The sequence below is a fragment of the Triticum aestivum genome, chromosome 4A, assembly GCF_018294505.1.
Source record: "Triticum aestivum cultivar Chinese Spring chromosome 4A, IWGSC CS RefSeq v2.1, whole genome shotgun sequence".
Taxonomy (NCBI): domain Eukaryota; kingdom Viridiplantae; phylum Streptophyta; class Magnoliopsida; order Poales; family Poaceae; genus Triticum; species Triticum aestivum.
In genome coordinates, this window is record NC_057803.1 from 510,143,562 (window position 1) to 510,204,509 (window position 60,948).

Consider the following 60,948-nt stretch of genomic DNA (forward strand, 5'->3'; position numbering starts at 1 on the left):
TCTTTGGGGAATTTATTGAATTATCTTTCCATCAACATGGAGAAGGGCTTTGTCCAGCCCGTGTTAACATGTAATGTAAGTTCATCCTTCTCAATCCTTCAAACTTTGTTCTAGTATAGATTTGGATAGGCATCATTTCCTCCACTGCTTTTTACATCTGATTGGATGTTTGCAACAACTACCAGTTTTAAATTGTAGTTGTAAAAACATGTTCCTTATGCAGAACAGATCCATTTATTTTCTTATATAATTGTGAAACCTGATACGTGTCTCCTTGTTTCTCTTCCAGAGTCGTACCTCTTATGCCAGGCAGAACTTTAGGAAAGATAGTGAGACAAACCATCTTGAGGACAGCGAGATGACCCCAAGGTCCTGTCTTGATGAAGACAATGAATTGAAGCTACTCACTAGCAGGTGTGAGACAACCTCTGTGCAGTCGCTGCCTCAATCAGTTTGACTTCTTCAGTCTCAACTTAAAGCGGAAAGGCTTTCTTTAGCTCAGCTCCGACTTGAAGTCAAAGATGTAATGAAGATGTCAGGGGACTGCCTTGCGCACTATGGTGCCATACAGCTAGGGATGAAGCATCTATCATTGACACAACCGAGGTCTCATCAGCTTATTCGGCTGCTTGCGGGGCCCCGAGCTTGCCAGGTCTAGTGCCTTCTGAAGTTCTCTCAGTTTTGTATTTTCTTTTGTCGGCGCGTTTATATGCACTGGTGGCGACCTTTGATGCCCAGTGTATGTAATTCGCGGTCATGTTGCGCTTTATTATCACCGGGTAGCGAACTTTGATTCCTAATATGCCGTAATTTCTTTGTTGTATAGTCTAGGTTTATTCTTTGGTCGGTATGTGGTAATTTAGGCCAGAAGGCTTAGTGGATCTCCGTGTTGTCGGTCTTCAGGCCGGCTCATTACTCATATGGGCAAAAACGTGGGCTTATAATCAGCTTGGGCCATTAGCAGGTCTAAACCTATAGTAGTTTCTCGCCTTTAACAGGCCATGGGATACATATTTACTGTACTGACACTGGGCTTCCTACGGGCCGTATCATCAATGGGCCTTAGAGGGTCGTATGATCGATTGGCCAAACATGGGCAAAAAATAGACCGCATTATGGCCGTAAACGGGCTAGAGTTGGAGTCGTCCATTCATGGGCCGACCATGACGGGCCGTCGTTAATAGGCCGTATTTGATTGCGCTATGAAAATGGCCCAACGTATTAACGGGCCACAAATGAGCCGACTGTAACCACGGGCTGAATTTGGCCCACAAGCAGAAAATGGCAGTAACGAGCCGTAAGTAACCGAATGCTGGAAATGAGCCCAAGAATAAATGGGCCCTGAGAAGGCCGAAAGATAACATGGGCTGCAAACGGCCCAATGGATTAATGGGTCGTTAATGGGTATAAAGTGATACACTATTCATTACGGGCCAGTTTCACCACGGGCCGTTAATGGGCTAAGAGTTACAAAGGGACTCATCTGGGCAGAAGACGTCATGGGCCATACATGGTCCGGAACTTAAAATGGGTTGGAATCATATTGGACGGCCCAGATGACGCTACTGGGCCTAATTCGGACAGGTCGTAACGGGCCCTAGGTTAGCGGGCTGCAAATGGGCTATATGCGAACATGTCATTAACAGGCTTTCCGTGGGCCGGCCCGTCACCTTTTGACCAAGTCAAACGGGCTGGCCTTTTCATAGGAATGGGCCTCTATTGGGCCGTGCCACATGTCGACGTATCATAGGCGCCTTCTGTCCAATGAGTGGATGACATGTGTCCCAACGGTGAGCCGACACGTGTTTCCTCCAGCCAATGATGATTTTACATGTGGAAAATCCCCATTGGTCGGGGCTGTTAGCGGGTTATCGGATCCAAAACCGGACCCGATATCTTAACGGCGTTCCATTACGGTGGATGCCACATGTCAGTCACCCTTGACGAAAGCACTTCTGTGACGCGCGATTTATCATCATGGAAGTGAACACTTCCGTGATGATAATTTTGGTAATGTCATGGAACACTTCTACGACAGCACAGGTATGACTATCTTGATTCTGTCATAAAAATGTCATGGATGTACATGCATGATAAAAATGCGACCTACTGTGACAAACACGTATCATCACGGAAGTGTATTTTTTTGTAGTGATTGCTTGAGTTTATCCCTCTACATCATGTCATCTTGCCTAATGTGTTACTCTGTTCTTATGAACTTAATACTCTAGATGCAAGCTGGATAGCGGTCGATGTGTGGAGTAATAGTAGTAGATGCAGAATCATTTCGGTCTACTTGTCGCAGACGTGATGCCTATATACATGATCATGCCTAGATATTCTCATAACTATGCACTTTTCTATCAATTGCTCGATAGTAATTTGCTCACCCACCGTAATACTTATGCTATCTTGATAGAAGCCACTAGTGAAACATATGGCCCCCGGGTCTATTTTCTATCATATAAGTTTCCAATCTATTTTTACTTTGCAATCTTTACTTTCAATCTATATCATAAAAATACCAAAAATATTTATCTTATTATCTCTATCCGATCTCACTTTTGCAAGTGGTCGTGAAGGGATTGACAACCCCTTTATCGCGTTGGTTGCAAGGTTCTTATTTGTTTGTGTAGGTATGAGGCGACTTGTGTGTAGTCTCCTACTCGATTGATACCTTGGTTCTCAAAAACTGAGGGAAATACTTATGCTACTTTGCTGCATCACCCTTTCCTCTTCAAGGGAAAAACCAACACAAGCTCAAGAGGTAGCAAGAAGGATTTCTGGAGCCGTTGCCGGGGAGATCTATGCCAAGTCAAGTCAAGACATACCAAGTACCCGTCACAATTCTTATCCCTCGCATTACATTATTTGCCATTTTCCTCTTGTTTTCTTCTCCCCCACTTCACCTTTGCCGTTTTATTAGCCCTCTTTCTCTGTTCTTCTCTTTTCGCTTACTTCTTGTTGCCGGTTTGCCCTTATGGCCCTTCCTAAAAACGTTGATCCTTACCTTAAAAGGTTGGAAGAAATTGAAAACAACGTCAGAAGCTTTATGACTTTGCAATTTGAGCATAATAATTTCTTTAGAAACGAGCTTAAAGAACAAAAAGGCTTTATGGAGTACATGCATAAAGAGCTTGATGATATGTCTAAGGAATTGTATGGTTTGAAATCTCAGTTTGCTCATCTTGAAAAGTTAATAGCCCAAATTTTGGATAAGCAAGCCACCTTAGTCAATAAGATGGCCGCCAGCCCGGAAGATCTAGAAGGTAATACGGATGAAGATCTAAAAGTGATTGATATGTCCCCTATTAAATCTTTGTTTTGCAATATAAATCTTGATAATGATGGCACTGGAGATGAGTCAACTTTAGTTAAAAGGCGTCCCAATGATTCGGAGTCTTTAGATCTTGATGCAAAAATTGGTAAAAGTGGGATTGAAGAGGTCAAAACATTACATAGAAATGAACCCACTATTTTGGATTTCAAGGAATTTAATTATGATAATTTTTATTTAATAGATTGTATTTCCTTGTTGCAATCCGTGTTAAATTCTCCTCATGCTTATAGTGAAAATAAAGCTTTTACCAAACATATCGTTGATGCTTTAATGCAATCTTATGAAGAAAAGCTTGAATTGGCAGTTTCTATCCCTAGAAAACTTTATGATGAGTGGGAACCTACTATTAAAATTAACATTAAAGATCATGAATGCTATGCTTTATGTGATTTGGGTGCTAGTGTTTCCACGATTCCAAAAACTTTGTGTGATGTATTAGGTTTTCGTGAATTTGATGATTGTTCTTTAAATTTGCACCTTGCGGATTCCACCATTAAGAAACCTATGGGGAGAATTAATGATGTTCTTATTGTTGCAAATAGCAAGATCATAAAGACTTCACCCAAGTCTTCCCAAAGGTTCTACTTGGCACAAACACTAATTAAAACATGAAAAAACATCTAAGCAGAGGCTAGATGAATTATTTACTTTGGCTATAAAAATATTCCTAATATGATGGGAATCCAAGGTTGGTATAATAAAAACTTTCATAAAAAGTGCATTGAATATTATGAGAAGTTTGATACTTGATGATTTTTTGAGATATGAATATGGTAATATTAGAGTCGTGCTAGTTGAGTGGTTGTGAATTTGAGAAATACTTGTGTTGAAGTTTGGAAGTCCCATAGCATGCATGTATGCTGAACGTTGTGTAACAAATTTGAAGCATGAGGTGCTCTTTGATTGTCACCCTTATGAGTGGCGGTCGGGAACGAGCGATGGTATTTTCCTACCAGTCTATCCCCCTAGGAGCATGCACGTAATGCTTGGTTTTTGATTACTTGTAGATTTTTGCAATAAGTATGTGAGTTCTTTATGACTAATGTTGAGTCCATGGATTATACGCACTCTCACCTTTCCATCATTGCTAGCCTCTTCGGTACCGTGCATTGCCCTTTCTCACCTTGAGAGTTGGTGCAAACTTCACCGGTGCATCCAAACCCCGTGATATGATACGCTCTATCACACATAAACCTCCTTATATATTCCTCAAAACAGCCACCATACCTACCTATTATGGCATTTCCATAGCCATTCCGAGATATATTGCCATGCAACTTTCCACCGTTTTATTTATTACGACACGCTTCATCATTGTCATATTTCCTTGCATGATCATGTAGTTGACATCGTATTTGTGGCAAAGCCACCATGCATAATTTATCATACATGTCACTCTTGATTCATTGCCCATCCCGGTACACCGCCGGAGGCATTTAGATAGAGTCATATTTTGTTCTAATATCGAGTTGTAATCATTGAGTTGTAAATAAATAGAAGTGTGATGATCATCTTTAATAGAGCATTGTCCCAAATAAAAAAAGGTGAAGAAAGGCCAAATAAAAAAAGAGAAAGGCCCAAAAAAGGAAAAAAAAGGAAAAAGCGGACAATGCTACTATCCTTTTTTTCCACACTTGTGCTTCAAAGTAGCACCATGATCTTTATGATAAAGAGTCTCTTGTTTTGTCACTTTCATATACTAGTGGGAATTTTTCATTATAGAACTTGGCTTGTATATTCCAACAATGGGCTTCCTCAAATGCCCTAGGTCTTCATGAGCAAGCAAGTTGGATGCACACCCAATTAGTTTCTTTTGTTGAGCTTTCATATATTTATAGCTCTAGTGCATCCTTTGCATGGAAATCCCTACTCCTTGCATTGACATCAATTGATGGGCATCTCCCTAGCCCGTTGATTAGCCGCGTCAATGTGAGACTTTCTCCTTTTTTGTCTTCTCCACATAACCCCCATCATCATACTCTATTCCACCCATAGTGCTATATCCATGGCTCATGCTCATGTATTGCGTGAAAGTTGAAAAAAGTTTGAGATTACTAAAGTATGAAACAATTGCTTGGCTTGTCATCGGGGTTGTGCATGATGAGAGCATTCTTGTATGACGAAAGTGGAGCATGACCAAACTATATGATTTTGCAGGGATGAACTTTCTTTGGCCATGTTATTTTGAGAAGACATAATTGCTTAGTTAGTATGCTTGAAGTATTATTATTTTTATGTCAATATTAAACTTTTATCTTGAATCTCTCAGATCTGAACATTCACGCCACAATAAAAATAATTACTTAGAAAATTATCTTAGGTAGCAATCCACATCAAAAATTCTGTTTTTATCATTTACCTAATCAAGGACGAGCAGGAATTAAGCTTGGGGATGCTTGATACGTCTCCAATGTATCTATAATTTTTTATTGTTCCATGTTATTATATTATCTGTTTTGGATGTTTAATGGGCTTTATTATACACTTTTATATTATTTTTGGGACTAACCTATTAACCGAAGGCCCAGTGCAAATTGCTGCTTTTTGCCTATTTCAATGTTTCATAGAAAAGGAATATCAAACGGAATCCAAATGGAATGAAACCTTCAGGAGAGTGATTTTTGGAACAAACGTGATCCAGGAGACTTGGAGTGGACGTCAAGAAAGAAGCGAGGAGGCCACGAGGCAGGAAGGCGTGCCTGCCCCCCCCCCCCAGGCGCGCCCCCACCCTCATGGGCCCCTCGCAGCTCCACCGACCTACTTCTTCCTCCTATATATACCCATATACCCTGCAAACATCCAGGAGCACCACGAAACCCTATTTCAACTGCTGCAACCTTCTGTAACCGTGAGCTCCCATCTTGGGGCCTTTTCCGGCACTCCGCCGGAGGGGGAATCTATCACGAAGGGCTTCGACATCAACACCATAGCCTCTCCGATGATGTGTGAGTAGTTTACCACAGACCTTTGGGTCCATAGTTATTAGCTAGATGGCTTCTTCTCTCTCTTTGGATCTCAATACAAAGTTCTCCTCGATCTTCTTGGAGATCTATTCAATGTAATTATTTTTGCGGTGTGTTTGTCGAGATCCAATGAATTGTGGGTTTATGATCAAGATTGTCTATGAACAATATTTGAATCTTCTCTGAATTCATTTATGTAGGGTTTGTTATCTTTGCAAGTCTCTTCGAATTATCAGTTTGGTTTGGCCTACTAGATTGATCTTTCTTGCAATGGGAGAAGTGCTTAGCTTTGGGTTCAATCTTGCGGTGTCCTTTCCTAGTGACAGCAGAGGCAGCAAGGCACGTATTGTATTGTTGCCATCGAGGATAAAAAGATGGGGTTTATATCATATTGCTTGAGTTTATCCCTCTACATCATGTCATCTTGCCTAATGCGTTACTCTGTTCTTATGAACTTAATACTCTAGATGCATGCTGGATAGCGGTCGATGTGTGGAGTAATAGTAGTAGATGCAGAATCGTTTCGGTCTACTTGTCGTGGACGTGATGCCTATATACATGATCATGCCTAGATATTCTCATAACTATGCACTTTTCTATCAATTGCTCGACAGTAATTTGCTCACCCACCGTAATACTTATGCTATCTTGAGAGAAGCCACTAGTGAAACCTATGGCCCCCGGGTCTATTTTCTATCATATAAGTTTCCAATCTATTTTTACTTTGCAATCTTTACTTTCAATCTATATCATAAAAATACCAAAAATATTTATCTTATTATCTCTAGCAGATCTCACTTTTGAAAGTGGCCTTGAAGGGATTGACAACCCCTTTATCGCGTTGGTTGCAAGGTTCTTATTTGTTTGTGTAGGTACGAGGCGACTTGTGTGTAGTCTCCTACTGGATTGATACCTTGGTTCTCAAAAACTGAGGGAAATACTTACGCTACTTTGCTGCATCACCCTTTCCTCTTCAAGGGAAAAACCAACGCAAGCTCAAGAGGTAGCATCCCATCATATGATTCAATGTTCATAGGTTTAAACCCTTCTGGGAATTCATGCTCCATTACTTCATCAGTGAAGCAAAGGGGGTGTGCGGCGCCTCTATATCGGGCCACGCCACGACGTAGCTCGGATGGAGTCCGTCTGCAGTTTTTGGCCCGGGCATGATTACGCTTGTCACGTCCGGCTAGATAGCCGTCGTCGCATGTCGGGGCATGCCCCCGCGATCCGTAGATCGATCTAGTTGGTCCTTCTCTACTGTCTAGGTCCTGCCGCAAGTCATATGTATATCCCCGAGCTATTTTATCTCTGCCTTTACGGCGAGGTAGTACGGGCTGGTGTTCGGCTTGAGATGCCGCTTTGTCCCAGCCACGTGGTGGAAAGTCAGCCGCATTACGCGCTGATGGTACGGGCTCCAGCACCTCATCCTCGAATTAAGATAGCAAATTGTGCTTCGGGTAACTTTTGGTTGGGCGCTCGAGGCCGTATTCCTCGGCTGCCAGGACATTAGTCCATCTATTATTGAGCAGGTCTTGATCAGCTTGAAGCTGCTGCTGCTTCCTTTTCGGGCTCCTTGTAGTGGCTATTAGCCGGTTCTTAAAGTGCTCCTGCTCCAGTGGTTCCTCGGTTACGATGAAGTCTTCGTCACCGAGGCTCACCTCATCCTCGGAGAGTGGGAGGAAGTTACTGTCCTCCGAGTCTTCATTTATGGTCTGTTCATCAGGGCTAACTTTCCCATCTTCCTGATCGTCATGTTCAGAAGTTGGCTCGACGGGGTCTTCTCTGTCTTCGGCATCATTCGGAGTGCTGTTGTCTCATGTGCCGGTATTGCTGTCTTTTCCACGGCGTGATTTAGAGCGGTGCCACTGACGTCGGCGCTTTGGCTGTATCTCAGTAGGTTTATCCTCAACTGGATCTTCCTTGTCATCGCCGCTATTATCTTTGGGTGTATCCACCATGTATACATCATACGAAGAGGTGGCCGTCCATCGTCCGGTAAATGGCGGGTTTTGGGACTCCTCTTCTCCGGCATTGTCGTCCATACCGTCGATGTTTTCGGAGTCGTAATTGAGCATGTCTGTTAAGTCCTCGACAGTGGCTATAAAGTGGGTGGTGGGTGGGATGTAAAATTCCCTGCTTTCAGCCCCTAGCCTGGTTGGGCGTAGTTTAGACGTTGCTCCCCTGTAATGATAAGGGATCACATTAAGTCCAAAGCCTCGCTTAAAGGCAAGGTTTGATCAGAGAGAAGAGAGTCCGGGGAGTACGGCAGGAGGGAGACCCCCTGGCCGAACTCACACGATGCTGGTCCCGAGGATTCGGAGCCAGTATCTGGGGAAGGGTCCGTCTTCGCGATGGATGCCGGTGACACTACTTCCTCCGAGTCTTCCGTACTAGGTCTAGCGGCCGCACATGGTTCGGCGAGCTCAAGGAGCCCGTCTTCGGATCTGGCGACATGCTTCGGATCTAAGGCCAGAGTGGAGGTTGGGGGCGCGAATCCTTGGAAGATCAAGTCTCCTCGGATATCCGCAACATAGTCCAGATTTCCAAAACTAATCTGGTGGCCTGGGGCGTAGCTGTCTATCTGCTCTAGATGGCCAAGCGAGTTGGCCCGCAGTGCGAAGCCGCCAAACACAAAGATCTGGCCGGGAGGAAAACCTCCCCCAGGGCAGCATTGTTGTAGATGATTGATGGAGCCATCGAACCTTCTGGTGATGACGCAGCAAAACTCTTAATGAAAGCACCATTGTCGGTGTCAAAACCGGCGGATCTTGGGTAGGGGGTCTCGAACTGTGTGTCTAAGGTTGATGGTAATAGGAGACAGGGGACATGATGTTTACCCAGGTTCGGGCCCCCTCTATGGAGGTAATACCCTACTTCCTGCTTGATTGATCTTGATGAATATGAGTATTACAAGAGTTGATCTACCACGAGATCGTAATGGCTAAAACCCTAGGAGTCTAGCATGTATGATTATGATTGCCTCTACGGACTAAACCCTCCGGTTTATATAGACACGGAGGGGACTAAGGTTGTACAAAGTCGGTTACACAGAAGGGATAATTAGATTTATGCCCCTAGTTGTGTCCCACTCGTCTGTTTTACCCCTAATTCCCAAAAGTCACCGGTTCTGTCCAAGTCATTTTGCTCCTCTTATGCTTTTGCCCTTTGACCGTTTGACCGTCAGTTTGAAAACTTCATAACTAATTCATACTGAATCAGAAAAATGCAAATAAGATACCAAAATGTTCAGAAAAACATCACCTATATGTCAGTGTCATTTGCATTCATGAAAAAAGTGTTGGAAAGTGCACATCCGAGTTTTAGCTCTTTTGATACCACCATGAATAGTGAACTCTAAAAAAATTCAGAAAAACTCAAAAAAAATATGGTGGCGAAGAACAAAAAATGTTCTAAGTGCTTGCCAAGTTTCATTAGGGAACGACATTCGTGGAAGTCGTGGCAAAAAATAATCTATTTTGGAGGGCTGGTTGTTTTTTTGCCACGGCACCCACAGATGTTATTCCTTGATGAAACTTGGCAGACACTTAAAACATTTCTCATCCTTTGCCACCAATTTTTTTTAAAAAAAATTGAACTTTTTTAGATTTTACTATTCATAGTGGTAGCATAAGAGCTAAAACTCGGATGGGCACTTTCCAACACTTTCTTCATGAATGCAAATGACACTGACATATAAGTGATGTTTTTCTGAACATTTTGGTATCTTATTTGCATTTTTCTGATTTAGTATGAATTAGTTATGAAGTTTTCAAACTTTTGGTCAAATGGTCAAAGGGCAAAAGCATAATAGGAGAAAAGTGACTTGGACAGAACCGGTGACTTTTGGGAATTAGGGCTAAAACAGACGAGTGGGACACAACTAGGGGCATAAATCTAATTATCCCTACTGAGAAAGGAATCTTCATATCTGAACGCCAAGCTTGCCATCCACGCCAAGGAGAGTCCTATCGGACACAGGAGAGAGTCTTCTGCCTTGTATCTTCACGACCCATTAGTCCGGCACATGTCCAATGGTCGGACGCCCGAGGACCCGTTAGTCCAGGACTCCCTCAGTGAATGCATTCCAGTTAATCTTTGAAATACGTTTCATATCATCGACCAAAGCGTAGTACTGCTTTGGCACAATCTTGCTTGACATGGGAGCAATAATTGTTCCTAACAGGACAAGGACTAATTTCTAAAGAAAATCATCGTCGGTGGATTTATTTTTAATTATGTCCCCAATGAGATAATCTATCACTATGTTTCATGTTGTCTTACCGAGAAATTGTGGCGGCACCCGCTCCTTAATGTCCTCGCCTTCTTCAATCAGAATGTCCGAAGCGGACAGTCCTTGGTTCTCCAGGTTAAAGATTCACTCGACATCGACCGCACCGAGAGTCACCTCCCCAACCTGCTCTTGTATAATGAATCTGGCCGTGCTGGCCTCAAAATTCTCAACCATATACCTAATTAGTAGGGTACGCATCTTAATAGATGGTATCTGAAACATGCTACGCAATGTTGTGTCAGCGATTCTAGTGCGTTGACCGCTCGATAGAGCGGCAACAAGCTTGCACCATTTTTCAACGGCGCATACAATTTCTCCGTTCAGCTCGTCCATCCTGTTGAAACAAAATATAAAACTTCGTGACATTACCGAACACTAATGCAAAAATAACAATAGACATGCAAAAATATAAAACTTTCTGACAGTACTAACACTAATGCAAAAATAACACTAATGCAAATATAAAACTAGCAGCATGTATACCGCAACATGCAGCCAAATGTGTGCTGATATGAGGCTATAAAAAATAACTACAATTGGTAATTGAATTTACTTGCATCTGATCAGGTTCTTTGAGTGTCAGATATATTATATAATCAATTAATTTAATATGGTAAACTGTTAGAAATTCGTCCGGTTGTCTTATTAACACGGTGACAAATTGATCAGCTGTAAATAAGTACAGTCTATAGAAATGGTACCTATTTGATGTTCATCAACATCTAAGGCATAACTCTTAAATGTTCTATGTGCACAAGAATATAATTGGATCATGTGACAAAAATATAACTGGATCATGTGACAAAAAATCTATTGCATTATGCTTCTCGAGAAACAACATCTTATTCTACCATGCTATGAAAGAACCAAAGATTTAGTTCTTCTACGCCATCTGGTCAGAATGCATCTAGTCGAGTTGATACTATTTGAAAAAATGTGCTAAACCTAACTCCATCAAAGCAATGACACGGAGGAACTAGCTTGCTATGAAGGCGGTAAGGAGGAAAACTTACTTGATCGGTCGATGAAGATGAAAGAAGTCGGCGATGCGGTGTCGACGTAGTTCGTCGAGGGCGGCCACCACGTGCGGACAACCTTGATCTTCTCAGGGTTTTGTGGCATGTGGGATGCGGCGGATGGAGCTGTCGACGACTCGCCGGCAGGAGGCGATCTAGTCGACGACATGTGCGAACAGGTGAAGATTATATACGAGGTCGACTCCTAGGTCGTCGTAACTTCCCTGAGGCGAATCGCGGGATCTATATTTTCCTCTGTTGAAGCAAGGATGAACGTGCTCCTCAATAGTAGGGTAAGGAAAATATGGATTAGCACGATCCCAGAGTTGTGTAACAGAACGGCAACTACTCCCGTGGTCGACGTGCATGTGATCGACGTGCATGGAAAGCTCACCGTTGTGGGGGCCCACAAAATGGATCCGAGAGGTATTTGCGGTCTGGGCCAGCCCACCAACCTACATCCGTAACCATATAATATTTGTTTCTGTTTCTCAAAATAAATATCATTGTTTCTTCCCTCAAAAAACAATATATAATCTTTGTTTCACCTATTATTTATAGTATCTCTCTCATATCTGCATTATTATAAATTCAAATGTATTATTCCTCTTTCCTTTTTTGGTTTCCCTGTTATTTTATGTTTTCTCCATCTTATTCCTAATTGTTTTTTCATGTTTCGTAATTCCATATCATTTCTTCTCATAGTTTTCAATTTCAAATATGTATGATTAAATGTTGTCCTATTTATGACTTCCTAATTGGTGGGACCGGCAAGGAAAACCACTTTCAGACCTGCCCTCCGGCAGTCCCGAATGGTCGTGCCTGTACATGGTGCATGTGGAGGCATACATGAGATGACCCCAACTTTTGGGACCATGTGGGCATGGCCAATGTGGTCCCGCAGGCAAGGTCTGCTTGAATTCGGAGACAAAACGCACGTTGCGTCACGTCCGGGCAGTGTTCATGGGTTTTTTCGCCGGAAAAACTCTAGAAAATGCATCGAGTGTCAGAAATGAACGGTACTTGTCAAGCATGCTTGCCATGGTCATCCTAGGGTCTACATAAAGTTTGGTATCAATTGGTGGGACCGGGAAGGAAAACCTCTTTCAGACTTGCCCTCAGGCAGACCCGAATGGTCCTGCGTGTACATGGTGCATGTGGAGGCTTGCATGGGATGACTCCAACTTTTGGGACCATGTGGGCATGGCCAATGTGGTCCCCCAGGCAAGGTGTGCACGAATTCGGACACAAAACGCACGTTGCATCACGTCGGGGCAGTGTTCTAGGGTTTTGTCATCGGAAAAACCCTAGAAAATGCATTGAGTGTCAGAAATGAACGATACTTGTCATGTGTAACACCCTCGATGCGACTATAGCTCCCACGTGTCGAGGCATGACTTAGAGACATAATCGCATTGAAGGCATATGTCGCAAGTTAGGCAATCTTCACAAACATCCCATGTAATATAATAATAAAAGGGGAGATAACATAGTTGGCTTACACTCGCCACGTCAATCAAGTACATAAATAACATTACATCATCCAAACACTCATGGCCCGACTACAGCGCCAAAATAAAAGAGAACCCAACATGCGACACCGGTCCCAATCACCCCCAACTGGGCACCACTACAGATCATCGGGAAAGGAAACATAGTAACGTTGAGAGTCTTCGTCGAACTCCCACTTGAGCTCATACGCGTCTCCTGGAGCGGAATCATCAGGCCCTGCATCTGGTGTAATAGTAATTTGTGAGCCACAGGGACTCAACAATCTCGCACCCTCGCGGTCAAGACTATTTAAGCTTATAGGTATGGCAAGGTAAATATAAGTGGAGCTGCAGCAAGCGACTAGCAAGTATGGTGGCTAACTTATTCGCAAAAGAGAGCGAGAAGGGGAGGCAAAGCGCGAGCGAGAAACTAGAGAGCAACCTGCGCAAACATTACTCCAACACCGTGTCCACTTCCTGGACTCCGTCGAGAAGAGGCCATCACGGTAACACACTCAGTTGATTCATTTTAATTAAATTAAGGTTCAAGTTATCTACAACCGGACATTAAAAAATTCCCATCTACCCATAACCGCGGGCACGGCTTTCGAAAGTTCAAATCCCTGCAGGGGAGTCCCAACTTAGCCCATGACAAGCTCTCATGGTCAACAAAGGAATAGACCTCCTCCCAAGACGTTCCGATCAGACTCGGTATCTCGGTAATTCAAGACACTTCGGCAGGTTAAAAACAAGACCAGCAACACCGCCCGAATGTGCCGACAAATCCCGATAGGAGCTGCACATATCTCGTTCTCAGGGCACACTCAGATGAGACATCCTACGAGTAAAACCAACCCTCAAGTTGCCCCGAGGTGGCCCCGCAGTCTACTCGGTCGGACCAACACTCAGAGGAGCACTGGCCCGGGGGGGTTAAATAAGATGACCCTCGGGCTCCGGTAACCCAAGGGAAAAAGAGGCTCGGTGGCGAATGGTAAAACTAAGGTTGGGCATTGCTGGAAAAGCTTTAATCAAGGCGAACTACCAAGGGGTTCCCATTATAACCCAACCGCGTAAGGAACGCAAAATCCGGGAACATAACACCGATATGACGGAAACTAGGGCGGCAAGAGTGGAACAAAACACTAGGCGAGAGGCCGAGCCTTCCACCCTTTACCAAGTGTATAGATGCATTAAGATAACAAGATAATATGATGATATCCCAACAAGTAATTAAATGTTCCAACAAGGAACGGCCTTCAATCTTCACCTGCAACTAGCAACGCTATAAGAGGGGCTGAGCAAAGCGGTAACATAGCCAATCAACGGTTTGCTAGGATAATGGTGGGTTAGAGGTTTGACATGGCAATTTGGGAGGCTTGCAAGCAAGTGGTAGGCATCGTAGCAATGGCATAGCAAAAGAGCGAGCAAGCTAGCATAGCAAAGATAGTAGTGATTTCGAGGGTATGATCATCTTGCCTGCACAGTTGTCAGAGTTGACTGGATCCTCAAAAGCAAACTCAACGGGCTCCTCGTTAGACAACTCGTCTCCCGGCTCTACCCAAACAAGACAAACAAGCAACAAGGATACAATCAACCACGTGCAAGACCAAGCAATATGATGCAATGATGATATGCTATGCGGAATGCGATGCGGGATGCAAAATGCAAGATATGATAGGAAATGCATGAACCTGGCCTCAACTTGGAATTCCAAGTGTGCCACTGGAAAGATGAGATGAAGTTGCTTGAAAACGATATAAAGAACGCCGGAATCGGAGTTACGGTTTGGAAATGGCAAGCATTTCAAAAATGACACCGGTCTGCGATTTACAGCAAGTAGGCATCTAAATGCAACGAAATGAACATGCTACAGCACCCAAACATGACAACAAAATAAATGGCAGGGATGAACACCAGATGCTTAACAAAAGCCTAGCACTGAGCTACGGCCAATTCATCCATTAACAGGTTCAAACAAGCATGGCAAAAATGCATATGGCAAACAGATCTCAGACTTAGTGAAATTAACACTTGTTTGGAATTTCAGATCAGGTAGCACTCTTCGGAGCAACAAAACTACATGCTACAGGATCTGAACATGGCAAAGTAAAGCATGGCATGGAGCTACTCAAAGAGCTTAACAAAAGTCTCTTAGTGACCTTGAGCCAAAAGGGATCAGAAAATACAATTGCAAGCATGTGAATATGGCAAAAACATAATCAGTTTTCATACTTAATGAAAACTGGCACATGCTGAAATATAACTCAAGTAGGCATGTTTACGAGCTTGATGCACTCACTACGGTGCAAGTCATGGCAAGACAAGCATACACCCATAAAGAAGGAACAAAATGCAAGCTAGACATGGCAAGAACAATAGCATAGCATGCACGGATCAACTACAACATCACCGGTAAAATTGCAAACAAGTTGACAATCTGCCCAGATTCACAAAGTAGCAAAAGTAGAGCTCGATTGACTCAAGCTAGGGTGCTCCATAGTTGCAAACAAATACATGGATGGATATAGGACTACAAGATTAACAAAATATCCTTACTGATCATCCTCAAAAGAGGCAAGGATCACTAGGAAACAACATGAACATATGGCAACATGAGATAAACAGCTCCAGGACTTAGTGAAATTGCTAAGTCCCTGAAAACAGAATTAGCAAGTGCACCACTTTACAAGCTTGCATAAGTCACCACACACATCCTAAAAATACATGGGTTGCACCTATGGAAAGATGACAAAACCCTTAACAAAACACATGTAGAGCACAAGGGCATATCATGCACACAATAATCATGGCAAAAATGACAAAAGTGCTAAACAGAGTAGCAGATCTGACAATTAACTCAAGTAGCCCTCTTCTAACAGCATTTCGGGCATCAAGATGAGCTCAAATGAAAATTATGCAATGGAATGAAATGATGTACTCTCTGAGATGAACATTTTGATATGCTATATGCATGAATTGGAGCTATGGATGCAAAGTTACGGGGCCGTGAACATGAGCACATGGATCTGAAAATCCGAGGACTTGGAAGAAATTTTACCCCTAGGGTTTACTGTTCACGGATCTGGATCGGATCTCGCGACACTGTTCACCGGCGGCGCGGAAGCCGAGGACGGAGGGGACGAGGACGGCAGTCGGCGGAGGCGAGGTCGCCGGTGGCCGGGGGCGGTGGCGCAGGGGCCCGCGGTGGCCGGAGCTAGGACCGGCCGGAGCTAGGGGCGACGCCGGCGGGCTCCTGCGGCGGCTCGGGGCAGCGACGGCGGCTGCGGCGGCCTGGGCGACGAGGTGGCGACGGCGGCGGCGGGGCGGACGCAGCGGCGCGGCGCCGGAGTGGAGGGCGACGGCGGCGGGCGAAGGGCGCGGGCGGCGGCGGCCTCGGGCTGGCGGGGGCCGGTTGGGGGCCGGCCGGGCCGCGGCGGAGACGGCGGCGGCTTGCCACGTGGCGAGCGCGGGGTGGCTGGCGGCGGGGGAGCGGATGCGTCCGGCCCGAATCGGACGTGTCCGTCGGCGGGAGGGCAGTTTTTAGGGTTTCGGAGAGGGAGATCCGGAATTTTCGAGGAGGACCTATTTATAGGCATAGAGGGAGCTAGGAGAGTCCAAATGAGGTGCGGTTTTCGGCCACGCGATCATGATCGAACACTCTAGATGATGGAGCAGAGTTAGGTGGGTTTTGGGCCAAATTGGAGGGGTGTTGGGCTGCAACACACACGAGGCCTTTTCGGTCCCTCGGTTGACCGTTGGAGTATCAAACGAAGTCCAAATGATACAAAACTTGACAGGCGGTCTACCGGTAGTAAACCAAGGCCGCTTGGCAAGTCTCGGTCCAATCCGGAAATGTTTAATCCCCACACACGAAAGAAAGGTAGAAATGACCACCGGAGGAGAACGAAGCGCCGGAATGCAAAACGGACAACGGGGAAAATGCTCGAATGCATGAGACGAACACGTATGCAAATGCAATGCACATGATGACATGATATGAGATGCATGACAACGACAACAACACACGGATACAAAGACCCGAACCTGAGGAAATAAATAAACTTAACGCCGGAAACGGCAAAAGTTGGAGTACAAATAGGGAAAGTTACATCCGGGGTGTTACAACACTCCACCACTACGAAAGGATCTCGTCCCGATATCTAGGACTGAAAGAACGCCGGGTACTCAGAACGGAGGTGATCCTCGCGTTCCCAGGTAGCTTCACGGTCGGAATGGTGTGACCACTTGACTTTGAGAAATTTGATTGACTTGTTGCGAGTCTTGCGTTCAGTCTCTTCAAGAATAGCAACTGGGTGCTCACGATAAGAGAGATCTTATTGGAGCTCAATGTCCTCGAAGTTGACGGTGCGGTCAGGAGTCTTGAAGCACTTTCGAAGCTGAGAGACATGGAACACGTCATAAACATTTGCAAAGTTTGAAGGAAGCTCGAGTTGATAGGCGAGGTCGCCTCTCTTGCTGACAATCTTGAAAGGTCCCACGTATCTAGGGGCAATCTTCCCTTTGATACCGAAGCGGCGAGTACCTTTCGTAGGAGAGACGTGGAGGTAAACATGATCTCCGATCTCGAAAGCCAAATCACGGTGCTTACTATCATAGTAGCTCTTCTGACGGGATTTGGCTGCTTTGAGGTTATCACGAATGACTTTGCACATTTCTTCTGCCTCTGTGATTAAGTCATTACCCAAAAGCTGATGTTCACCGGTTTCAGACCAGTTGAGAGGGGTACGGCACTTCCTGCCATACAGAATTTCAAATGGGGCCTTGCCCGAACTTGCTTGAAAACTGTTGTTGTAGGAGAATTCAGCATAAGGAAGACAATCTTCCCACTTCATGCCAAAGGAGATCACACAAGCCCTGAGCATATCTTCAAGAATCTGGTTGACACGCTCGACTTGACCGCTAGTTTGAGGATGGAAAGTTGTGCTGAAGCGGATGTTGGTGCCCATGGCCTTCTGAAAAGAATCCCAAAACTTCGAGGTAAAGATGCTGCCACGGTCTGAAGAGATCACTTGTGGAATACCGTGCAGAGAGACAATACGAGAGGTATAGAGTTCCGCCAATTGAGCTGCAGTGATCGACTCTTTGATAGGCAGAAAGTGAGCCACTTTGGTGAGTTTATCAATGACAACGAATATAGCATCATTGCCACGCTTGGACTTTGGAAACCCAGTCACGAAGTCCATTTCAATGTGGTCAAACTTCCATTCTGGAATGGCAAGAGGTTGGAGGAGACCTGCTGGCCTTTGGTGTTCTGCCTTCACTCTTCTGCAGACATCACATTCATTCACGAATTGAGCGATCTCGCGCTTCATTCGAGTCCACCAATAAGCTTGCTTGAGGTCCTGATACATCTTCGTGCTCCCAGGGTGGATGGAGAGGAGATAATTGTGAGCCTCGTTCATGATCACTTTACGGAGGTCACCTTTGGGTACCACAATACGATCCTCGAAGAAGAGAGTGTCCTTGTCATCAAGGCGGTAGCACTTGTACTTGGACTGGCTCTTGGCAATCCCAATCTTCACCTTTTTCACCATAGCATCAAGAAGCTGGGCTTGGCGAATTTGGTCTTCCAAGGTAGGAGAGACTTGCAGGTTGGCGAGGAAACCTTGAGGAACAACTTGCAGATTAAGTTTGCAGAAAGCTTCACAAAGCTCGGGTTGATAAGGCTTGAGAATCAGACTGTTGTAGTAGGCCTTCCTGCTCAAAGCGTCAGCAATCACATTGGCCTTGCCTGGAGTATACTCGATACTCGGATTATACTCTTGAATCATTTCGACCCATCGAGTTTGTCTGAGGTTGAGATTAGGCTGAGTGAAGATGTACTTGAGACTCTTGTGATCAGTGAAAATGTCACTTTTCTTCCCAATATAAGATGTCTCCAAGTCAAAAGAGCATGCACAACTGCCGCCAACTCGAGATCGTGAGTGGGGTAGTTCTTCTCATTAGGCTTCAACTGGCGAGAGGTATAAGCAACAACTTTCTTCTCTTGCATCAGTACTGCGCCAAGACCTTGGAGAGAGGCATCACAAAAGACCTCGTACGGCTTGGATTCATCAGGCGGAGTCAGAACTAGAGTAGTGATCAATTTCTCTTTCAAAGTGTTGAAAGCACTATCACACTCCGGAGACCAAATGTACTTGATGTGCTTCTGAAGAAGATTTGAGAGAGGCTTCGCGATCTTAGAAAAGTTTTCAATGAATCTTCGGCAATAGCTTGCGAGACCGAGGAAGCTACGGAGTTGCTTCACGTTCTGAGGAGGTTCCCAATTCATAATTGCAGACACCTTCTCAGGATTCACGGCAATGCCCTTGGCAGAGATGATATGACCAAGATAAAGAACCTCATCGAGCCAAAATTCACACTTGGAGAACTTGGCATAGAACTGATGTTCCCTTAGCTTATCAAGAACCATACGCAAATGCTTGGCATGATCTTCCTTGTTCTTGGAGAAAACCAGAATGTCGTCGAGATAGACCAAAATGAAGTCATTGGTGTAGGCGTTGAAGATGAAGTTCATCATGCGAGAGAACGTCGGAGGAGCGTTGACGAGACCAAAAGACATGACAGTGTATTCATATGAACCAAAGCTTGTCCTGAAGGCCTTCTTGGGAATATCTTGCTCACGGATTCGAATCTGATGATAACCCATACGGAGATCAAGCTTGGAGAATACTCGAGCACCTTTGAGTTGTTCGAATAGCTCATTGATGTTGGGAAGTGGGTATTTGTTCTTGATGGTCTTCTTGTTCACTGGACGGTAATCAACACAAAGTCGGTCCGTTCCATCCTTCTTCTTCACAAAAAGAACACCACAACCCCACGGAGAAGAACTAGGCCGGATAAGACCCATTTTCTCTTGAATATTGAGTTGCTTCTTCAGCTCCTTCAACTCTTCAGGTCCGAGCTTGTAAGGACGTTTGCACACAGGTTCCGTGCCAGGCTCAAGATCAATAACAAAGTCAACTGGCCGGTGCAGAGGCATTCCTGGAAGCTCTTCTGGAAAGACGTCTTGATATTTGCAAATGACTGGAATTTGCGAAATAGCGTCCAATTCACCCTTCTCATTGAGAGAAAACAGACGGATGGTATTATCCCGAGCGGCAAAGACAATAACATCCTCAGACGAATGAGTCAATTGAATCTTCCTGGCAGCACAATCAAGATGTGCCTTGTGCTTAGAAAGCCAATCCATTCCGAGAATAAGATCAATATCCGAGTTACCAAGAACCACCGGAGAAGAGAGAAACTTGTAGTCACCCAACGTGATAGAGATATCGGGAGCAACCAAACTAGAAGTCAAAAGCTTGTCGGGAGAAACAACTTGCATGACTTTGGGCATGATCTCGGTATCAACATTGTGCTTCAATGCAAAAGTACGTGACAAAAAGGAATGCGATGCACCAGTGTCAAAAAGAACTTTTGCAGGAACATCGTTAACAGGAAGGTTACCCATGATGACATCTGACGAGTCCTCTACCTGAGCTGCATTCATCAAATTGACCTTGGCATGATTGGGGTTATGCTTGACCACAGCTGTACTTGCCGATTTGACAGGAGGAGGAGGAGGAAGACGCCTCTAGTTGAAACACTTGTTGGCATAGTGACCCTTCTGTTGGCACTTGTTGCACTTGACCTCTGAAAGCGGACGGTGATACGGAGCACTCGATCTTGGAGCTTGAGACGAAGTCTTGTTATGAAAGCCAGGGTTGGGTGGGTGGGAAGAACCACTGCCACCTTTGCTCTTCTGCTGATACGACTGACGGAACGGAGGAGGAGGAAGCCAATACTTCTGCTGCTTGGCCACTTGAGTAGAGGAAGAAGGAGTAACATCTCTGACTCGCTTCTTGGAAGCATCACACCTCAACTGAGCAACCTCTTGTTTCAGTGCCATGTTGTAGAACTCATCGTACCTCAAGGGCTCGAAGAGAACAAGAGCTAACTGAATTTCTTCTCTGAGACCACCCCCGAACTGGTATATCATACTCTTCTCATCAGGGATGTCCTGCTTGGCAAAGCGGGCGAGCTTCTGGAACAACTTGTTGTAGTCATAGACAGACAAAGAGCCTTGCTTCAGATTGCGGAATTCCTCACGCTTGCTTTCAACCACGCTCTGCGGAATATGATGAGCTCGGAAATCTCGACGGAAATCATCCCAAGTGATAACACGTCCACCTCTGGAGTCCTTGTACTGCTGGAACCATTCTGCAACTTGATCTTTGAGTTGGAAGGAAGAAAACTTAACAAAGTCCTCAGGCCTGACGTTACTGCACTCGAAATGCTTGCACAGATCCACTAGCCAATCGTCAGCATCGGTTGCCTCAACACAATTGCTGAAAGTCTTTGGCCCGTTAGCAAGGAACTGGTTGAGTGTAGCAAAGTGACTCTGATTGCTTCCTTGATTCCCTTGGTTGCCTTGATTGCGCTCTTGGAGAATTTGCATGATCAACTGTGTGTTTGCATTGGTTGCGGCCATCACAGCTTGCCATGCCTCTGGAGGAGGTGGAGGTGGTGGCGGATCAGGATTCGGAGTCGTGCGCGTTGGAGGAGCCATCCTGAAGAGGTTGACCACCATTAGCACATAGACAGAAAAATATTGAAGCTGAATCCAACGGAATGAAAATTGCAACATATAGCCTTCACATCCGAACAAAATGAACGGATGCATTCCTCTTGAAATGGTCACATATCCATAAATTGAGAAGCCACGTAGAATTAAGGTAGAGAAATAAATCAACAAGGTACGGATCAAGAACGAATAATCGGTAAGAAATCCCAATCTCAAACCAATATCCGTGGAAGAAGAACTAGAGATACTAGAATTCCCACCTATGAAACTCCCGAACCTTTCCGGTTATGCAATCAGGTGTTGGGGATACAGGGGAAGCATAATATCTCACCCAAATCTAGCAAATCCTACATCCAGCTGTATCCATCCTTCAACACATAACCAAGAAACCTTCGGAAACCATCTACCTCAACCTTCGAAAAGCATCCGTTATACAAGTTATGGCGATACTCCCGAACTCCCGCCCCAGTACTGGGTGGCGTCGAGGTTATCTCACCAACGAACTGCATAAAAGAGATTTTCGATGTCGGCGTACTAAATTCAGGTATTCCAGAACTGCAACGATAAAATTATGATGACAACACCTCAGAGCTCAACTCCCCGGGACACTTCCACTAAACCCCTGACAGGAGGCACCAAGACAATGTTCTCATCATAAAACTATCGGAACGATTCCAAGATACCCGCGTGATCCTAAAAAAAATTTAGTGAAATTTAAGAAGAGAAGAGTCAAAACTCTACGTCAGGATGCCTTACCAGAGCAATGAGGAGACTGGGAAGTAAAAAAGAATTCCTAAACTCTCCGATATATAATTCCTAAATGACTCAAAACATTTTTCTAGACACAACTCGGCCGCTAAAAACGATCAAGCAATGGGGCTCCTAAGGTCGGGGAAGGCTCTGATTACCAACTTGTAACACCCTCGATGCGACTATAGCTCCCACGTGTCGAGGCACGACTTAGAGACATAATCGCATTGAAGGCATATGTCGCAAGTTAGGCAATCTTCACAAACATCCCATGTAATATAATAATAAAAGGGGAGATAACATAGTTGGCTTACACTCGCCACATCAATCAAGTACATAATAACATTACATCATCCAAACACTCATGGCCCGACTACGGCGCCAAAATAAAAGAGAACCCAACATGCGACACCGATCCCAATCACCCCCAACTGGGCACCACTACTGATCATCAGGAAAGGAAACATAGTAACGTTGAGAGTCTTCGTCGAACTCCCACTTGAGCTCATACGTGTCTCCTGGAGCGGAATCATCAGGCCCTGCATCTGGTGTAATAGTAATCTGTGAGCCACAGGGACTCAGCAATCTCGCACCCTCGCGATCAAGACTATTTAAGCTTATAGGTATGGCTAGGTAAATATAAGTGGAGCTGCAGCAAGCGACTAGCAAGTATGGTGGCTAACTTATTCGCAAAAGAGAGCGAGAAGAGGAGGCAAAGCGCCAGCGAGAAACTAGAGAGCAACCTGCGCAAACATTACTCCAACACCATGTCCACTTCCCGGACTCCGCCGAGAAGAGGCCATCACGGTAACACACTCAGTTGATTCATTTTAATTAAATTAAGGTTCAAGTTATCTACAACCGGACATTAACAAATTCGCATCTGCACATAACCGCGGGCACGGCTTTCGAAAGTTCAAATCCCTGCAGGGAAGTCCCAACTTAGCCCATGACAAGCTCTCACGGTCAACGAAGGGATAGACCTCCTCCCAAGACGTTCCGATCAGACTCGGTATCTCGGTAATTCAAGACACTTCGATAGGTTAAAAACAAGACCAGCAACACCGCCCGAATGTGCCGACAAATCCCAATAGGAGCTGCACATATCTCGTTCTCAGGGCACACTCAGATGAGACATCCTACGAGTAAAACCAACCCTCAAGTTGCCCCGAGGTGGCCCCGCAGTATACTCGGTCGGACCAACACTCAGAGGAGCACTGGCCTGGGGGGGGTTAAATAAGATGACCCTCGGGCTCCGGAACCCAAGGGAAAAAGAGACTAGGTGGCGAATGGTAAAACCAAGGTTGGGCATTGCTGGAAAAGCTTTAATCAAGGCGAACTATCAAGGGGTTCCCATTATAAACCAACCGCGTAAGGAACGCAAAATCCGGGAACATAACACCGATATGACGGAAACTAGGGCGGCAAGAGTGGAACAAAACACTAGGCGAGAGGCCGAGCCTTCCACCCTTTACCAAGTGTATAGATGCATTAAGATAACAAGATAATATGATGATATCCCAACAAGTAATTAAATGTTCCAACAAGGAACGGCCTTCAATCTTCACCTGCAACTAGCAATGCTATAAGAGGGGCTGAGCAAAGCGGTAACATAGCCAATCAATGGTTTGCTAGGACAATGGTGGATTAGAGGTTTGACATGGCAATTTGGGAGGCTTGCAAGCAAGTGGTAGGCATCGTAGCAATGGCATAGCAAAAGAGCGAGCAAGCTAGCATAGCAAAGATAGTAGTGATTTCGAGGGTATGATCATCTTGCCTGCACAGTTGTCAGAGTTGACTGGATCCTCAAAAGCAAACTCAACGGGCTCCTCATTAGCGAACTCGTCTCTCGGCTCTACCCAAACAAGACAAACAAGCAACAAGGATACAATCAACCACGTGCAAGACCAAGCAATATGATGCAATGATGATATGCTATGCGGAATGCGATGCGGGATGCAAAATGCAAGATATGACAGGAAATGCATGAACCTGGCCTCAAATTGGAATTCCAAGTGTGCCATTGGAAATATGAGATGAAATCGCTTGAAAATGATATAAAGAACGCCGGAATCGGAATTACGGTTTGGAAATGGCAAGCATTTCAAAAATGACACCGGTCTGCGATTTACAGCAAGTAGGCATCTAAATGCAACAAAATGAACATGCTACAGCACCCAAACATGACAACAAAATACATGGCAGGGATGAACACAAGATGTTTAACAAAAGCCTAGCACTGAGCTACGGCCAATTCATCCATTAACAGGTTCAAACAAGCATGGCAAAATGCATATGGCAAACAGATCTCAGACTTAGTGAAATTAACACTTGTCTGGAATTTCAGATCAGGTAGCACTCTTCGGAGCAACAAAACTACATGCTACAGGATCTGAAGATGGCAAAGTAAAGCATGGCATGGAGCTACTCAAAGAGCTTAACAAAAGTCCCTTAGTGACCTTGAGCCAAAAGGGATCAGAAAATACAATTGCAAGCATGTGAACATGACAAAAACATAATCAGTTTTCATACTTAGTGAAAACTGGCACATGCTGAAATATAACTCAAGTAGGCATGTTTACGAGCTTGATGCACTCACTACGGTGCAAGTCATGGCAAGACAAGCATACACCCATAAAGAAGGAACAAAATGCAAGCTAGACATGGCAAGAACAATAGCATAGCATGCACGGATCAACTACAACATCACCGGCAAAATTGCAAACAAGTTGACAATCTGCCCAGATTCACAAAGTAGCAAAAGTAGAGCTCGGTTGACTCAAGCTAGGGTGCTCCATAGTTGCAAACAAAGACGTGGATGGATAGATCACTACAAGATTAACAAAACATCCTTACTGATCATCCTCAAAAGAGGCACGGATCACTAGGAAACAACATGAACATATGGCAACATGAGATAAACAGCTCCAGGACTTAGTGAAATTACTAAGTCCCTGAAACAGAATTAGCAAGTGCACCACTTTGAAAGCTTGCACAAGTCACCACACACATCCTAAAAATACATGGGTTGCGCCTCTGGAAAGATGACAAAACCCTTAACAAAACATGTAGAGCACAAGGGCATATCATGCACACAATAATCATGGCAAAAATGGCAAAAGTGCTAAACGGAGTAGCAGATCTGACAATTAACTCAAGTAGCCCTCTTCTAACAGCATTTCGGGCATCTAGATGAGCTCAAATGAAAATGATGCAATGGAATGAAATGATGAACTCTCTGAGATGAATATTTTGATATGCTATATGCATGAATCGGAGCTACGGATGTGAAGTTACGGGGCCGTGAACATGAGCACATGGATCTGAAAATCCTAGGACTTAGAAGAAATTTTACCCCTAGGGTTTACTGTTCACGGATCTGGATCGGATCTCGCGACACTGTTCACCGGCGGCGCGGAAGCCGAGGACGGCGGGGACGAGGACGGCGGCCGGCGGAGGCGAGGTCGCCGGTGGCCGGGGGCGGCGGCGCAGGGGCCCGCGGTGGGCGGAGCTAGGACCGAGCGGAGCTAGGGGTGACGCCGGCGGGCTCCTGCGGTGGCTCGGGGCGGTGACGGCGGCTGCGGCGGCCTAGGCAACGAGGTGGCGACGGCGGCGGCTGGGCGGACGCGGCGTCGCAGCGCCGGAGTGGAGGGCGACGGCGGCGGGCGAAGGGCGCGGGCGGCGGCGGCCTCGGGCTGGCGGGGGCCGGTTGCGGGCCGGCCGGGCCGCGGGCAGAGACGGCGGCGGCTTGCCACGTGGCGAGCGCGGGGTGGCTGGCGGCAGCGGAGCGGACGCGTCCGGCCCGAATCGGACGTGTCCGTCGGCGGGAGGGGCAGTTTTTAGGGTTTCGGAGAGGGAGATCCGGAATTTTCGAGGAGGACCTATTTATAGGCACTGAGGGAGCTAGGAGAGTCCAAATGAGGTGCGGTTTTCGGCCACGCGATCGTGATCGAACGCTCTAGATGATGGAGTAGAGTTAGGTGGGTTTTCGGCCAAATTGGAGGGGTGTTGGGCTGCAACACACACGAGGCCTTTTCGGTCCCTCGGTTGACCATTGGAGTATCAAACGAAGTCCAAATGATACGAAGCTTGACAGGCGGTCTACCGGTAGTAAACCAAGGCCGCTTGGCAAGTCTCGGTCCAATCCGGAAATGTTTAATCCCCGCACACGAAAGAAAGGTAGAAATGATCACCAGAGGAGAACGAAGCGCCGGAATGCAAAACGGACAACGGGGAAAATGCTCGAATGCATGAGATGAACACGTATGCAAATGCAATGCACATGATGACATGATATGAGATGCATGACAACGACAACAACACACGGAGACAAAGACCCAAACCCGAGGAAATAAATAAACTTAACGCCGGAAACGGCAAGAGTTGGAGTACCAATAGGGAAAGTTACATCCGGGGTGCTACATCATGAATGCATGCCATGGTCATGGGAGGGTGTGCATAAAGTTTCGGATTATTTGGTGGGACCGGCAAAGAAAACCTCTTTCATACTTGCCCTCCGGCAGACCCGAATGGTCCGGCTTGTACATGGTTCATGTGGAGGCATGCATGAGATGACCCCAACTTTTGGGACCATGTGGGCATGGCCACTGTGGTTCCCCAGGCAAGGTCTGCACGAATTCGGACACAATGTGCACATTGCGTCACGTCGGGGCACTGTTCTAGGGTTTTATCGCTGCAAAACCCCTACAAAATGCATCGAGTGTCGGAAATGAATGATACTTGCCATGCATGCTTGCCATGGTCATCGTAGGGTGTGCATAAAGTTTGTCTCAATTGGTGAGACCGAGAAGAAAAACGTGCTTCTAGTACATGGTGCATGTGGAGGCATGCATGCGATTGTCCCAACTAGATTTGATTTAATAATATTTCAAGTATCAAACAGAAAAGAAAATTTATAATTAGGAAGGACAACCATGAAAAAAGTGAAATAAAAGAAAACATTATATCGTACATTATTTAAATTTATAACTCTCAGAACAAAGAAAAGAGGAGAATATAGAAAACAGAAGAAAAATTTGAATGAACAAGTGCAATAAAAGACAACATATTATCTTACATTTAAAAAGTAATTCAAATATAAAAAAGATAAGATCTATTAGAATGAATAAGTGAAATAAAAGATAACTTATTATCTTACATTTTAAAAATATTTCAAATATAAAGAAGAGAAGAAATATTAGATTGAAGAAGTGAAATAAAACAGAACATTTTATCTTACAAAGTAAAAGTATTTCAAATATAAAAAAGATAAGAAATATTAGAATGAAGAAGTGAAATAAAACACACCATTTTATTTTATATTTCATAAATATTATCAATATAAAAAAGGAACCAACAAATGAAATAAAACACAACATAATTTGGCATATTTTTTTGAAATTTTAGTAAGCACGGTTAGAAATAATATAGATAAAAGAGATGTGATTTTTAATATTAGAAATATAAAAAAGAAAAGAAAATTTGGAGTTAAGAAGTGAAATAAAAGAGAATATAAAATAGAAACAAATTTAAGAATTTATAAAATCAAATTATTTCAGCGCGCGGGTCAGGCTGCCCTGGGCCAGCCTGCCCAAATTCTGCCCAAGGCAGAGCCACGCAGGGCACAGCCGTGGGGTGGTGGGAGTTTAGTCCCACCTCGCCAAGTGAGAGAGCGCCGCACCGGTTTATATAACCGGATGCGACTCCCCTCTCAAACTCCTCTCATATGCAGGCAGTACATTGCCTAACTCTCATCCCCTCTGCCCCGTGGGGCCTACCAGCAGCAGAGATATTTTGCACCACGGGCCTGCATCCTGGCCCATGAACGGCTGGGTTCCTAGTCGTATGCAGGCCGTGGTGTATGAATTCTCCTGCTCTTGTAGGTGGGCATTTTTTGCATAATATTGACATGTGTTTTGATCTTCAAATCACGTACGAAATTATACACATTCTAACTTGCATGCAATACACATTTTTTTGCATATATGACAAGTTAATGTTTTGACCTTCAAATCACCTAATAAATTTTACACATGCTCACTTACATGTAATACACATGGCTATTAATGGAATTTCAACAAAAATGAGGCCTTGGTGTATGAATTCTGCTCCCACTCTAGTCATGCATGCATTCCATGGTCATGGTAGGCTGTGCATAAAGTTTGGTATCATTTGGTGGGACCGGCAAGAAAACCTCTTTCGGACTTGCCCTCCGGTAGACCCGAATGGTCCTACTTGTACATGGTGCATGTGGAGGCATGCATGAGATGACCCCAACTTTTGGGACCATGTGGGCATGGCCAATGTGATCCCCTAGGCAAGGGTGCACAAATTCGGACACAAAACGCACGTTGCGTCACGCCGGGGCAGTGTTCTATGGGTTTTTTTGACCACCTCCAAATCACCTCAATTTTTGCACACACGATCTCTTGCACAAACAAAGCTAGGTTTCCAAGGTTTTATATTTTTTCAAATTTATTTAATTTATAATGCCCTCTAGACTGACTGGTCAAAACATCGGTCTATACCTCAAGGGGGCATTGTAAAAAAATTCAAAGTTTCTTTGATAACCATCTTTGGCACGTGTAGGTCACCATGTAGAAGAAAATTTGGGTGATTTGGAGGTGGAGGAAAAAATCACCTTTGTTCATAAACTGGCTTAAGTTAGACCAAATGGTCCCTCCGAAATGCGGTGATTTTTTCGACCACCTCCAAACTACCTCCATTTTTGCACACATGATCTCTTGCACAAACAAAGCTAGGTTTCCAAGGTTTTTTGAACTTATAACGCCCTCTACACTGACTGGTCAAAACATCGGTCTATACCTCAAGGGGGGCATTGTAAAATATATTTTTTTTAAATTTTCTTTGATAGCCATCTTTGGCACATGTAGGTCACCATGTACAAGAAAATTTGGATGATTTGGGTTGAAAAACATGTGAGAGGTTTAAAATAGTAGCAATTGATTTGGGATGAAAAACATGTGACAGATTAAAAAAAGCCTTACTAGCAGTACATTTCAACACAGAGATATGTGCAAAACAAATGTGTATTACATGTAAGTGAGTGAGCATGTGTAAAAGTTTGTTGCTGATTTGAAGAAGATCAAAACTAATTTCAATATGCAAAACAATATGCCCACCTACCAGAGGCAGGAGATTTCATACACCACGGCTTGCATACGACTAGGAACCCAACAGTTTATGGGCCAGGATGCAGGCCCGTGGTGTAGATTTCTCTTCTGCTGGTAGGCCCCATGGGGCAGAGAGCATGATGATTAGGCAATGTACTGCCTGCTTATGAGAGGAGCTTGAGTGGGGACTCACAGCCGAGTATATAAGCTGGTGCATCTCCCTCTCGCTATGCGAGGTGGGACTAAACTCCCACCACCGTCTGCTCTGCCCTCGTGCGCCCATGCGATGGGTTAGATTAGATGGGCTTTCACAGGCCAACCTATCCCGCGTGTTGGACCATGCCGTGGGTCTAGATGGCTAGGCTGGCCCATGTTTTTCCTTTTGTTTATTTTTTCCTTTTACTTTTATTTACATAAAAATTACCTGACCACTCAAAAAATAACATAAAATTACATGACCCCTCAAATAATAACATACAAAAATTTAGAAGGTATTTTTATCAAACACAACTTTTTAAATATTTATATTTTCTTTTCTTATAAATAAGTGACATTTTCAAAATTCTAATAAGTAGGGTAATATAACTTTATTAAAAAATATATAATACATCTTATTCAAATTCCTTTTATTGCACACACTATTTTTAACTAGTATTACATTACTCTTCTAAATTTACATTTTAATTCCTTCACACTTTGATGATGGAATATTTGCTATGTTATTGCAACATATGTTCAAATGATGGAACATTTGATCTTTTTGCTTATTCAAATTATGCATTGATGGAATGTGTGAGGATGAACAATTATCAGTAACGTTACTAAACCCCATGTACTATAATTCATGACAGCTAATTTGGAACATTGCCAGATTCTAAATTTGGTATGATTTGCACATGGGCACATCATGTTGCACTTGCCCACAGTATGGACAAGTGTTGCAGCATGTCTGAAGCAACACTGAAGCACCATTTGTGATCATTGCACCATCAAAACAACAACTAAACATAAGCTAGCATTCACCACAAATAAAGTTAAGGCCACACAAATATAGATAGCATTCTAGATTACCACCACAGGTACCAGCCAGTTCACAACAGATCTAGTTCAGACACATAATACATTACATTATATTAGTAGAGCTAGTTCCCACCAGTTCAGACCCAGATGCAGCTTTCCAAAATTAAAACATCATCAAATCTACTGATGATGAGTAGGGCTTCTAGTTTTTGATGATCAGCATAATATAGGACTAGATGTTAGGGCTTCTCAGGACCTTCAGGAGGGCAGAATGCTGAGCCCTGATCTTGTAGTCATCACCGCTGATCGCTGTAGCCCGACAATGTTCCATAAGATGCTCCATTAACCCATACCTGGGCTTGGGCTTGCTGTAGTAAGGGCAGCGGAACTTGTCCGTCCTCGGGTTACGGTACATATACCAGATCCCCGGGCCCTGATCTTCTCCACCACCTTCTCTTCAAAGGACTCAGCGTTCCCCTCGACCACATCATCTCCAGATTCATACTACACACATTAATGACTGACATTAATACATTATGCATTCAAAATACTATAAACATGTAAGACTAACTTAATGCACAAATAACATTTCAACTAGGCCTTACCTCGTACGGCTCATCTTCATCACTGTCATATGGGTAGAACCCAGTCATGTCCCACTTCCTCTTATTGCCCACAAGATCCTCCTCCTGCTATATTGTCAAGCAAGCACATCAATTACAAGGAATTGAATTGCAGTTCAAAGAATGTCATTACAAACAAAATTGTGAATGTGGACCACAAAGGTATGTTGCAAGTGACCAGTATTGTCAATATATTTTCCAATGCAAAAAAATTTAATATGAAACCTACAGACAAACAAATAAAGCTACCTAAACAATTTGTTTTTTCATAATGATGGAAAGCTCCAAACTATATTGAAAAAGTGCACTGGTTACACATGGTATGTACATTTCAACAACTAATTGATAGACTATATATTAAAAGCTATCTAGATATTAAATAGTAGGGTTATCAACATACAAGTTCACCGATATGTACATACAACTAAATGTTTTCCTTATAAATATAGAATCTAAGCAATAAATCAACAGACAAATGATTTCCTTCATAAATGCTAATGAAAATCCAAGCTGGATTCTTGACATTCCCTGGATTAACCCAACACTTTTCTTTTGAGGGAATTTCCCCCACACTACTTCATGGAAAAAGATAGTATATTTTGTTCCTAGGATCCTTCCTTGGAATGTTTACTTCATAGTTATACAATGGTGACATCCCAGCTGCATATTTTTGTAATTCATCATAAGTATTTGCACAAGAGGAAAATCTCTGGCCAAGTTAATTTTATGAGGCTGGACAATAGGCCAGCCTACAACATTTGGTTTATAAAATTTTGTACAAGGACAATATTTCAAGGCCATGTTAATGTTTTCTAGGCCACCCTTCTGCAATTGTACAGTGAGTTATCTCTTAGCCCCCTAAATATAAAATTACATCCATTGCTACTAATTACAGAAGCCAACTACAAATTTTAATATGCACACATGACACATTGATCAACTTATCCAAACTATGATCATACTTGCATTTTCCATTTTCATGCACACAATCTGAACAACATAGCTAATATAACTACATATTCTGGAAAACTTTCTAATTACAGGAAACCTACACAAAAGAATAATTAAAATGTACCTAAGCATTTTTGGGATAATGCAGCAAAACTCCTACACATATTAACATAATGCAGTAGTTAATTAGGTACAACTTCAACTATAAATGCATACATCTCCAACAAACATCTAAAATTGCATTATTTACCTAAACAACAACAAATTATACTATAGATGAATCTTGTATCATCTAAATCAATTCATTGGCACATCAAAATTAATGCATTCCAATTCCAATATGTTTCCATCTAGTAGCATTGAACCACAGATCAAATCAAATAATCATATATGTCTGCAGCATTCAACTACAGATCTAATAATCATATATGGTCTATCTGTCCTTAAATTCCCCCTTAAATAAGGTGTTCAACCTCATACTAATTAAAATCTAACAAGCAAAAATTCCACTACTAATCTAATAAGCATCTGGAAAAAAAACATCCCTTAATCCGGCTACTTATAACCTAATCTAATAATCATATGTGGTCCACCATTCTTGCACGAATCAAATACAGAAAAACCCTAATGCAGAGAAACCCTCCATCCAACTAATCTAACCCACGAAACTACTGGCCAAAAACCCTAGAATCTAAAAACTACCAACTAAAAGGGATAAGAAGATACCTTCTGCTCCACCTGCTCCTCGCCGGAGCCGGCCTCCACCTTCTCCACCTCGCCAGAGCCCGCCTCCACCTTCCGCGCCTCGCTACAGATCGCCAGAGCGGGCGCATCTGGCTGGACTGCGCCGCTCGAGCCCGCCTCCACCTTCTCCATATCTGCAACATCTGTTGCACCGCCCTGGACGCCGGCACCTCCCCTCACCCATGTGCCCGTCGCGACCAGCTGCGCCTGCGCCACCAGATATGCGCCCCAATCGGGGCGCTCGCTTCCTGCGTCCTCGATGGAGATGGAGAGGATGCGGTTGGGGAGAGGGAGACAAGGAGGTTGGAGAGGAGAGGGAGTGGGGAGTGGAGAGGGAGACGATGCGGCGGGGGGAATGGTGGGCGATGCGGCCGGAGGTGGTTGCCGCCCACATTTGTGTGATGAGACATTTTTGGCTTGTTGCCATGGACACACCCATGGCCGCGGGCGGCTGCAAGCGTGAACGAAAAGACGCCGTATACAAATACGTATACGGCCGGGCATACGATCTAACCGGGCCCATACGGGCCTCCTAGGGCTCCTCGACGGCTATACGCGTGGGCAACAAAGACGATCGTGCCCCTCGTTATGAACCGTTTTCGGTTCATCCTGGCCGTTGATGTGTTTTTCCACCTCGCGTTCAGCCCAGGGGAGAGCACCGGAGCAGAAACGGAGGAAAAAAACCAACGTGATGCTACTAGGGTATCTCCAAAGCGGACCCTCAAACCTCCCGCAAGAGTCCATGTCGCGTTGTCCGAAAGCAGTTTACCATCCAACATGGTCATGCGTCAGTGTGCCGAGTGATCCGGACATACTTTCTTGGTAAACCTGAGACAAACTGGGGGCATTGCGGGAGTCTGGATATCTGCACGAACAACAAAAAGCCGTCACTTACCATCTCTACTCTGCGTCCACCCATGATGCCTACTCCCTCCGTCCGCAAATAAGTGTACATCTAGCTTTTGTTCTAAGTCAAAGTTTTAAAATTTTGACCAATTTTATAAAAAATAGTACTAACATATATGACATCAAATTGGTATATTATCAAAGTAGTGATGCTAATTTAGTGTCATAAATGCTGCTACTTTTCCCTAGAAATTTGGTACTACCTCCGTCTCGGTGAATAAGTCATTCGCGTAGTTCTAGGTCTACGATCTAACTATCTAAATATGTATTATATGTGACAAAATATATATATTTAGAAACTACATCCGTGTAGAAATCTAGTGATATACTTTTCATGACATATAACACATATTTAATTCTTCAAATCGATGACCTAGAACTACGCGAATGACTTATTCACCTAGACGGAGGTAGTAAAGTTTTTAAAACTTTGACTTAAGACAAAAGCTAGATGTACACTTATTCACGGACCGAGGAAGTAGTATTTAGCGAAATGCAATGTGCTAATTGCAGCAGATAGCTAGCATATTGGCGGAAGGTAATACTGAATAGTATATTTGCATTTGACGGAAAATTGATATTTTTATTAAGCAAATTAGGCAGTCATTTGGCGGAATCGAAGGTGCTCATATCATTTGGCCGAAGGTTTGCTTAGTAGCCTTGCTTAGATTTGGTGGAAGGTTGGCTTCCTCCATGGTGGTGTGCTTAGTAGCCTTGCTTAGTGCTTTTAGTAGGTCTATTTAGCCAAATGTTTGTTTTTAGTAGGTTCATTTAGCCAAATGTTTTGGATGTATGCGGGCGGCCGCCGCCTCGAATATCCGTGTCCACTGAATGATACCTTGTCCGTGGATGGATGTCGGAGCAAATTTTTGGGTCAGCGTTGGAGATGTCCTTAACGACTGCTAGGGCCATAGATGGAAGGAAAAACTTTACAAATTCAGCTTCTTGATGAGATGAGTTCCCCACCTTAGATCTTGCTTTCCATTATGATACTCGGAGATTTGGTGTCAGTTGGGAGTACTTGCGCAAAAGCTGAGTTCCTCTCGTCGCTCCCTGCTCGTGCTGCCGCCATCTCGGCGGCATGCGCCCTCGCCGCCCTTTGCCATGGCGGACGCTACCTCTGCGTCCTCCCTTCCCCCTCCTCCTCCCCTCCCTGCTGGCTTTGTCCCCGTGCGTGTTGTTGAGGGGGCTTGCCCACCGGCGGTGAGGTCCGCTTCCTTCCGGGACGCATTAATGGCGCCTGCGATGGGGGGCCCTTCTGCCCTTCGGCCTAGGCTCAGGTCGATGATCTCCGTGCCATGCCCTAGCGGGATGGAGGCCTCTGCCTGCGTGGGGGGGCGTGAGCACGCGCCTGGCGACGCCATTGATGGCAGTGGTTGGACCCAGGTCCGCAGTAGGCAGCGGCCTCGCTCTTCAATGCGTCACAACCATCTTCCCCCGCCTTCAGAGCTCAAGCTGTTGCTTCTTAAGAAGGCCAAGGGGAAGTGTTTTCGATGTCTTTCGCCTTACCATCGCATTGCCTCTTGCCGGAACGCTGCTTGCTGCCTTCTCTGCGGCGAGATTGGTCATAAAGCTTGGGGGTGCCCGGTCAGGAAATCGCCTTCCCCGGCTGCTCCTTCGCCTCCAGTCGCCCCTGCCTCTGGCAGAGCTCCCCTCGTTCCCGCTGCTGGTGGTGCTTCCCGCCCAACTCAAGACCGCTTCCCCCTGCCCAGGAGAACCATGGAGGCGCCGGGAGGGGAGAGGAGGACGGAGGTCTTCGCTGTGGCGCCGCGCTCGGCGGCGATGGCGGATGCGGAGCATAGACTCATGCGGCATGCGGTCGTCGCTGTCGTCGTGGGTTTCAGGCCGGATCTTCGGCTGATGGAGGTGCAAAGGGCGGTGGCCTCGCACTTCCACATCGCGGACGACGCCGTCAAGGTCACCCTCCGTGCGACGGGGGAGTTCCTGTTCTCCTTCTCCGACCCGGCCACAAGGAACCTGGCCCTGGGGGCCCAGGGGCCCCTAGTGTTGGGGCGCGTCTCCTTCCTGCTGGCGCCTTGGACGCGCTTCAGGCGTGCGGTGGCTGCTACTCTTCCGTTCAAGGTGCGCGTCTGCATCGAGGGTGTGCCGGACCATGCATGGGACGTTGCTTCGGCGACCCCCCTGTTCGCCGGCACGGGTCTCATCGACTCCATCGACCACTCCACCAACTGCGAGGAGGAAACTGCTTGCCTGCGGCTCTGGGTGTGGATGGCTAATGTCAACCACCTGGCGCGCCGCGGCATCCTTTGGCTTGAGGAGCCAATCGAGGTGGAGTCGCCGCTCATGCACTTCCCGGAGCTGGGCATCCTAGCTGAGCCGGCGGTCAGGCAAGGGCCTCTGCAGATGCTGGCCCACCCGGTCCGGCTTCACCTCGACAGGGTTCTTGACTACTCTGCTCAGCCTGGCCGCAGCCCTGATAGCAACATCAGCTCCCACAGCAACGCTAGCGGTATCCCTTCTGATGGATCTCCCTCCGGCGGAGGGCCGGTAACCTGGGGATACCGCTGGAACCTGGAGTACGATGACGGCACTTTTCCTCCGCCGCCTCCTTCTCGGGGTCCGGTTCACTCTAGGCTGCGCTTCCCAGAGGACAGAGACGGCAACGGCGGCGCCGGCGGCGGTGGGAGTAGTAGCTTCGGGGGCGGCCGGGACGGTCGTACTGGAGATCGCGCCTCTGGCGACCGTCGACCGCCTGCTGGTGGCGGTGGCAGTCGGCACATCTTGCGGGCTACGGCATCTTCGTCCGGCGGCCATGGTGGATGGAGGAGAGAGAAGACATCTGACGCTGCGCTGCATGGTCCCGTCGATGCTGCTGCTCTGCTTGACCAGGCTGTGGCGGGCCACGAGCCGATGCATGGCGTGCATGCGCGCTTGGCTGAGAGTGGCTCAGATGTGGGGGCCCAGTGTGCTGCTGCGGAGGCTTTGGTGGTGACGCGTGCGGGAGAGAAGTGTACTGCCTTGGATGGTTTGACCACACAGTTTGGGGATGGAGCGTTGCTGCAGTCCGAGGATCCCAGTATGGCTGCCTCCCATTCTCTCGCAAGTCTGCATTTGCTGCCCCTGGCCGACCAGACGGTGCAGACTCAGAGCCTGATGGACTGTGGACCATCTCTTGCGCTGGTTCATGGGTCTGAGAACAACGACAAGCTGGTGGGACCTGCTGAGCTGGCCATGGTGCAAGATCTGATCTGCTTCTCTCCGCTCCCAATAGCCGGTCGGGGTGCTGAGTCAGTGGGAGATAACGAGGGGGCTAGCAAGCTGGCCCAGCTGGCTGAAGAGGTGCGGCTGTCCTTGGGCGGTGGTGGGCTTAGAGTGGAGATGGGCTCCGTCCTAGTGGAGCCGCCTCTGGCCTCTTTGGTGACGGGCCTTGACCTTTCGGAGCTGGGCCATGAACCTGGGGCGATGGAGATGGGCCACAATCTGGTGGAAGGCAACGCTTCACAGGAACTAAGCCACGCTTCAGAACCTGTGGAGATGACCAGCCCCCTCCCAAATCCACCGGATGCTCTGCAATCCTTCCTCATCAACATGGCCTCCGCCGCCTTGCCGCCAATCCTTCCAACCCCGGCGGCCTCTTCCTCCCCTTCCCCTCTTCTGCCTACGGAGGTCGGACCGCGCTCCAAGAAGAAAGGGCCTGTGTGCGCGGAGCTGCTGCCCACCAGATCCAGTGGCAGGCTTGCGGCGAAGCCCTCCTGCAATCTTCCGTCCATGGAGAAAGCACAACTGGTGCTCATGAAGAAGGAGGGCTCCTCCCACCTGAAGGCTCGCCTGGCGCCCAAGACCTGCAGCGCTACCGCAACCTCTACAAGCAGGCGCTGCCCGGCTTCTTCATCAAGGCGATCTCCTCCCTTGTAGACGCTGCCAGCCCGAAGAAGGGCTCTGCTGACTCCTTGCCGATGGTGGTTCAGGCTTGAGCTGGTTGATGTTGATGTGTGTTGAGTTTCCCCTCTGTTTCCCAATGTTTGAAAAATTTATTGTTCCCCTGTTCTGGGCGCTGGCGTGGCCGTTGGCTGTTACAACTTGTTGGATGGCAAAGAGTGGATGTTGCTGGTGTGATGCTGAGTTTGATTTGGTTTCCATATGGAGTTGTCTATTATGAGCTGGAACGTTAGGGGCCTCTGCAACCCGGCAAAGAGAGGGGCTGTTGCTAAATTGGTATCTGATTGTGGCTGTAATATCATTTGCCTTCAAGAGACAAAGCTGGCTGTTATTGACAAAAAACTGGTGTCTGAAACTCTGGGTGCCCGCTTTCAAGACAACTTCATCTTCCACCCGGCAAATGGTACCAGGGGTGGGATGCTCATTGCCTGCTCCTCGGATTTCACGATTTCTGCTGATGGGTTGGCACCTGCTCAGTTCTCCCTGTCCGGCACCGTTACCTGCAGAGCTGACAACCGCTGTTGGTACTTATCCAATGTCTATGGACCGCAGATGGAGGCTGACAAAATTTTATTTCTGCAAGAGCTCAGGAGCTTAAAATTGGTTGCTAAGGAGGAGTGGCTCATTGTTGGTGATTTCAACATGATTTGTCGGGCGGAAGATAAGAGCAACAGTAATCTGAACTTGAGGATGATTGGTAGGTTTAAAGCTGTGATTGCTGATCTGGAGCTGCGAGAACTACCTTTGTTGGGGCGGCGTTTCACGTGGTGCAATGAAAAGGAAAAGGCAACCCACACCAGAATCGACAAGATGCTCATGTCCAAGGAGTGGGAGCTGGCTTTTCCCCAGTTACAATTGTCTCCTGCGTCCTCTTCTGTCTCTGACCATTGCCCCCTGGTCCTAAAGAAGATGGATTGTAAAAAGTACAAGGGGTTTCGATTTGAGTCCTTTTGGCTTAAATCGGAAGAGTTCCCTCAGATCGTCTTTCAGGCCTGGAACAAGCATGTTCACTCCCAAGACGCAATCAGGGTCCTTCACACAAAGCTCACCAGGACGGCCAATGCTCTTAAGAAATGGGACAAGGAGAAAAGAAAGGCTAGAAGACTGCAGGAAGACATTGCCAATGAAGTTATTTTTCAACTTGATGTGGCCCAAGAGGACAGAGATCTCTCCTCTGATGAGAGAAACCTGAGAGCTTCCTTAAAAACTAAGCTCCTAGGGTTTGCGGCTATTGAGAGAATCAGGTGGAGGCAGAAGTCCAGATTGCTTGGGATCAAAGTCAATGACGCCAATACAAAGTTGTTCCACTTGAGGGCAAATGGGAGGAGGCGTAAAAACCATATTCCAACACTGGTGGGGCAGCAGGGGGCAAAATCTGAGCACAAGGAAAAAGAAAAGATCCTCTTCGATCATTTTCAGGGCCTTCTGGGTAATATGCAGCCGCGTCGTTTCTGCTTGAATGAGAGCTTCCTCGAGCTCCCCACACCGCAGCTGCAGCACCTGGACTGCCAGGTTACCATGGAGGAGATCAAGGTGGCTATATGGTCTTTGCATGGCGAAAAGGCGCCTGGTCCAGATGGTTTCATTGGTAATTTCTTCAAAGCATGTTGGGATCTAGTGAAAATTGATTTGCTGAAGGCGTTGGAACAGATCTTTGACCTGAAAGGGGACACTTGGAATTTGCTGAACACTGCCCACCTTGTGCTCATCCCAAAGAAGGACGGGGCTGCTACTGCTGGGGATTTCAGACCCCTGAGTTTGATGCATAGCATTGCGAAGATTCTTTGCAAGATATTGGCCAACAGATTGGGTCCGGAATTGGATAGTATTGTCTCCCACAGCCAGAGTGCTTTCATCAAAAAAAGATGCATCAATGACAATTTCCTCTTTGTTCGCAACGTGATTAAGGAGGCACATGTGAAGCGGACTCCCATGCTCTTCATGAAATTGGATATTGCAAAAGCTTTTGACTCTGTGCATTGGGACTACTTGCTTGAGGTGTTGCGGGCCTATGGCTTTGGGCAAAAATGGAGAGACCTTGTGTCCTTGATCTTGGCCACCTCTTCCTCTAGGGTTCTGCTCAATGGAATTCCTGGGAAACCTTTCAGACACAGGCGTGGGCTGCGGCAGGGCGACCCGTTGTCGCCAATGTTGTTCATTCTGGCTCTTGACCCACTCCAAAAGCTCCTTTCCAAAGCCACTGATCTGGGCATCCTTTCCCCAATTCGCAACAGAGCTGCTTGTCTGCGTGTCAGCTTCTATGCTGATGATGCAGCTTTGTTCATTAATCCTAAGCAAGAGGACATTGTGGGGGTGCAGGCCATTCTTTCGAGGTTTGGTGACATCTCTGGGTTGCAAACGAACCTGCTCAAGACTGTCGCTTACCCCATTAGATGCGAGCAAATTGATATGCCTAGCTTGTTGGCTGACTTTGGGGGTATCCCTGGAAACCTCCCTTGCACCTACCTAGGCTTGCCTCTGAGTATTAGGAAACCAACCCGGGCTGAATTGCAGCCTACCTTGGATAAACTTGCTGGGCGATTGCAGCCATGGAAAGGGAAGCTCATGACCAAGCTGGGACGGTGCTTGCTTGTAAATTCTGTCCTCACAGCAACTCTCACGTACATCCTTACCTCCTTTGATCTGAGTGCTTGGTTCATTAAGAGGATTGACAAGCTGAGGCGGGGCTTTTTGTGGGCTGGCGAAGAGGTTGCCCATGGAGGGAAATGCATGGTGTCCTGGAAAAAAGTGTGTGCTCCGAAGTTGACTGGGGGCCTCGGTATCAAGGACTTAAAATGTTTTGGTAGAGCTCTTCGCTTGCGCTGGCTGTGGATGGAGTGGGACTATGTTCAGAGACCATGGAAGGGGACTCCGGTGCCTTGTGACGACTCTGATAGGGCACTTTTCCAGGCTTGCACTAAGATCACCATCGGGGATGGGTGCTCGGCCAAGTTTTGGAAGGATAGATGGCTGGACGGCGAGTCCCCGGCTATGGTAGCTCCTTTGATGTTCAGATTGGCCTTAAAGAAAAACAGCTTGGTTAAAGACGCCTTGCACAATGGTTGCTGGATGAGAGGATTAATGCGCATGAACTCTCACGAGGAAATCCACCAATTCTTGGGACTTTGGGAGAAGGTCCAAAATGTGCAACTATCAACCTCCAGAGATAGCATTGCCTGGCATCTGTCGGCTGATGGTTCGTACTCGGCCAAATCTGCGTACCACGCACAGTTCCTTGGGCGCTTGCACCAACCAGAGCTGGCCAGTGTTTGGAAGGTGAAAACGGATAGGAAAATAAGGTTTTTCCTTTGGCTTCTGCTTCAGAACAGAAACTGGACTGCGGACAGATTGCTTTTGCGCGGATGGCCACATGATCCAAAGTGTAAACTATGTGACTTGGTGATTGAAACGGCGGCACATCTCTCTTTTCAGTGCCCTTATGTGAGGCAGGTGTGGCTTTCGCTGAGCGCTACTCATGCTGACCTCACAGCTACAGCGTTGGCTGCCTCCTCGGTGAACTCCTGGTGGGGCGCTTTGCTCCAGCTCAAGCCCAACAAAACAAGGAACAACTCGCTCTCCATGGCATCTTTCGCTCTTTGGAACATCTGGCTGGAAAGGAACAGAAGAACCTTCGATGGAAAGTGCACTTCGGCAGCTGATGTTGCCAGGCTTGCTAGTGATGACTTTCGCCTCTTAGTTGAGGCATGTGGGGGTTAGGCTTAGGTGTTGGGCGACAGGGTTGTTCATGGCCCTCTTGCCTGTTTTGGTTACTCCTTCTCTGTAAGCTGATCTTCAGCTGATGTACAGTTGTTCCCTCCTCTTAATGCAATGGCAGAGCTCCTGCTGGTTCGGTTCAAAAAAAAATTATGATACTCAATGGACCACTAGAGTGGAATACAGTTTTAATTGAGAGTTTTGTTGATTTAAACTTGATTCCAAAAGATTATATGCTGGTGTTTGTTGTTGGTTGAGTTATTGAGTTTGCAGGTTATCCTCCGGTGCATGTATAGCCGAGAATCCAACCCATATTATGTAATTTTGGTATCAAACTCGGGCGGCAAAACATGTATGACAATGACAATAGCTTTAGCAACGTATGTTTTTTTTAGCAAAAAGATCCCTCTCCCTACGATTTCATATAAAGAAATCAACTGATCTTTTACAAGCAACTGCACTACAACTACTCCTTCCGTCCCAAAATAAATGCTTCAACTTTAATACAACTTTGTACTAAAGTTAGTACAAAGTTAAGACACTTATTTCGAGACGGAGGGAGTATATGCTTATCAAGCAATAATTTCGTCTCTTTTCACATTTCAATTACCAATAGACCAATACAAGCAGTCAAGCACTACAGAAGCACTAACATAGATGTTCCATCCAGTTATTTACATGGTATATACAGGTTCTTCAGCAGGCATCCAAGCCCAGGCACAGCCAAGTTTGAAGGCATATTCACTTTGCAGAGTATATTCTGCAAGAGGTTCCGCGGGTTCATATATGGTATGAGAACGATGAGGTCAAGGAGTAGGGGATCCGGGTTAGAGCGGCAGGCTGCGGCTGGAGCTTGTGGATGTCCCTCACGATGTCGAACACTGCTTCGGGCTGCGCTAGCTTCAGCGCATTGCGGGAGTACCTCCTGAGCTCGTCAGTTTCTGTGGTAAACCATCGGGCAACTTGTCTTGCAGCTTCACCTGCGTCCTTACAGAACACACCGGCGCCGTTGTCGACCACGTAAGGCACATTCCCTACTTCCTGAATGATAAGAGATAAGGGCTAAATGTTAGCTAGAGACATATTTGATGAGATCTCGGTGGAAGCTAAGTAATCACTAGTCAATGACAATGGCAACAAGCAGTCACTCTCAGATGGCCTACCAATAACGGAAATATAATCAGCACTCGTAGTCACCACGCAAAAAGAAGAAAATTGAGCTACTCTAGTCTAGATTGTCTGGACCAACTAAAATATTTTTTTAGCTGACTAAAATCCTTTTGATAGGGTCCTATAATTGTATGATTCAAAACTACTGCAGTGGCACAAGCATAGACCTGTCCGGGTATGAAATCGTTGAGAATAATTGGAAGTCCTCTTATCAAGGCTTCTGCAATTGTGCCAGGGCCAGCCTGCAAGTGCCACAACAATGCATCAGTCAGATCACTAATGAAGAGTCAAAAGGCATAGCATATACATCCTCCGTCTTTAAATATAAGCCCTTTTAGAGATTTCAACACGGACATACGGATATATTTTAAAGTGTAGATTTACTAATTTTGCTCCGTATGTAGTCCATATTGAAAAAATCTATAGAAAAACTTATATTTAGAAACGGAGGGAGTATATCTGCAAGAAGGAACCTTGATTACCTTAGTGATGATGCAGTCGCAAGCGCCCATCCACTTCTCCATCTGCTTCTCGAACCCTCTAATCTGAAGACAAAACGCTCGAAAAGTTCAGTCAGCACCAACCAAACAATCACTTGTAGCATAGTGAGGCATCCATCTGAAATGCGCATCTTAGATTCGGCATCTGCAATGGTACCTTGACAGGGACCTTCCATGGCAGGGACAGCAAGGTGGACCGCAGCGCCTGATTCCTGCCGCATATGACCACGACCTGCCCGACCGGCCGGCGTCTCCGGTGATCGTAGAGCTCGTGGCCGAGGGCCTTGGCCGTCTCCTCCACCGGGCCCATCCCTTCACCGCCTCCCATCAGTAGAACAGCAGGCAGTTCAGGGTGCAGGCCAAGTTCTTTCCTCAGCCCATCCTGTCAACCAATCAAGCAGAGTTCAAGAGCTGATTGGACCCGGCAATGGCAGAAGAATGCGAAGGTCGAAGACATGCCGACCTTGTCGAGCACGGCGCGGCAGAAGGATGGCCTGATCGGCAGCCCGTACACGCGGATTTGTGACGGGTCGAGCCCGCGGGTCAGGGCCCTCTTCACCACCTCGGCCGAGGGGCAGTAGCACCTCGTCACGCCGTGGTGGAACCTGCCAAGTTCGTGGTTTCAGATGCTACTCCTGAATCCTGATCAGTCAAGAAAATCCCCAGTTTGCACCGTGCCGGTTGGTTACCATGTCGGGTGGCAGGTGTTGAGGTCGGTGATGACGGTGAAGAACGGGACCTTGGGCTGCAGGCTCTGCCACTTGAGCACCCACAGCGGGATGTGCTGCATGAGTGGGTGCACGCTGATGATCACGTCCGGCTTGTACTTCATCATCCCGGCCACCACCTCGCTGAAGCAAAACAAAATTCATAATTCAAGAACCTCAACAAGGCCATTCCGTGAATCGAGTGTGGCTGGAATTCGTACTTGGCGTAGAGGTAGGCGAGGGCGGTGAGGTACATTCCGTGAACCCAGCGCGGGGAGGTGCCATGGAAGGCCACCTTCCAGAGCCGGACATGGCGGATCATGAACTTGTACGACCGCTCCATGTCGTTCAGCGGCCAGCCGCCGTACTCTTTCCCCAAATCCCTGACGAACACCTGCGCCGACCAGCCAGCAGCAAACCAAATTTAATTTAACAAAATGACATTTTGGAGAGCGAAACTGAAGGTCCAACTTCGGAGAGCAGAGGTTAAGGCTTGTAGGACCTGGTAGGCGTCGCCGAAATCGAGGCGGAAGGCGTCGCGGAGAGCCTCGGCGGAGGCGCGGTGGCCGCCGCCGGTGTCGCTCATGAGGATGAGCACGTTCCTCACTGCCTTCCCACTTACGCTGCCGTCGGTGGCGGGGGTGCGGGAGAGGGAAACGCTCCCAGTGGCCTCGGCGAGCGCGGCGGCGAGGCCTTCGCCGGGAATCCCGTCGTAGAAGGCGCAGCGAAGGGGCTTGTGGAGCTGGCGGCCCCCGCCGAGCATTGCGTCGCGCATGGAGCGCCGGTGGCTGGGGACCGAGATCACCATGGCGCCGCTCCTTGGGTCCTATGAGCTCGTCGTAGACTGCGAGCCTGCCCTTTGCCGTCGGCCTGAAGCGAAGACGCGGGCGGGGAAGAGCGCTTTATTCGAGCTCTTGTGTGGATGTATTTCACTTCACCCCCTGATGTAAGTCATATTTGCTTACTCTGTGGAGGAATCTACCGTGTAATATTCCTTTTCCAGGAGCTGTTTAGGACTTATCAGTAATTATGCTCATGCGTAAGGGTGCACGTAGAAAAGGGTGAGATTGGCTGGTGACTGCAAGGTAAAGTAGAAGCGGACAAGGCAACTCGACTACCACCATGGGATGGGAGGGGGGAACGGAACGGCTGGATGATTGCTTGGAGCAGCGTGCTGAGCGGGAGGCGAGAGGATGATTCTGCGAGAGATGCTCGAATTATGCCGTGCCGCCTCTTGTTCACTGATCACTTTAGGCTTCTTTAAGTCGTCTCCCAGAATCCACACAAGATTGTGGAGAAATGTTTTTCATGGTAAATCATGTCCGCCGAATGACTAGTTTAATTGACGAGTATGGCAAATCCATATCGGTTCATATTTTTTACCAGAGAATTGTCATGCTTGCAAGCTAAAATTATCGTCACCGAGCCAATATAAATTGCTGAAGAAAACGTTAGATTTGCCATGCCTATTTTCGATGTTATATTCTAAGATAGAGTGTATAATGGTTATGTATACCCCTAGTAAATTTATATACAAAATATAATAGGTTCCATGAAAAGTACTAAGGCCCTTTTTGGTTTATAAGGGCATGTACAATGGGCACACTAGTATACAAGTGCCCCAGACTCCATGTATGAAATAAAAATTTGAAGCACTACATCCACAAAACCCATCATGGTCCCCTTCCCTACCTTCTCTTTCCCTATCTTCCTCTGGTCTAGCCAATAGCGACCCATTCCATCTCTTTTTCTCCATCGCTTTTGCATCATTCTTCTCTTTCTCTCCTTCATTTTTGCTGGAGCGTCGGTCTCCTCTACAGGATCCCGTTCGGCTCTGTAGGTAGCTAGCTTTTTTTTTTGCTTTTCTCTCCACGCGGCAACGCGTCCAACATGGTAGGCCGGGGCACTAGTCCAGCATGGAGTGTTGGCCATGCCCTAAGCCCTAGGACTTTTTTACTCCCAACTAATAAGTCGCTAGTTCCTAAAAAGTCCCTACCTTTTTGGTTTCTGAAACTAAACATGGACTAAAAGACCATGTTACAACTAAAAGTCTCAATAAGACTCTCCCTCAGGGTCTTCTCTCATAAGTCTCAAATGCTCATTTTAAGTCCCTATAAGTCCCTTCTGTTTGGTTTAGATGGGACTAAAAGAGACTTTTTAAAGTCCCTACACCAATAAATTCCTATAAACAAACACCCCCTAATACTGGAACAATTTTTTTCCTAAACAAGTTCCTATTTTACTCAATTCCCTTTAAAATAATACTACTCCCCTTGTAAAGAAATATAAGAGCATTTAGATCACTACTTTAATGATCTAAACGTTCTTATATTTCTTTATCGAGGGAGTATATTTTATACACTAGTTTATTAGGGTAGTTATTTGCCATTAATCATATAGATTTTGACGATCTTAACTGGACAGTGAGAGGAACTGGAGGAACTACTGGCAGGAGTGTAGTACCTAGCTGTTGGTATCTATTCTCAGTGGTCTACGTTTGTGAAGACAATATCTGAGCCCCAAGGAGAGAAGAGGACTAGATTCGCCGAAGAACAAGAGAGTGCTAGAAAGGATGTGTAGCATGCATTTGGTGTGCTCCAATATCACTAAGCTATTGTTCAGCACGATGCTAGAAAATGGAGCACTAGCACTACGTGGGAGGTGATGCCATGTTGTGTGATCATGCACAACATGATCATAGTAGGATGAGCATGATGACAGTATGACCAAGGGTGGGATTACCGGGGTGAGTTGGTTGAGCCTGAAGGCAGAGCGGGAAAGTTTGCACAGATCATCCATTTTCATGATGAAATGCATTATCAAGCAACTCACATTCAACTTCAAGATGATTTGATTGAGCATGTGTGGACTCACATAGTAAATCAATAGTTGTATTTGCTCTTTTCCCTTCATTTTTTCTATAATCTTACATTTATATGGTTGTAAAACTATGCGATTTCTATTTATTTGGCTGTAAGCTATCTGACTTATTTGTTTAATAACATGCGATGTTCCATTCATTTGTGTATTTGTTGTAAATGTCTAAATATCTAAAATGAAAAAAATTAGATATAAAAATGACGGTGATGACCAAATGGGTCACCCCGTTGGGCGCACTTACTGGAAAAGAGCGGACAAGGGGTGGACGCCACCGTCCCTCTTGGCCACCCGAAAGAATAAGAAGCGGACAAATTCTGCGTCCGTTTGGATCGGCCTATTAGGCCAACTCTAACGTATAGACCTAAATGGGCGCGGGTTTTGTCCGCATTTTGTTCGTTGAAGTCGGTAGTATGGGCGGGGTTCACCTCTTGTCCTTGCATTTTTGGGCATTGCACCCAACTGGTAGACCCGTTTGGTCCACCTCTCCCCTTTTTTGCAAAATTTGTAAATTTGGACATTCTAACATATAAATCGAATAAAAAATGAAAATAAAACATTGCACATTATTAAACAAATAAGTCACATAGTTTTTACAACACAATAAATAAAAACCACAAGCTTACGACCAAATGAATTTAAAATTATGGCAGATACATTGAACAAAGAGCAGCTACATCTATTGGTTTCCTATGTGAGTCCACCTATACTCGATCAAATCATCTTGAAGTTGAATGTGAGTAGTCCAATGACACATTTCTTGATGAAATTGGGTGTACTGCACATACGTTGTCGCTCCATCCTCAGGCTTAACGTTTTCACCTTGTTAACCCCACCCTTCGTCAAAGAGGTTGTCATCACGCTCATCCTCTATGATCATGTTGTGCATGATCACAGAAGCAGTAATCACCTTGCACATCCTTCGAGTTCTCCATGTTCTAGAAGGATACTGAACAATAGCCCATCGAGATTGGAACACACCAAAAGCATGCTCCACATCCTTTCTTGCACTCTATTATTATTTGGGAAACCTAGCCCTCTTCTTTCCTACGGACTCGGAGATTGTCTTGACAATCGTAAACCACTCAGGATAGATACCATCAGCTAGGTAGTATCCTTTGTTGTATTGGTGGTCACTGACCTCAAAGTTGACATATGGGTATTGGCCTTCCGAAAGCCTCGCGAACACCGGAGAGTGCTGAAGCACATTGATGTCATTGTAAGAACCTGCCATGCCAAAAAAGAGTGCCAAATCTGGAGATCTTGTGATGCCATTGCTTCAATTATGACTGTGCAGGCTTTAACATGCCCCTTATATCGCCTCTGCCAAGCAAATGGCAGGGCCGGCCCTGAGGGGGGGGGGGGCAACAGGGGCGGCCGCCCCGGGCCCCCAAGATCCAAGGGGCCCCCTCCCAGGTACACCATGCAATATAGCCCATGATCAGGACTTCATCGTCCAACCCTTTTCCTTTCGATCGCATTAACGTGATAGTGTGCCTGGCCCAACGCACGCACCCCCTTGTGTTTTCCGCCGCCGACGCCCATCGCTCACACCAAACTACAATCCCTTTGCCTAAAAAAACTACAATCCCTAATCGCAGTAGGGCAATCGCGGCCGACGCCGCAGCGGCGGCGACGAAGGAGTAGCTCGCAATTAGGCTTGTCGTCAGGCTCCGGTAAGGTATGCTTTGCTCCTTTTTTATCTAATCTTGTGAGGTTGTATCATTCTATGGAGTTTGAGATTTCGGCCCTTCTTATTCACAGCAAAAGAAATTGCTGTCACCGTGAGCAGGATTTTCCCTTGTCAGTCAAAACTAGGAGCAGTGCTATTATTGTTCGATTACGAATTATTTACCGATAGCACTGTTGACTCTAGTAGCGTACTAGTCAACAGGTTATGTTTAGACAAGTCAAGAGGCACAATGTTTTTGTTAATTTGTTATTGTAAACTTTGGTGGAAGCGTTGAATACTTTGCTCGGGTCGCATCTATATTTATATCACATGTGTACCGTGGCTTACAAGAGATCGAGAGGATCAAGAGAAATCGGGATCGATCGTTACAGGAGATCAGGGAGGTTACAACAGAAGAAGAGATAGAAAGACACAAGTTTAAAACACCTCTCCTACCTCTATACAATATCATCTAACACTCCCCCTCAATTTAAACCTCAAGAAACTTTCGCGAGATTAGGATTGTACTTGAACTCATCCAACCTCCTCATAGTAAGGGGTTTTGTGAAGCCATCAGCAAGTTGATCTCCAGTAGGTATAAACCGAATGTCAAGTAGCCTTCGAGCTACCCTTTCTCTAACAAAGTGGAATCAACCTCAATATGCTTGGTACGTGCATGAAAAATAGGATTAGCTGACAGATAAGTTGCACCAATATTATCACACCACAATCTAGCAGCTTGTGGAGTCTTGATTCCAAGTTCATAGAGCAATGTTTGTATCCACATTGCTTCTGTTGTAGCATTAGCCAAAGCCTTATACTCAGCCTCTGTACTTGATCTTGAGACAGTAGCCTGTTTTCTTGCACTCCAAGACACAAGATTAGTTCCCAGAAACACAACAAAACCACATGTAGATCTTCTATCATCAGCACACCCTGCCCGGTCTGCATCAGAATAGGCAGTAACAAGTAGAGGAGACTTGGTAATCTGAAGCCCAAGTCCTTCAGAAAATTTTAGATACCTTAAAATCCTCTTGACTGCAGTCCAGTGAGTTGTTCTAGGTGCATGTAAATACTGACATACCTTATTCACAGAGTAAGAAATATCAGGACGTGTAAGGGTCACATACTGCAAAGCACCCACAACACTTTTGTAATTAGTTGCATCTTCTGGTCCAAGTGCTTCTCCACTCTCAATTGTAAGTTTTCCAGAAGTTGAAATTGGTGTACTCACAGGTTTACAATTGTACAAACCTACCCTCCTGAGTATATCAGTTGTATATTTTTCTTGTGTAAGAAGTATACCATCCTTGATCTGCTTCACTTCTATGCCAAGAAAATAGTGAAGATCTCCCAAGTCCTTGAGAGCAAACTCTAACTTTAAATCTTTAAGCAAACAAGTGGTAGCATCTGAACTTGAGCTTGCAACAATTATATCATCAACATAAACAAGCACAAATATCGTAATAGTGTCTTTATGATAAAAGAACAGTGAGGTATCTGCTTTGGATGGTGTAAACGCAAGTTGTTGTAACTGCATGCTCAATCTTGAGTACCAGGCTCTAGAGGCCTGTTTCAAACCATATAAGGCTTATCCAACTTACAGACATGATGAGGTGTGCTTTGGTTTTTCATATCCAGGTGGCTGCCACATGAACACTTCTTCCTCAAGAACACCATGAAGAAACGCATTCTGAACATCTAGTTGATGTAAAATCCAACCTCTGAAAATAGCAATAGACAATACAAGTCGAATAGTGGCTGCCTTAACAACAGGACTAAACGTATCTTCATAATCAATACCAAATCTCTGCTTAAAACCTTTGGCAACTAATCTAGCCTTGTATCTGTCTATGCTTCCATCAGGTTTTCTTTTTATTTTATATACCCATTTGCAATCTATAACATTGCTACCTTTCTTTAGAGGTACTAAGTGCCAAGTTCTATTTTTCATGAGAGCATCATATTCATTATCCATAGCCTCCTTCCATTATTTATGAGCTAGAGCATCATGCAAATTATTTGGTTCTCCAACACTACTAAGAAAAGCACGTTTGACTCTGTCATATCGTACCGTACCATCAGTATACTCCTTTTCTTTGATAATACCTGACTATGACCGAGTGTGTCGACGAGGAGGCTGAACTGGTGCTGCTGACGTAGCCACAGGAGATCCAGAAGCAGTAGACACCTCCACAGAAAATCCAGGTACTAGATCCAAGGCAGATTCTGCCCCTGTAGCGGATCCTGACGCTGCTGACGCGGGTGTCCCCCTGGCAGCAGTCGCGCCAATCGCCGCATCGTCCCCGCCCGTGCCTGGGCTGGCGGGCTCCACCCGGGAGAGGCTGTCGGCCACATGTGTACCGGTGCCCGCGCCTCGGCCCACGCCTGGGCTGGTGAGCTCCTCCTGGTGGCGGCTGTCGGCCACGCGCGCACATGTGCCCGTGCCTGGGCGGACGGTCTCACCGAATCGCGAGGCGAGACAGGCGGAGTCTGCCTAGTCAGCTACCCGTGCGCCAATGGATGCATGCAGGGGAGGCATATCCTCCTGCGATCGCGCGCCACCAGAGACAGACGGGCTGATGCGAGGACCTGCATGGGATCCAGCGCTGCTGCCAACCGCATCAGCATGGGATCTCGTGTTGTTTCGTCCAGATCTGCACACATAAAATGACGACCACAATCTGCATAATTACAATTTTCTTTGGAATTTTCCACATGATCATCTTTATTTAATTCACCCCCATGATCCGGAAGCAAGGCTATTTCAGCACAAAGAAGGGAGCCTGCGTTGGGATTAAGTTTGGCAAAAGGAAACAAAGTTTTGTCAAAAACAACATCCCTTGAAATATAGATACGTCCAGTGGCAATTTCAAGGCACTTATAGCCTTTGTGAAGATTACTATAGCCAAGAAACACACATTGAGTAGAACGAAGCTCGAGTTTATGGCGATTGTATGGACGAAGATTGGGATAGCATGCACACCCAAAGATTTTCAGAGAGTTGTAATTAGGTTTTTGATGATAGAGGCGTTCCAAAGGAGTAGAGTTGCCAATGACTTTGCTAGGCAAACGATTAATAAGATATGTGGCAGTGATGAAGGTTTCATCCCAATATTTGAGAGGCATGGAAGCATGAGCAAGCAAAGAGAGACGAACTTCAACAATGTGACGATGTTTACGCTCGGCGGAGCCGTTCTGTTGATGGGCATGAGGGCATGACACATGATGTGCAATGCCTATGCTACGAAAGGAGTTGAGCTTCTCATACTCTCCTCCCCAGTCACTTTGAACTGTCAAAAATTTTCTGTCAAAGTGGCATTCGACAAGTTTTTGAAACTCTTGAAATACAGAGAAAACTTTAGATTTATGCTTGAGTAAATAAATCCAAGTGAATTTACTATAATCGTCAATGAAACTGACATAGTATTTTTTTTCTTCCAAAGGAGTCTCGGGCATAGCCCCATACATCACTGAAAATGAGCTCTAAAGGAGCATGATATATACTATCGGACCTAGGATAGGTAAGTTGGTGACTCTTGGCACATTGACAAGCTTCACAAACCGAATCACTAACATGGCTATGTGACAAAGAAAAGTTGCCTTTATTGACTACTTGCTTAACTAGAACTGAAGAAGGATGTCCTAATCGTTGATGCCACCTTACCAAAGAGGGCTTGATGGCGGAGTAGACCTGACGATGCTTGCAACTAAGTGCTCCGGATGTGATGGGGTAGAGGCCTCCAATACATTTCCCGTGGTGTAGAAGTTCCCTCGTTGCCCGATCCTTGATAAAAAAATAACGAGGGTGAGTTTCAAAGAAGATGTTATTATCAGTGGCTAAACGAGACATAGAGGCAAGGTTTTTATCAGCTTGAGGAACATGAAGGACATCTTTGAGGACTAGATCACGTTTAAGCATAGGGGGATTAATATAAGCTTGACCAATGTGTTGAATATCCATACCTCCGCCGCTTGCGGTATGAATCTGATCATGGCCGTGGTACTGTTCACGGAGGGCAAGTTGCTCCAGCTCACTTGTGACATGGTCTGTGGCACCGGAGTCAACATACCAGACGCCATCTCCTCCTTGCTCACGCATGGCTGCAGCAACATGGCGAGCATCGGGCACATAGTTCTCGTTGAACCGGTGCCAGCAATCCATCACCTCATGGCCGGCCTTCTTGCAGAGTTGACAGCGAGGGCGGCCACGAGAGGAGGAGGGAGGGCGGCAGCTGTTGTTGTTGTTGAAGCCACCAACCCCTGATCGGTTGCCATTGTTGTTGTAGCTGCTGCCGCCGGCGTTGTTGAAGTTGTTGTTGTAGCCGATGTCGCCATGAGCGTTGCCACGCCCGCACCCATTGCCGCGTTGCGCGTGGTGACTGCACCCACGGCCGCGTCCACGCGAGGCGGCATTGGCAGAGGACTGGCGAAAGGTTGCGCCATGAAGGAGACTGAGGCGGGCGTCGAAGCTGAGGAGCTGGCTGTACAACTCCTGAACAGTGATGGGCTCAACCCGGGCAGCAAGGGCCGAGACGACTGGATTGTAATCCATGTCTAGTCCGGCTAAGATTTTGGACACGATCTTCGGATCGAAGAGCGCAGTAGCAGTGCAGGCAACTTCATCGGTAAGGCTCTTAATTTTTCCAAGGTATTCGGCCATAGTCATGTTACCTTTTTGGATATTCGTGAACTCGATGCGTGTATTGATAGCTTGGGCTTGGCTCTGGCCGGCGAACATGTCGTGGATGGCAAGCCAGACTTCAGCCGGCATCTGGAGCGTGGTGACTTGAGCAAGGATGTCGCGGGAGAGGGAGCCCTTCAGGTAGCCTTGAAGCTGTTGCTGTTGTGCAAACCAAAGGGATCGCGCAGAGTTCAGTACCTGTTCTTCTTTGCCGTCCTTGGTAATGGTGAGGGTGGCCGGCGGTGTCGGACTCTTCGCGTCGAGATGATGCTCCATCTGCGCGCCCTTGATCTGGGGTAGGACGATGGCCTTCCAGAGCAGGAAGTTGCCCCTCGTCAGCTTCTCTTGCGGCGGCGATCCGAGGAAGGAGTTGGTGGAGGTGGAGGTGGACGATGACGCAAAGGTGGAGGAGGTGTCGGTGGTGAGCGCACCCATGGTGCTAGCCGTCATGGCGGCGGCGGTGGTGGACATGGTTGCGGTCGCCTAGGTAGCTAGATGCAATCTCTATCCGATCTATCGAGGAAGAGGCTCTGTTACCATGTAAACTTTGGTGAAAGCGTTGAACCCTTTGCTCGGGCCGTATCTATATTTATATCACATTTGTACCGTGGCTTACAAGAGATCGAGAGGATCGAGATTGATCGTTACAGGAGATCAGGGAGGTTACAACAGAAGAAGAGATAGAAAGATACAAGTTTAAAACACCTCTCCTCCCTCTATACAATATCATCTAACAGCTATGACTGACACTTACGTAAATTAGAAAATGTTAGTAGCACAAAATACGTCGGAAGCACATTTTGATTCTGAGTAATATTCCCTTCGTCCCATAATGCAAGACGTTTTTTGACTGTAGTGTAGTGCAAAAAAACCTTCTTATATAATGGGGTGGAGGGACTAGATCATAATGGGCATCTTGTAATTCGGAAATTTACAAAATCAACACATGACAAAAATGTGGTGGAGGATAGAACACCTACTAAATCTGAATGAAAACGAAGAGTTTAAGTAGTTGTGTTCCACGATTGAGTATTGGACGATATCTACGGAAGCAGGATTAACCAGTAAGTTAAGTTGAATTCTTTATAAACACTTAACTTGATGATCAATTCCATGGGTTTGATGCTGTAAAACTATTATCTATGAGGTTTTGGGGTTGCGCCCCATTTAGGAGAAAATTTCATGGTAATATATACATATCTACTTATTCAGTTTTGGATGCAATTTCACTGTTTTTTTCGCAAAGGGGGTGTACCACAGCCTCTGCATTTTTAGTGTTTATTGATAACATTTCACTAATACATATATTGAACATGATTTTGATATGTACATTAAAGGGGCCCCATGTTCTGGTTTCGTCACGGGCCCCTGAATTCTCAGGACCGGCCCTGGCAAATGGTCAGTTCTTACACTCCCAGTGCATACAATCTATGCTTCCAAGCATTCTCGAAAAGCCTCTTGATTCATTTATGGCTAACAACCGGGTTGTATCCGCATCCACATCATTTGGTTCTACCAAGTACACTGGGCCAAACACTGCGACCACAACTTTGTAGAAAATTTACAATGCCTCAAGGCATGTGGACTCACTCATGCGGACATACTCATCCACAAGATCACCAGGAATTCTATATGCAAGCATCTGAACAGTTGTGGTACATTTCTGATAAGAGGAGAAGTCAATATTTCCAAGGGTATCAGGCTTGCATTTGAAGGAATCATCATATCCCATCACTCCCTTCCAAATACGGTTGAACAAATGTCTCACCATCCGGAAGCATTGCTGAAAAAGCATGGCGGAGAATAGTGGTTCCTTGACCTCGAAACAATCGTTGTAGAGTAGGCAATGACCGCCTTCTCTCTTACTATTCAACCCTGAAGCATGGCACATGATCGATCCTCTAAACAATGGTCGCTAACTTGAAATGTGCTCATTGACGACCAAAGTAGCAAGCACAACATCCTCATCGCCCTTATCTTCAGACGATGAACATAGGGTGTTACTGTAAAAAAAACATCTGAGCTATCCACCACGATCCTTCAGAGTGACAAATTTGTACCTCATTAGACGGAGGCTGGGGTGGAGGAGCCTTGGCCTAGCAAACGTCCCACACCTTGTGGGCTGCGACCGAGGCAGGCGTGGACGATTTGCGACCATTGAAGGGCATCGTCCTTAGCCCATTCAGGCGGCAGGTCTGTCGAAGCCTGTGTCCTCCGGCGGTGACCGTGGAGGTAGAGATTGTATGCTGAGGGTTGCCGGTGAGCCTACGTAGGTGGGCCTTGTAGTACTCCGGCGGCGGCGAGAAGTGGCCACGATGCCGGCAAGAGTGGGCGTCGATGAATGCAGTGGCGATGGGGCCATCGGTGGATGAGGTAGCGAGGGCTAGGGTAATGGGGAAGAGGCCGGAATTGGGTGGCGACAACGAGGGCAATGAGGCCAGGGTGTTTGGGGGAAGGGCAATGTTCGTTGTGCCACGGACGGGCGGTCAGGGAGGCGTCGCGTTGTGTCTGCGCGGACGCAAACTCGACCCAAATTAGGGCCGAAAATGGATCGAGGTGGACAAAAAATGAACATCTGTCTGTTTTAGTCGATGCGTTGGGCCGTTTTTTTTATCAGCGCGGGTCCAAATAGACAAGGGCGGACGAAATGTATCCTTAGGTTGGAGTTGGCCTTAGCTCCTGCACACTTTCCTAAGCTGCTCTCGTCATGTGATGCATCCAAATCCAGCTGAAATCCCTGTTTTTACCATTTCAAATTTTATTTCACGATCTGACCCTTTTGATAAATGATAACGCTAAAATTATGGTGTTTATGTCCTACCTAAACATGTTAAACTTACCAGTGTTTCTTCTTTGACTAGATAAGTGATCATGGGCACGCGTTAGGGCATGTATAAGGGTGCTATTTTAGGAGTGCCACGTAGGATAAATGATGAGGTGGAGAAGAGAGAACTCATAAGAAAAGGCTTGTCTTCTCTTAGAGATGATCTCTACAATATGTCTCACCACGTTTTTAGGATTAGCTAGTTATTGAAGATAAGGCTAAGAGATAACCTATTGTAGACACTTTTTTGTCATCTCTAAATTATATGCAAGATTTTGGATAAAACTACCTTATCAACCATTGTACATGCCCTTAGACGCCAAGACGTGACGTTTGTTCGGCAGAAACGCTAACGGCCATAACGTTTCCGATAAAGGGGGAATTTGATTATTTGCCACCCCTTACTTGGTACATTGACTATTTGCCACTCTTTACTTTGTATTTGATCTGGTGACACTCTTTACCTGGGTGTTTGATATTTTGCCCCCTGTCAGACGGGTCCCACAACAAAAGACAAACTTACCCTTACCTCTCAATTGATTAGGAACAGAGGAGCGCTCGCTCGATCTCATCCCCTATGTCGCACGCGAGGCTCTGGTGCTACTGGGCGGCAGCGGCCCTGGTGGTACTCGACGGCGGCGGCCCCGGTGAGTCCCTCTCTCCCGCTCCCTTCCTCTCTCCCGTTCCATCCCTCTCTCCCGCTCATCTCCCCTGCGGCGGCGGCCCTAACCAGCAGGCGGAGCGATGGCGGAAGGAGAGACTGCAGTACTAGGGGCAGCGGCAACAGGCCAAGAAGGGCTAGCGAGGAGCAACAAGGGCCGACAGGGAGTAGCAAGAAGGTTCAGGAGAGGAGTGCAGCAAGAGTTCATCCCTTCCCCTGTGTAATGTTTGGTCAAATAGGTTCATTTATGTTGTCTATTATTTTTAAAGTTTGTTTTTGTGTTGAAAAGTGGCAAAAGATCAAAGTCCAAAATAAAGAGTGTCATAAAATCAATTTTTACCGCCGGCTTTCCCTTCCTACGCCGCCGGCCTCCTCTCGCCGGCTTCCGGCTAGCATATGTGGACGGGCTCCCCGTACTCCTTCGCCGTCCTCGAACGCCTCCTCCAAGATCACTTCTCCGCCCCTCGCCGCCTCCTCCAGGTCCATGCCCTCCTCCTCACCTCCGGCGCGCTCTCCACCTCCCACGCTGCCGCCACCTTCCCCTACAACTGCCTCATCCATGCCCACCTCCGCCTCCCCGCTTCCACCGTTACCCCGCTATGCGGCCCCCTCCGCCTCTTCTCGACCATGCTCGCCGCCGGCGCGCGCCCCAACGGCCACACGTTCCCTTCCCTCCTCAGGTCCGCCTCCGCCTCCGGACCAGCCACCAGGGCCCTCCACGCGCAGTGCCTCCGCCGCGGGCTTACGGCCGACCGCTTCGTTGCATGCTCGCTCGTCAGCTCCTATGGCCAAGCTGGCCGTCTCGCGTGTGACGCTTCTAAGGTGTTTGACGAAATGGCCAGCCCGGATCTCGCCTCCTCTAACGCCATGCTTGATGTGCTGTGTCTCGCTGGGGACGTGGCTGCGGCTAGAGTGTTCTTTGAGCGGATGGTGGTGAGGGATGTGGTATCATGGACGACGCTCATCTCTGGGTTATCGAGGAATGGGTGCCACTGGGATGCTGTCGAGATCTTCAGGGGATTTTTGGTGGACAACAGGGGACTGCTCGGTGAGGCCACGTTGGTCAGCGTGCTCTCGGCTTGTGCAAACTTGGATGGTGCTGAGGGGCTTGTGGTCGGGACGGCTGTTCACGCTTATGTCGTTCGCCATGAGGTTGACCTCACAGCGTTCTTGGGCACGGCGTTGATCGACATGTATGGGAAGTATGGGAAGCTTGACTGTTGTAGGAGAGCTTTTCATGCTGTATCTGAGAAGGAGGTCTGTACGTGGAATGCGCTGCTGTCTGCACTGGCTAATCATGGGAAAGAGACTGAAGCACTGGTTAAGCTCAACATGATGATAGTTGGAGGGTTCTTGCCAAATCAGATTACATTTCTTGCTCTACTGACAGGTTGTGCTCGAGCAGGATTGGTGGAGATTGGGTTATACTGGTTCGAGACGATGGTGACTGAATACAAGGTGACTCCGATGATGGCCCATTTTGGATGTGTTGTGGACCTGTTAGGCCGTGCTGGCCGTTTCATGGAGGCCATTGAGAGGATAGAGCGGATGCCCTTTTTGCCTGATGCTTCTGTGTGGGGCGCGCTTCTTGGTGCTTGCAAGCTCCATGGAAATGTGGAGCTTGTTGCTGAGATTGGGCGAAATCTAGTGGCTCTTGGTCCTCAGCAATCCGACCGGTATGTGACTATCAGGAATATTTATCTAGAAAATGGGAATTGGTGTGCTGCGACGAGAATGGGTGAGGTGATGCATGACGCCGGGATCAAGAAGACAGCAGGACAAAGTAGTGTTGTGTTTGACAGCTCTGCCATTACTTGACTAGAGTTTGTTTGTTGCAAATATTGCTCTTCTGGGACTACCGTTTGTTTCTCATGACTTGTACCCTTAGGAAAATACTAACCCACATCTTGTTCAAGCTTATAACAAATATTTGACGTAATGAAGAATCAGATTTTTATTCACTGAATCGGGCGGGTTACCTTTGATTTGCAAGATTGCAAAAAGGCAGTATTAGGAAAATCACAGAATTGTAGTGGCATGTCCACTCAAAACCTATATTGCAAGAGGTTTGAGTGAATGGAAAATCCCTAAAAACTCTAAGCTCCCGGGAATTGGAGGCCTGGGACGCTATGTGTATTTTTTCGCTGGCTGGTCCCGGTTGTAAGGGGGAGATGCGTGTGTGGGACACGGGTGTCAGGGAGGGCGTGGGGTGTCTCCCGGTTGAACCGACGTTCAGCGTCGCGTGTTCGTTTCATGGTGGTTTGGCTTGTGGTCGTGTCTTCTTTCCGCTGGCCCTTGTGAGTCTGGCCAAAGGGGATTCTTCATTCAGAGAGGGGGTGAAGTGGTTGGCAGCTGTAGTTTCGGCAGGGTTGTACGAGCGGCTGGAAGACAAGGGTGGGATCACTGGGTGATTGGCGGCGGAGGTTCTCGCCGCTCCCTGCGGATAGCTGCTATGATAGGGTGGCCGGCGCGGTTGTCGTCGCTCTTCGATTCGGCCGCGTTGGGGTTAGTTTTGTTTCGGCTGCTGCGGGTGTTTCCCCATGGATTGATGCGTGTATTTGCTCCCTTCTTCGCTATTATTTCTTTCTTTCTTTGTGCCTTTGTCGGTGCCGATTGATATTTCACAGGCTTGTTTCGGCTGCGGAGGGTGTCCTCCCCGATTTTTTCTTTCACCCCATGGATTACATGGTAGGGGCAGTGGTGGATGCTTCCTGTGTATCATCACGTGTTGCTGTTGGTGCGGTCCATTGGGGTTTGGATTAAGGGCTTTGTGGCTGCCTGGATGTGGTGCTGTCGATGGGTTTGTTTTTTTAGAAGAAAAGGGCTCCCGCCCCGGCTCCATTTGATTGATCAAAACGAAGCCAAATTTCTGTCGATGGGTTTGTTGGTGTGGGTTAGTGTCTCGGTGTGGTGTTCATCACTTTCGTGGGTGTTTTGTTTTATAGGATGTACCATCGTTTGATTTTTGCTGTAGGTTCGGTTGAGGTGTTTACTAATCTGGTACATTGTTGTCTGCTGGCTGCTTAATTATGTATAGGATCTGTACCTATAATCTCCACGACCGGCCAAACAGCTTTGCTAATTAAGAAGCCTGTCAAATATCCGCGAACCTCTGACTTGTTTAAGCTCTCTTTGACATGGATCAATCAATAAATACATGTATGTCTAGCATCTTCATGGGACCAAATCGACTTCTTCTTATCTAGGCACACTATTGTAAATTCCATTCACCGTTGTAGATTTGATAGAATCATTCTGAATTGGTTTTTTTAAGTACAAAACAGCAAAAAGATGTCGTTTTAAATTTCCAAGAAACTGTTGTCAATTTGTCTTCTGAATACAAAAGGGCATAGGGGAAGGCAAAATTAAGAATCGCTGATCACATAGGTTGTACACTGGCACAATATCTATCTATTCTCGGTTCTTAATTTGTCTAAAAGATGTGCTAAGAAATGGAGATGTAGGCACATGAGAAGAAGGGACATGGAGCCTTAGTTAATGTAATTATTTGTAGGGATGCTCCTGTTATAACATAATTATGTATCCCATGATGCTCATGTTATAGGATTTTTAACTACTTCATGTTCCATTGATTTGATTGGCAACCTCTATATGTCATCTCTGATGCATCGAGTGGGCTCTGTGGATTTGGATGCTGAATTCTAATCTGATGACTTGTTTTGACAATTTCAGGTTACTGTTACTCCCACGCTCCGTGGTATTATTTGATTTGATGTACAAATTTAATTGAGCATTACTCACATGTGAAATTAGGATATTCCTTCAACCCATCCGATTTTTACTCTGAAACTGATCATCATTTTCCTTATATTTTGGCCGATGTAGGCTAGATGGTGGTAAGTTAGTATTTATATGCTGTCTGCCTTGCTGGAAGAATTAACATCTACTCCCTCTGTAAAGAAATATAAGAGTGTTTAGATCACTACTTTAGTAATCTAAACGCTCTTATATTTCTTTACGGAGGGAGTACTATTTTATTTCAGCTATGTAAGAGCATCCGAATTTACTATACATTCCGAAGAACTTAGTAACTGGTTTGCCTGCAGAGTCCATCAGGAGGACACGATTGTAAACATAGGTCCTAGGCTCAGATATATGGATTCAGAATTTACTTGCTGGGTTGAGTGCCGAGGATTTGATGTTGTGATGCACTAAGGCAAGGATCCTTATTTTTCATTTGTCAGCCATTCCTGTGCTATTTCCATATTTTTGTTCTTGCAATCTTCTCATCTAGATAATTTTCTCAGATCCCATGAGTTTTGGAAATTAGCATCTTTCCATAGCTTAGTACAGAAGCATTTTTTATGGCTGAATAAATCTTGGTACTTCTAGGTTTGCCAGGCGGTTTGAGGTGTCCTCTTTGAGGTCAATGCCGGTAGTGCCGTTCGTGTTTAGGTGTGG

At 46.3% G+C, this 60,948-nt stretch overlaps 2 protein-coding genes across 3 annotated transcripts; one reads left to right on the plus strand and one right to left on the minus strand.

The window, feature by feature from the left end:
• Positions 1 to 42,014: 42,014 nt before the first annotated feature.
• LOC123082162 (probable monogalactosyldiacylglycerol synthase 2, chloroplastic) lies at positions 42,015 to 44,680 on the minus strand. Its single transcript, XM_044504555.1, has 8 exons — positions 44,311 to 44,680; positions 44,030 to 44,202; positions 43,791 to 43,952; positions 43,565 to 43,706; positions 43,259 to 43,483; positions 43,084 to 43,146; positions 42,769 to 42,843; positions 42,015 to 42,472 (listed from the first exon to the last, which is right to left on the minus strand). The coding sequence occupies exons 1-8, from the start codon at positions 44,614 to 44,616 to the stop codon at positions 42,212 to 42,214; spliced, it is 1,407 nt and encodes a 468-aa protein (XP_044360490.1). The 5' UTR covers positions 44,617 to 44,680; the 3' UTR covers positions 42,015 to 42,211.
• An 11,693-nt stretch (positions 44,681 to 56,373) lies between these two features.
• Positions 56,374 to 60,678, plus strand: LOC123086633 (putative pentatricopeptide repeat-containing protein At1g10330). 2 transcript variants are annotated; one of them, XM_044508399.1, is made up of 2 exons: positions 56,374 to 56,512; positions 56,602 to 60,678. In XM_044508399.1, the coding sequence occupies exon 2, from the start codon at positions 56,923 to 56,925 to the stop codon at positions 58,342 to 58,344; it is 1,422 nt and encodes a 473-aa protein (XP_044364334.1). In that variant the 5' UTR covers positions 56,374 to 56,512; positions 56,602 to 56,922; the 3' UTR covers positions 58,345 to 60,678. The 2 variants fall into 2 exon arrangements, with proteins under 2 accessions (XP_044364334.1, XP_044364333.1); XM_044508398.1 differs by having other exon boundaries at positions 56,413 to 56,512; positions 56,599 to 60,678.
• The last annotated feature ends 270 nt before the right edge of the window (positions 60,679 to 60,948 follow it).

Bases quoted from the DNA above. Each gene is read 5' to 3' on its own strand.
- LOC123086633 (XM_044508399.1), top strand. From the start codon at position 56,923: ATGTGGACGGGCTCCCCGTACTCCTTCGCCGTCCTCGAACGCCTCCTC.
- LOC123082162 (XM_044504555.1), bottom strand. From the start codon at position 44,616: ATGGTGATCTCGGTCCCCAGCCACCGGCGCTCCATGCGCGACGCAATG. The intron at 43,484-43,564 runs GTCGGCATGTCT...ATTGGTTGACAG, and splicing joins GCCGCGCCGTGCTCGACAAG to GATGGGCTGAGGAAAGAACT. The intron at 43,147-43,258 runs GTACCATTGCAG...TTTTGTCTTCAG, and splicing joins CATGGAAGGTCCCTGTCAAG to ATTAGAGGGTTCGAGAAGCA.